At 47.2% G+C, this 60,948-nt stretch overlaps 1 protein-coding gene across 1 annotated transcript; it reads left to right on the top strand.

Moving 5' to 3' along the window:
• Positions 1-4,584: 4,584 nt before the first annotated feature.
• Positions 4,585-39,704, top strand: LOC146194398 (uncharacterized). The gene is made up of 5 exons (XM_084596547.1): positions 4,585-4,769; positions 14,994-15,157; positions 25,503-25,576; positions 32,002-32,088; positions 38,954-39,704. Exons 1-5 carry the CDS (start codon positions 4,656-4,658, stop codon positions 39,100-39,102), a joined length of 588 nt encoding a protein of 195 aa, XP_084452673.1. The 5' UTR covers positions 4,585-4,655; the 3' UTR covers positions 39,103-39,704.
• The last annotated feature ends 21,244 nt before the right edge of the window (positions 39,705-60,948 follow it).

Below are 60,948 nucleotides of genomic sequence, written 5' to 3'. Positions count from 1 at the left end.
CATGCGCTGGTAGCCAGGGGCCGGTTATCAATGCCAGCCTTCGCCGAGTCTAGCTTGACTATTAGCAGGTGCGTGCTATAGGCCGCCTAAATCCTACCCCGACTTCACGAATAGCCTTCATCATACTATCGCTACTTCACGAATAGCCTTCATCATACTATCGCTAAAGTTTAATCGTTGTTCTCAAATGCTGTGTTAGTTCTAGCAGGCGAATTTAATTATCCAGGCATCAGCCGGACTACTAACACTGTCCTCAGTGAGTGTACAAAGGTGAATGTATAAAAATGCTTGATATAGCTCAATTTTTTTGCTTACAACTTGTAACTTCGTCTACTCATGATACAGCTCTTTTAGACCTCTTTTTCACGACCGACCCTGTGCATTTCATATGAACGGTTTCTGATAAAATTAGTGAATATTTGCTGTTCCCGTTAAACTTTCCCTCGAAGTCGAGAAATGCGACCATGCAAAGAAAAAATATATGATTATAGAAGGACAGACGTTGAAAATCTGACGTCAATGCTGGTCGATTTCTGGGCTTTTTATCTCGATGGCTTTGAGGATCGGTCAATCAACCACAACTGGGTATTGGTTCGTGATAAACTCTTTGAATGTCAAAACACATGTGTACCGATGTTAGAAATAGCCCCTTGTCATCGTAAACCGTTGTTCACGACAATAATCAGACGCAGCATACTCAAACAGAAGCTCTATAGCGACACGAAGCTGTCTGAGATTCGGAGGAGCGTTGGGAGGCTTATCATGCGCAATCTCTTCTCGTGAGAATGCAGATAAAAGAAGAAAAAGACCTTTTCTTTATTACTGAAATTCCTAACGTGATGCGGAATGATCCGAAGAAATTTTGGAAGGTTGTAAATCCCAGTTCTTGTTACGCTCTCCTTAGTTCGGGCATAGACAGCATGAGGAGACTCTTTTGGCGATTCAATCCAATATATATTTCAGTACTGTTTTTACTGACGAAGAGATTTTTTTCCGACACGGGCATTCTGGAATCTGTTCGTCATTCCATGAATGATATCACTGTTTCTTGTCATGGGGTATAGTGAGCCATTGACCTTTTGCCTTCAAATTGTAGTACCGGACCCGATGGCATTTGCACAAATCTATAACCAAGCACATCTCCGATCACTGCTGTGCAGGGTGGTTCAGCACTCCTTTGACACTGACAATGTGCCTAAGGATTGAAAAATTGCTCATGTCAACTTTGTCTTTAAGTCTGGAGACACAAATTCACTTCACAATTACAGGCCTATCTCGCTCACTACTCTTTCATGCAAACTCCTTCAGCACATTCTAGCATCTCAAATCACGCAGTACCTTGTGAATTCTAAACTCACAGGCGCCTTGCTTTTCGCCTCCATCGAAAAGCTGCCGCCGAGGCCGGGATTCGATCCCGCGTCCTTGGGAACAGTAGTCGAGCGTGCGATGTCAGTGCACGTTAAAGAACCCCAGGTGGTCGAAATTTCCGGAGTCCTCCACTACGGCGTCTCTCATAGCCTGAGTTGCTTTGGGACGTTAAACCCCACAAACCAACCAACCAACCAATTCTAAACTCATCTTTTCTCATCTGCGCTGGTTTCAACGTGGACATTCCTGCGAATCGCAGCTGTTTGAGTTGGTCACTGATTTTCACCAATCTGTTCACTCGATTCATCCCAACGATGCCGTCTTTATTAATTTCGCTAAAGCCTTCGATCGCGTTCCTCACTTCTGCCTAATCCATAAGCTTAATGCAATGAATTTATTCCCTGAGACCATTGACTGGATCAAGGATATTTTAACTGATCGTTTTCAATCGGTTATCATTACCAAAAACGTCTCCGCTCTTGCTTTAGTGAAATTGACTGTACCTCAGGGGTCCGTCTTAGCACCGATTCTTTTCCTCATGTACATAAATGACTTGCATTATAACATTGCCTCTGGTATTCGTTTTTTGCAGACGATTGTGTCATTTTGCCGTCCCATTAAAAGCCCTCGTGACCACATTATCTTACAGCATGACTTAAACGTGATTTCTGACTAGTGTAAAACGTGGCTAATGCAAATAAATACTGACAAAACTGAAGCTCAAACGTTTATTAAAAGGGGATACGTCGTCCTTCACACCTAATTCATTAGAGCCGATGCAACTGAACATGTATCATTCATTAAATATCTGGGAATACTCTTATCTTCTGACCTTACTTGGAATACTCCCATAGAGCATATTGTTACAGACGAGCAACGACGAAGAAGTGGACAGTGGCGCGGGCAGGAGCGCTCGCGCTAGGCCCGCTAACATATTCCTTAAAACGTCATCCTACGACCATCCAGCATCATCTCTCTTTTCTCTGTTCTGCTGTTTTCATCGGCTTGCCGTAATGTAACATTTGGTTGGAGGTGCTGGGTACGTCATCATCACCCCCTCATCCTGGTCCGGACCTTCGGCGCCCTGCGATTTCTTGCGCCGTCGGCGGAAGGTTAGGAGGCATCGTATGGCTGTTCCTCAGCCTGCCGGACCCAGCAAGACCTTGCCGTTCCTCCGCCCCCCCTCCCCCCCCCCCCGTCCGGACCACAAGACGCGACGAAGGAGAGGCTGACCCGAGACGCCACACATGACCACAAGGCACAAGGAGAGACCGGAACGACCCATATGTGACCCCACTGACCTGATGTGCCGACCAACGATCCCACGACCCAAGACACCGCTACATTTGAAGACATCCACCCTTGCCTATGCCATGCGGGGCGTACCTTGGCCTCCGCCGTTTAGTCGCAGCAATGTGTGGACAGAGAGTGTCCTAGGCCAAGGTTCATCGGGAATCATTGTGCCGGCAAGCCGTTCGATTCTTCCTTCTTCTTCTTCTTCTTCTTCTTCCTTGTTAAGTATCCAGACACGCCCATCATCATGCCATGGAATCATCACCATCGGTAAACTTCCTCGTCCACGATCGGGACGATCGCTCGTTGGCCCCGGGTCATGTTGCGGACGAGCAACGATGAAGAAGCGGGCAGTGGCGCGGGCAGGAGCGCTCGCGCTAGGACCGCTAACATATTCATTAAAACGTCACCTCACGACCATCGAGCATCATATTTCTGTTCTCTGTTCTCCTGTTTTCATCGGCTTGCCACAACGTAACAATAATATTAACAAGGCCGCTAAAACATTAGGCTTCCTGAAGCCCGCTTAGTATCAAGCTAATCAACAAACGAAACTCATAGCCTATATAATGCTTTTCAGGTCTCAGCTTGAATATACATAGATCCTTTAGCACTCTCAAGTTCACTTAGCAAACTCCATTGAATCACTACGGAGTAAATCAGCCAGGTTTATTGCCCTCTATTATTTCTACCTAACTATCGTAAACAGTCTCAAACAACGATTTAACTTATTGGCCTTGAATCTAGGCAACGAGGTGCCCACCTTTCTTTTAAGCACAAATTATATCGTGGTTCATCTGACTTTCGAAAAACGTTTCTTTGTCCTGTCACCCGCATATCTACTCGTGTAGACCACCCATTTATAATCAACCCCATATATGCGCGCACAAATCTCTTTAAATATTCACCACTCTTACTTGCTATTTCACCATGGAACAGTTCGCCAGCAGATGTCGCTACTATACCTGACCACGGTTTATTCCTCAAGGCTTTGGAGGGAATTGAATGTTAATCTGATTTAGTAGGTTTCTTAATAATACTTTGCGATGCTCATAACGTTTTCTCCTTCATGTGTAGTGCTGTATTTTGTGTTGTCCATTTCCATATACTGCTCGGTATTAGGCGTGCGCGTACCTTGTTTCTTAAGAGTGCATAACATTGCTTAAGGCCACATAACTACTGTATAAAAATATTGCGGCCTGAAATTATTGTTTTTCTTCTCCGATCTTGAAAACCGATATTCACTTATGCGCCTGTTAAAACCGATTTTCTTCACGTGACTCCCCGCCCCCCCCCCCCCTATGTAATGCCTGAAATGGCCTTTATGGTATATAAATAATTAAATAAATAAATAAATAAAGATATATCCACCTTCGCAGCACAGATCATATCGCGCATCTTCGTGTTTGCAGTCCGCGTAAGGAAACATTCTGCATCAATACAGAGCCCGAAAGTAACTTTAAGATCTGCGTTGTAACCACGTCTATTACTAACAGTAGTCACCGTGTGCTGTGTTACGCTTTATTTGCTCTACTAGGAGTCCTGTTGCGTATTATGTATCAGTAGGCTCAGCCAGTAATAGTAGTGTTGTAGTCGCCTGCGTGACTGCGATACCGCCGACAAGCGCAAAATATGTTTAAGTAATCGTTAGCTCAAACTGATGTACAGATCAGGACGTTGCCGCTGTCTCTTGAGATTAGCTATTGGCATTTCCTCCGAAACCCTTCCATGAGAGCTGTTTTGATATCCTTTATTATAGGCCGGATATGGATGTCTATTTTTGTTTGAAAGTTTCACCATGCTTAAAAGTTCACAGCCCTCTCTGTTCCCCGTGCAACGCATCTTAATAAAGGCACCGGAAGCCAACCTTGTAACTGGGCCTTGCTTTTTCCTATCTCTTCACCTCCCCTGTTTGAGTTTAAAGCGACCGCCGCTGACAGGCAGACTGACAGTAGTCTCCTAAAGTACGCATAGCGGAGGTTCTTATCCACGACATGTTCCCAAGAACAGCCACTTTCGTTTTCATTCAGCTCCTGCTGACCTTGGCTGAGGAACGGTATTACCCAGAACTGCGAAGCGATCTTCAAGACTTCCAGGACCACAGCAGGGTGAGGAGGTGTCTTATCCTTTTTAGAATCTCTTTCGCTCTCGTCATTTGAAGGAAAAAACGTGACGAAGCATTTTAAAACCTAACCTTAATATATTCAATTGAAGAATGGCATCAAAGTCCCGCAGTGCGACCGCATCTTAAAAGCGTGTCAAGATTGGATAACAAAAGTTTGGTTCATGGTAATAACGTCCCGAAAAAACCCAGTCCATGAAACACTCTGTACTAGAGGGCTGTGGATAAAATCGGCCACATGAGGGTTTTTAACGTGCGGCGAAATCCCACAATACGCGGTTGCCTTGCGTATAGTCTTTATAGAAATGTAAAAGCCGGGGCGAGATTGAAACCGTGTCTGCGAATTGAGCAACTCGAGAGCAACCTAACCCTTGAGCCAACCTGTCGCTGTGCAACTAATGTTCAGTTGAATTTATTCACCATCCCTAGAAGGCAACCATCGAAGAAGACGCCCCTATGGGCGACAGGCAAACGGGGCCGCCGGGCTCAGCTCCGCCTAAGACGCGATAGCGCCCCTTTTTATTACTTAAATTTTCTTACATATTTTTTCTTCTGGCGAAAGGGAAGGCGCAGTAACTGTCTCGCTTCTCGATGGATGCCTGCACTTGCATAACGTCATCGGTTCGAATGCCTGTAGCGAACTATGTTTCAGTTTTGCTATCAGAAGGATAATGAACGGGAAGCGGATTGATACGGCAACACACTGAACGGTGCAGAAAGGTGGTTTTGTCACAAATTTGGTAAGAACGAAAGTGTGTATTTTTCAGGCGCGTTTTCTCACTTGTTCTTTTTGGGCATTTATTTCAATCCTGGGGAACTGCGATGGTGAAGGCTTTTCGGCCGAAAGAGTCCAATACACTGCCGCTTATTAAGAGCCTGCGCCTGCTCGGGCTTTTGAATCAATATACCCTCAGAGAGTACCCGTGGTATGTAGATAATCCCAAAATATGCAATGTGACAAATATTTTGAATAAATATACTGGCCACATTGCATATACGTTGTTGTTCCGCAACCATCAGAAGAAGGAAATAAGAAAAAAAAAGCAAGGGCTGAAATTGTTACGACAAATACTGCATGTAGTTTTAAAGATAAATAAGAAAGCAAAAATTACTTGTACCCACCTGCTAAGCTTACCACCCGATTGAATCAGTGCAGCGATAAGCTCGCGTGTGCTGACGTATTTTCCTTTTCTTCTTTTTCCTGATGTAATAGAGCTGTTTAATAGACAGCCTGCTCACGTTCTCGAGACTGCCGGCAAGACAGGATTTCAGACACGTCTCGACGAATACTTTAATTAATGCCAACTTGTTGTTGCCTGTTCATCGCTTCCAATTACTTTGTATGTGCATTTTCGCTTTCCATGATTTTATACCCGCATAGCCGCTCTTTTGATATGGTGTTCATATAATTTCTACACAATATGCTTGTTACATTATTCTGCAATATTCCAAATCTTTAGCATGTGTTATTGCTTTTGTACGTATTGATCATTCTCTTTCTGCCATTACCATTAGTAAGGCTTAAGAGTGTAAATAAATAAATTAAGATACGTTATCATTCACTGTGATTCATTAATTCCTTTGGGATCCCACTCAAATAAAAGCCAGTGGACATAATAAACATCACAGTTCCAAAGTTTTAACCGGGCATGGAAAGAGAAGGTCCAATTTGTCTGAAATCTGTGTAATGTCAGCAAGGCACGATTTCCTCCAGCTACTCAAATTTACGCTCCCAGGGGAAGATGAGCCCGAACGTACCCCACGCGTCTAAGTCCTGAGATATCTTCCCGCGAAGACGACTGTTCGTGTGGTAATTGGAATCGTCAATATGCGCAACCAAACCCCCTTCACTTGGTTACCGCACTGTATGTCTGCTACCTTTTTAAATATTTGGTGACAGGTATGTAATTTTGAGACGTGTATTTGTAAATTTATAAAATGTGCTTGAAGAATCCGTGACGATTGACATATGCCTTGCCGTGGGGGTGCAGTGGTTAAAAAAGAAAGTTTTAGCCGCTGCCGGCACTTTCATTCTTTTTATCCTCTTCAGTACATTCCTGCCAGGGCCTCCCCTGTATATGGGCCTATAGATGGGCTCCGGAAGAACAACGACGCACAAATCTTTGTACAATTTTTCTTTTTCACAGTTGATAAATATTCTTTTGAAAATCTTGCAGAAAGAAAGCGCACACTTTCAACAACTTCTCTAAAGTAACCAAAAATACCTCCCGTGTAACATTCGGTTGGCACAAAAAAATCTGGCAGTGCACGTGCAAGCCTATTTTGGCAGACAGTGAACAAAAATGGATCATGAACGTCACGCAGGAACAGAAATCTGCTGACAATCTGCCGCAAAAAAAAGATGCCCTAAACAACGCCGCCATCCTTGGCACTTCTAAATAAATTCGTGCGGCTGCATCTTTCGCATTTTAAAGCCCACATGAAAACCGCCAATGTGCTATGCAGCTTCTGCGCACTTAATCTTGCACAGTGTAAAACTTGCATCGCATACCACAATCTAGAAATAAAGGAGAGGTTGCACATTGTGGCTCTTGCAAAAATTTGATAAACCAGTTCCTTTCCACTTATCTGCCCTCTCACGCATGTCATCTGTGCATGCTCTTCAATATGTCTCGCTATCACGATAGCATTATAGTGGCACGACAAGGTACTTTGGCGGAGTGGTCACTCAGGGCACGCTTGCAAAATTATCAGGAGCAGTTTGCCATCTACCATGCCAGAGTCCCAGGGACTTGGACCAGTTTACCCTACTGCCTGTAACTTCGCTAAAGGTTTTTACAGAATCAACAACTCCGGTTATACCCTCCTGGTTAACAGTTGCTTATTGTAACTTTGCCAGTAAAAGTGTTTTTGCAAGAAAAAGGGTTATTTCTTCCGTGGGGTGCACATTGCTTAATTTGTAAACAGCCAGAAACGATAGATCATGTATTTCTTCACTGTTGGGAAGGGGTTTATTTTTGAGACGTACTTCCAAGAACCATAACGAAAGATTTACCTATTAATCCTCACGGAATGCAGTACTTATCCACGCAAAATGAGGAGAGGGTTCCATATGATTTAATCATGCTAATAGGCCTCCACATTATATGGCGTTCACGCATGGCAGGATATCATCGTGATCCTGATGCGCGTCCTGCACGAATTTTTTTTCCACGAGGCTGTCCATTGGTCTACCGAGATTGTGAAGTTTGACGATGATAATCCTGGGTGGCTGCCAAAGGTAGAACCTTTGATGGATCTAAAGGAATTTTAGAACGACGAAGCCAGCCCCTGGCAGGCTTATTATATCAATGTCCTGTGTGTGTTTGTGTTGTCTTGCAAAATTCAGGCATTAAAAAAAAAGTGGTGGTGCAGTGGTAGGGCGCTCGGCTACTGTTCCCAAGGACGCGGGATGGAATCCCGGCTGCGGTGGCCGTTTCTCCATGGAGGTGGAAAACAAGGCGCCCGCGTGCTGTGTGGTGTCAGTGCGCGTTAAAGAAACTCAATTGGTCTAAAGTTTTGGAGCCCTCCACTACGGCGTCTCTCATAGCCTGAGTCGCTTTGGGTTGTTAAACTCCATAATCCGAACCAAACCCAAAACGTTTGTTTTACATATTGTAACTCTGAATTCTAGCATATATTTTTCATGATATACACGTAATCCGGCCTCGAATGAGGCTCATGAAGTTGGAGATAAAAAATGCGCAAATGAAAGGCGACAATCAGCAGCATACGGGATACTATGAAAGCACACGTTCTAAGTAAATATGTGAACTGCAAGTCAAAGCACTTGGCCATTCTATAAAATACAGAACACAAATACGGACGTGAAATAAAAGCCATTTTCATTAGTAGATAGTGAATACCTCAACAATGTTGAAGAATACGCGGAATGGGCAGGGATAAAATGCTCGCCAAGCAAATCCGAACTACTGGTATTGAGGGGGCGAACAAAACACGTTATCAACGCAGAAGACATTATGGTAGAATTAAATGGCACATCGATAACCAGAGTGTGCAATATCAGTCTCCTTGGACTGATACTTCAAGACGATAAAAAAAACACGAAAACAATGAATAGATTTACGTCAACAATTCACATGATAGCCAGGTTGATACGGTGACTAGCCAACAGACGACGGGAGTCAAAGGGAAATATTTGTGCCGAATTATTCAGGCTTTTGGGATTGGCAGAATAGTGTATACCATTCCATACCTTAAGCTAGGGCTGGCAGATAGAACAAAATAGAAGGATAAGGCAGGCTTATAAAGTAGCACTGGGGCTACCCCACTGCACACCTACGGAAAGACTTGTTGAACTGGGGGTCTAAAATAGCACCACGGAACTATGTGAGGCACATATAATCTCACAGATAGGCAGGCTCGCTACCATTTAGTGTAAAGCCTATTAGTCAGTGTGCATATGCATTGAATTTTCTTTATTGAATGTGACCACTGCATGTAGGACTGATTTCAAAATTTCCTTCACCACTCGTGTGCTATCGCTGGTATGGGTTTCATAGACACTGTCAAACTGAATAGGCAGCATTTAGCAGGGAAACACTCCAGTTGAACCTGGAAATAAATTTACTGACTATATTGACTATTGACATCCAAGGGATGCAACATCCTGTAAACTAGGAGTAAGAGATAGGATCCCAGAAAGAAATGCGCAAGTAAAATTGCAGACCGAAGTGGGGAACGCACTCTTTTTAAACCGCTACCGAGAAAATATGCACCCTGCTTTTCATGAAGGCAGGAGAAGAGCAAGAGCAAAGGCCCTTGAGTCCAAATTAGAAGGCTCTGAACACACTGTTTATGTAGACCTGGCGGAAGACGAAGGAGGCAACTCTTGCTGTCGTGGGCGTAAACGACTCAGGTAAAACATAATTGGCAGGTTAGATAAAAGCAAACAAATCAGGGATGGCAGAGGAGGCGGCTATCGCCATGGCGATGGTCAGCACAAAAGCTCTCACCATAATTGGCGACTTCAGAGCCGCTATAAACAATTTGCAAGGGGCATGATCTCTAAGGAGACAGAGCGAATTCTATAACATCATGAATGGAACCAAAAAGAGGTGGAAATAATACGGGTGCAGCACACTCGGCAAACAGGGGAAACGAATTGGCTCACAGTATAGCTCGAGGTTGAGAAGTGAGCTAGGTTGATTACCCCCATTTCTCGAGAGATGCAATCATATTATTTCATGACGGCTGAAATCACTTTAGGCTAGAAAGGCGGATATACCAGACAGGAAACTTGACAAAAGGTAGGAAGCAACCTGGCATCGGCTGCAGACGCGAGCCTTCTTTAGACCGTGAAGATTAGCACCCAACGCAATAGAACTCAAATTTTAAAATGCGGCGAGATAGCTGGGTACGATCACATTAATGGAGCTGCAAAAAAGCGCCGCCACCGACGGACTTACCACCTGTCTTTTCTCTAGAGCGGTGGGAGGCTATACTGGCCAGCGCAGACCCGTTAACGCAAATTTGGGCCACTCAGTGGGTTCATATGGTCGCTGAGAGCCACGTACTCGATCTACGTCTAGTGCCCACATATCATTCAATGCTGATAATAAATATTTTCCAATTCAGATCTATTTGAGCAAATCAGTCCGAAGATTGAAACGTGACGTGTTTAGTTCGCCATCTGCAGATTTTAAATATTTGTTAAGTGTTTTAGATCGCGGAGCGTTAATAAGCCTGCGCAAAACAAGGGGTTGTCTTCGTCTGGGAAGCGCGATCATCATTGGCGGGGGTTTGAATTCTCTTGTGCTTCCGAATAAAAAAGTCCGACAGGGAGGAAGGGGCAGAATGGGGAAGAAAGATGCAGTTCAAGGAGTGAAAGAATGTTTCCTTCGGTGTGAATTTCTGAACATGGAACTGGCGATCCCGAGGCCTGAAAAAGAAAATAAGCGGCAGCAGCAGGAGAAACTACACTAAGGGGTGGATGATGAGTCAGCGCCTAAAGCAGGTTCGACGTTGACACGCCTTTCTTGAAAGGGCACATTCCAAAGGGCCGAGGTCAGCCATGTTGTATGTGGGCATTGTGCCAACGTAGGGCCATGGTCTATTTTTCAGTTTGGAAAACAATGCACGTTGTCCTCAATTTAAGTTTAATCCTTTTCGCTACCCTCCACGTTTCAACCTCATAGGTGAGTTACCTGCACGATACAGCTATTACAGCGATAAAGTTTGCCGGCGTGACTGCAGCGCGCGCTCTTTCCTTAGCGGTGAAATTCTACAGCGCTGACCGGGAGCCACGTCGCCGCGGCGACTTGGCTGATTGTTCTACCTTGGCTGTGCGCGCTTTCTCCGCGCGCTGCTCGTGCCCGATGCGCTCGTGTCCTATGCACCGCGGCGGGTGCAGGCAGACGCCCAACGGTGGTGATGGTGAAAAATGTTATGGAACATTGGGAACTTTAAAATGGTCACATCTAAATGAAGGTTCGGCTCTTGGCTATGTGATGTAGCCGGAAACTGGTGTTTCCAAGGGATTCCCAAAGCCCAGTCCCCCAGTCGTTTTTGAACGGCAGGATCACAGCTAGGCACCGCAGTGTCACATTGCTCGAGGTCGGAGAGTTGCCAAGTGACTAAAGAGCGTAATTCCGAGCATTGAAATATAATGAGAATAAAATCATCTTTAGGTGCCCCACATAGTGTGCACTGTGGGAGAACAGTCATGAACTAAAGCTAAGAAAGCAGGGAATGTACGAGACGGAAGCTGGCGCCATATCTGCTATATTTAATTGACATATTTGTGATGAGGCGGGTAGATGGTTCGCTGATCGCGAAAATAGAGGGAGATTTCGTGGTACGAGGCCATGTGCTCGCGAGCATCTCCACGGGCGCTGGAAATCCTTGCGCCGCTGGAGAGTGGACTGCTTCGTTATCTGGGTGACCCGCGGGAGCGGGGACCCACATTCAATGAATGAGGTTGTCGGGTGTAAGGAGGGAGGCGAGGAACCCGAATGCTGGGCCAGAGATCCTACAGCCGTAGAAGTTCTGGACGGCGGATTTTCAGTCGCTAAATGTAGGGGTGCACGGGTAGTAGATATGGCGAGGGCAACTGTCGTCTCTCCGCCTACTGGGAAGGGGACGCAAAAGTCTTGCCGGCCGCGACCAGCTGCAGGGAGTTGGAGACAACGCTGAGCGAGAATGTTGGGAAAGATGGGTATGAGACAGCGTCTACATAGACGGTCTCTAGTTGCAAGCCGTAGTGCTTGTGAAGAGCTTCCGCGCGTGCATTTCTGCAAGCGACATGGTGTTCTAAGTGCATATTCTTAGGTAGGGGATGCGCCGTAGGGACGCGACATATAGCAAGAGGAAATGTATGTTATGTAGCGCAGTGATCGGCAGGTGGGAGAGGAATTCGAGAAAGGATGTTGCGGCCTGTTGGGCAGAGGATAGTCGCTCCAACTGAGCTGAGCGGTGGGGTTCCATGAGCTCCGCTAGGGAGTTATGGCAGTCCATGGGAAGAAGACGTTCATTGGAGGTGCAACGTGGTAAGTTGAGGATGGCCCTATATGCCTGTCGAAAAGGGCGTTGGCTTTACCTTCCTCCGCCAGAGGCAGGGGAAGGAGTATACGACACGGCTCAGGAAAAAGGCCTTTACTAGGCGATGGCAGCACCGCGTGCAGATTATGCTCAACTGTAGACAGTTTTGTGATGTCTGACCGGCATCGCGGCTGCCTAAAAACGGGGATGCGTCTTGCTTGTTGTTCTTGCTTCCCTCTGATGACACAGTCGCCTACCGGATTATGTGTTATATACGGAAACTCCAGGTAGGAAGGGGGCAGGAATTCAATATGCAAGTTAAATATCCATGCAGTCGGTCAGGACAACAGTAGCTTGGAAGTAACAGGAATACATCGCCTGCGTCAGGAGAGAGCACGTCGATGGTCCTTCATTGTGCAATTTGCACTTACTCGGCCTCTGAACACCGGCAGCAAATTGCAAGGTGAAGATGGCCGACCCCACTCCAAATAAAATGTTCAGTCGCACAAACGGGGTTGCAGTGCGGCTGTGCAAATTACGAACTGCGCACTTTGCAGACTCCGGCGTGATCCTGTAAAAGCAGTGCCTCATGGAAGCATACCAAAGAGGCGTCATGGTAATAGTTGCTGAGGCTACCCATATTTGGTTAATTGTAGTGGGCTGGCAAAACCGCATTGTGGGGCTCCAGATCAGTCTTAGAGCACTCCGTATGTTAAATATGCTAACTACGACCATATACTAATGAAGTATAAAGGCAAGTAGCCTGTAGTAGGTTGTTAAAATATAATAATGTCGCTTTCTAAACGGTTCATTTGTAATTACTTGACATGTACTTTTCACTTTCTACGTTGGATTTGTTTCCTCCGAATATCGCTTTTGTGCCCCCGCAACACATACTCAGAGCTTCGGCACGCCCTTTGTGATGTACCCGATAGGCCCGTTCCCCCTCGAACCCCGATAAGCATATATTGTGAGGCTGCCAACAGGAACACTGCATCCCAGTGGGTCCGGGTTTTGCAATAAGGTTCTCGCCGTTAAAAAGTATTTTGTACGAGACACGTAAGGCTGCTTAAGTGAAAGTTGCGCGGCTAAAATATTTCCGAATGGGCTTTCCGACATATATTACAGTTCAATCTAGTGGTATTCTATTCGGTATGCGTGCTTGCATGTTGCACGTATACCGTCATGCTTCAAGCGGCGTTTTTGAGCTGCAGTCGCCGAAACCGTGGTTTTAAATAAGTACTTTCTTCTGGGCGAGTTGGTTCATATTAGCAAAAGGTAAACGACTGCGCTCTGTCTTGTTGTCACGTCTCTTTCTTCATCTACTTTTTCCGCAAGTCGTTTACCTTTTGCTAACGTGGTTTTATAGCATACCGTTAAAGGTACGTAAGTATACATGTCTGTTCGAATCTCTATCGCCTTCAATTTGACTAGCAGACACGTGCTAAATGGAAAGCGAGATTGTAAGGCATCACGCGCAATGCCATCAGAAGAACGGTTGGGTCACAGCTTTGCTAACTCTGGCGCCGCATGTAGGTTCCTAGTGTTGCGCCATGTGAGCAAATAGTGCGCCAGCGGCAGTGGTGTATGCCTTCGTTCCACTCGTCGCTAGACAATCACCTTTGCCACACCATTTTTCCGGGTACCGTCCAGAGGGGACGACATACAGATTTCCGTGTATTGTGTCTAGTGAGACTTTCGCCTTAAAATGCATTTTTGAACTAATACCCGCACAAGTCTATTCTAAAGCATGAATACTGCAAACAAGGATTCGACAAAGCAATGCTTCCCCATGTGCCTCTGAGGAACATGTATGCGGATCGAGGTGAGACAAAAGGTGGGCCGCATCACACATGTTCTAACACTCGGCTGCCAAATAACTCCCGTTTTGTAAAACATGAATAGTCTCCTCTAAACATATTTGTGCGCAGCTCATTTTGTTTCATAGTAAACCTCAAGACAGCCGCTGATAACGTGGCCACTTTTCCATGGACCTGAGAGAGCTTGCAGACTAGCATGAAAAAACTAGATACACCCAGAAATTGTTCTTTAAGAGGGTTAACTGCTGAGCTAGTTGGTTTCTAGACATATTAAATAATTTTGCGGATCAGCTGGGAGCGATATATGTTTCGTATGCTGTCTCCTCATAAAACAGTTGGAGTAACCACCCGTGTTGTCCTCTTTCTTGTTTTGTGTCCCCGTTGCGCTAAATATTATTTATTATTTCCAGAAATTTATTATTTCTGGAAATAATAAATGGAAATTATTATTTCCATTGAACACAGAAAGTTTCGAAGGCCAGCCTGTGCAGAGATATAACACCTCAACATTACGAACGAGTGCGGACAACTGTGTAGACGAGCATGCCATAATGCGCCAGCATTCAAAGGTTCACGAAATGCACTAAAACATGTCATTTTATAAATATCTAACGCAAAGGATGACGTTATTTCCGGAGAATAATTTGCACTGTTTGGGTAGGCAACGCAGTTATTTGCTTGAGCTCACAAACTGTGCCATGAACCCGTTACGCACACCATGCATAGTTGCACCAACATAGATCTCGCTGTCTAAACATCCCTTACATTGCAATCAGTCAAAAACAGACGTTATTTGTAGTCATCTTAAAGCTGGTGCCCGCTTGACCTTTGCTATGTAACTCTTTTGACTTCGTGTTTTTGTCCTGGGGCTTATTATTTCTCATGTGCAGTGCTATCCTGATGTCGGAGAGTGGTACCAGATATACAGAAACTACTACACTGACCCTGACTTCGGAGGAACAGCGAAATGCGTCAAGTACCAGGCGTACGGCACGTACGAGAACTTCTCCACGCCAGCGGCTTTCAGTTATGGATCGACTGTACCCGGATCAGTGTAAGCAGTGCCAAGGAATGCATGGATTTACAAAGCTGGACTTTGCTGAGTGAGCGCACTTTAAACATGGCAGCATTAGTATCACGGATAGTTACATGTATTCAAAGAAATTTCCGTTTTTGTTCACTTCTGCGCAGTTTGTTACGCCCTCTACAGGTGGACTGTGTTTTTTGGAGGTGTTTTAAATGGTCATATGGCGTTACAAATAGACAGCTGTTGTAGTAGAAAACTGAACAAAGCACAGCGTCGGCATGTGGAAGGGGTGGGTTCGCATTCCAATGGGCCCCAGTCCGTTAGATTTTGAATAGTCTTATGTAAATTATTGTCTATCCCAAAAAAGTAATGTCTTCGTGTACTTGACATTTATTATTACCCCTCTCATGCATGAATTAAACACAGTGAATGAAAAACATTTTTTGCGCCCAAGAATATGTCTCAAGGCCACAAGGATCTGAAAAAAAATTATTTGAAGCAATCAACAACCTCCTTATTATATTTTTATTGTTTCCTCATATGAGGATATTGCTACGAAGGTGACGAAGGGGGCAGTGGCGCGGGGAGGAGCGCTCGCGCCAGGCCCGCTGGCTATTAAAGCATATTTCATCGTCATGTTATCGCGTCGTTCTGTTTCTGCTGTGTCGCCGTGTTCCATCACTTGTCATGCCACCACGTAACATTTGATTGGAGGTGCGGTTCATCCCCATCTTCGCCTTGCACCGTCGAAGCCAACCGTACGCCGGGTCCATCTGCCGAAAGCCCGCGGAGATCGCCGCTCAGCTCTGCCCCAGCCCGTTTTGCTCAGACCCAACCAGCCGCTCTCCCCAGCCTCGTCCCCAGCCCTGACCACAACACACAACGACCAGCAAGAGCCCAAAGCCGACCCTACCGACCCTACCAACCCCACGACGAAGCGACCTCACGACCACTCGAGCGAATACAGCACCCCCGCCCCAGCCGTTCGGCGTGTCCATGAGCCTTGGCCTTCGGCAAACGATGAAGATTGGACTTAATGCTCCGGTGCAATCATTCTTCCCATCTTCGCATTCATTTTGGTGTCCAGCGTTTCATGTCCGAATCCTGTATCTGTGTTCATCGTAACGTCATGCATTGGATTTCTTGCAATAGATCAGGACGACCGCTCTGTGGCCCCGGGTAATGCTACGAAGATGACGAAGGGGGCAGTGGCGCGGGGCGGAGAGCTCGCGCCAGGCCCGCTGGTCATTAAAGCATATTTCATTGTCATGTTATCGCGTCGTTCTGTTTCTGTTATGTCGCTGTGTTCCATCACTTGTCATGCCACCACGTAGCATTTGTTGGAAGTGCTGGGTATCGATCCCCGTACCTCTCGCACCTCTGTCTCCTATCTTCATCGGCTTGCCGCCCCGTAACAATATTATGGCTTAAGTGCAAATAAAATAGTAATACTGTTAGCCTTCCATGAATCTTCTTTTATTTGTACATACCATAGTGATTATCCCGTGGCGCCGCCTCCGGCACGCGCCTGTGTTTGCCATTGGAATAAATGCCAGACACAGCGTACCTTGTCTTGCTGTCACACCTTCCCGTATCGACCTGGCCTTTTTTCACAAGTGGTGGAGGTGAAACTCAATCTCCTTGCTACCTTGTGACCTGTCTTTCGCTGGAGCTACGTTCTGGTTGCTGCTTGCCAACTGCCACCATCGTCATGTCAACCGCGAGCAGTCCCAACTCGGCCGGTACGTGCGATCATTCTCTACCTTTTAATGACGCCGGCCTGCGCAACATGATTAAAGGAGAGTTGGCAACAATCGCCCACCCGACCCTCCTGCACCTCTCCCAGCGCCGACTTAGGCTCACGTCACTGCATCCCCCCCCCTCCTTTTGTCCCCCCACCTCGACCAGCACCGCCTTAAAGCCACATCAACGCCATGGCGGTGGCTCAGCTTGTGCCACCCTATTACGCACCCTGGCGCCTCTTCCGAACAGTGTGCTACTATTGTGGAATACAAGGAGTTCTGTCGACGACGCCTGCAGAACGAGCGCCGTGGTTACGGTGCCTTCGAAAGTGGCCTACCTTCATATTATCAGCACTGGCCCATTCCCAGACCACCTCGCCGATCCTCTCCGCCGCCGGTACCGTCTGAACTAAGTGGGGTCCATGTATCTCGACGGTGGTCCCCTTCCCTAAACCACCGCTCTGTTTCTCAACTTCGACCAACTACAACTCTCCCTGTCCATCATTCGGAAAACTTAGCGATGCAGTTTCCGGAGGTGAAACTTTACTTTGCGAACTTACCAAAAGTTCTCCTCATCGCCCGTACAATATGATTTCCGTTTTAGCTGAAAGATTACAGGTCAAAGCTTTTATTGACACAGGGGCTGCAATTTCTTTCATTCACACTGATTTGTGCCACTGTTTACAAAAAGTGACAACACCATATGATGGGCCTGAACTTCGTGGAACAAATTACGTCCCTCTGCACCCTTCAGCAGAGTGTACAGTTCGAGTTATTATAGACGGCGTACGCCACCATGTGCAATTACTGTGCTTTCACCCGGTGCGCCTATGATGATTTTTCGATGGGATTTTTTGTCAACCGCTTCAGCGTTAATTTCTTGTTGCGACTGTGTCGTCCATATGACAGACAGTGATTTTTCATCTGACAATTCTGAATGACGTCTTTCCCTCATTGCAGCAGCTGATACTGTGTTGCATCCACAGTGCCAAACACTTCTTACCATTGTTTCTGAACACATCACTGACGGGGATGTACTTATCGCACCATCTCATCGTCATCTTGCACGTGGAATTGCTTTCCCATCAAATCTTGTACGGTTCCGCAGCGGCTCAGCAATAGTAGCGGCCACGAACACTTCCCGTGAATACCTCGTGCTGACTAAAGAAACTTCCCTGCCATGCATAGTGGATGCTCACCCTACGTCCATGATGATGCTCACCACCCCGCTACCTCAGCAGCGGGATTTATCGCACGTCTCTCGTCCCGTTCTGTCAAAGACAATCAATCCGAACCTCAGGCCGCACTAACGCAAAGAATTGTTGGCATTGCTTCAAAAGCACTATGTCATTTTTGATGCCACTTCCCCACCACTGGGACGGACTAGTGTTGCGCACCATCGCATCATTACTGAAGGTAACTCGATTCTACGCCGATGGCCTTATCGGGTTTGTCTCTCTGAACGAAAAGTAATTGAAGAAAATGTCAATGATATTCTCCGTCACAGTATTATCTGCCCTTCAGCAAGCCCATGGTCCTCCCAAGTAATGTTAGTTGAAAAAAGGGGCGGATCGGTACAATTTTGTGTTCATTACCGCGCACTCAACAAAATTACCCCCAAAGATGTCTACCCGATGCCGCGAATTGATGACGCTCTTAACTTTCTTCAGGACGCCGAATATTTCTTGACCTTGGACCTCTGCTCTGGATATTGGCAAATACCCATGCACGAGGACGACAAAGAAAAAAACGCTTTCGCAAGTCCCGATGGACTTTGTACGATTTTAATGTTATGCCCTTCTGCCTTTCTAACGCACCAGCGACATTTGAAAGAATGATTGATACTGTACTTTGCGGCTTAAAACGAAGAACCTGTTTATGCTACCTGTTACGAAAAGATAATCTTTTCGTTAACTTTTACAGACCATCTCACGCGCCTGAATGAAGTCCTCACGTGTCTCGCTTCAGCAGGCCTGCAGCTCAACACCAAGAAGTGCCACTTTGCACAGAAGAAATTAGAATATTGGGACATCTGGTTAGCCATCTCGGCATTCGTCTCAACCCTGAAAAAATCATCGCCGCCCTGAACATTGCTTGTCCGCAACGGACTGCAGATTTGCGCAGTTTCCTCGACCTGGCGTCGTATCCGGCTTTTTATAAGCTATTTGGCAACTATTGCTGCTCCACTTCATGAACTGCTTAAAGGAACACTGCAGCACTTTTTGCAAAAATTGGGCTTTCAGCAGAAACTCACAGCTTGTCATGCTGCGAACTCGAATATCCGATTCAAACTAGGCAGAAAAAAAGCACAAATGGCCTTTTTTTTCAGCAGGACTATGGAGCCCGCGCGACGGGGCTCACCGCGGGTCGCGCCGCCGCCCGTAATTGGCCAAGACGTCACGTGACGACATTCTGAGGAGCGGGGAAGCTGCCGATGCGGCTCCTTAGCTGCGCTGTGTGCTGATCACCGCTCTCTGCGGCTTTGTGAATGTCATTATGGCACGCCATTTCCACACGAATGACCATCGGGATTTTCACCGCATGTATCCGTACCAGATGCGCCCACAAACGATGCAGCCCTTCCGTTGTGGAGAGCATGGATTTGGCATGAAAACTTGCTTTGGTTGTAGTAAGGCATTTTAAAAAGTGGTGTGTGCCATTATTACCAGAAGCTATACTTCGTCTCACAAGATGTTTGCAGCCCAGCGAAAGGTACAGGCACCCCGGTCCAATCAGGATCACACGCACTACAAATAGGCAATTGTGCTCCTACGCGCCTCTCGCCCCCCAAAATAGTGGGGGTGCCAGTAGAAGCACAATTCTTTATTATTGTGCGCAGGGGCCAGAGGAACTTAGAAGCACAATCGCAAGGGCTTCTCTTCCTTTCGCAGTGCTGCAGATATATCTTGTGAGGCAAAGTATACATGGCTCTCCGCGCGCATATTCCTGGGAAGGAAGGGCAGCGAACAATGCCCTATCTACTACCTCCGTCTCAGGCTTCCCGTCCCGCCCAAAAACGTCATTGTTGCGAAAAAAAAAAAAGACCCAAGGCTCGGTGTACCAAATCCTGCTTTGAGTGGCAGTCGTCCTATTTTTGGAAAACGAAAAATTTAAAAGAAAGGATGAAGCAGTACACAGCTGCCACCAGACAAATGAACAATAACCGAAGCATGGTTGCCGAGCTCTGCAATGCATGCGAGACACTGATGAAGCCATTGTGCTGGAGACCAAGTCAAATGCGCGCAGAATGCGGCTTGAGTCATAGGAGATTTAATAGACTCAGAGAGCCTTTCCCTTTTATCGTACGATCATATACGTTTTGTGAATTGACGGCTGACGTATGCTAAAAGCCAAACGGCAAATCCGACGCACCCATACCTTTATGAGAAAACAATTTTGTGAAATGTGTTTTCTTACAAGAGACTCGTCGTTTTTAATTTATAACTTAATTTGCATCCCCAAACAAGACAGGTCTATGTAAAATGACGAGGCAGCAACGGGTGCAACATCACAAGGCCATATATGAGCAACTTCGATGATTGATTTGCTTGGACGCATCGAAGGAAAGCTCGCTCTGTACGCTCCTTACCTGAATGCGCCCATACTTAGTTGTGCGGTACACGCCCTATCTTCTAATAACGCTCCCGTAAGGGATCCACGAACATATCAGGCATGTGCTGGGCTGAAAAGGATTTCTCAGAGCGTTCACAACCTAGCTGCGACACAACAGTGGGCTCTTCGTAATCATCTGCTTGTTCGCAAAGATCATCAGCCCGGGTTGCTGATGAGTTGTCCATGTTTAGCCCAGAAGCCGTTGCGCGGAGCTTTTGCGCAAAAAAAAAAAAAAAAAAGAGACGCGAATACAAGCATGCGCTGATGCTGTCTGCCCGTACCATCGCGAGATTGCACCCCATGAACGGATCGATATTAACGCTAAACGCAACGGTTCACATACAAATGAGACCTGAATAGTAAGGAATTATTGGAACTACGAAATACAAGCCATAGCTTTCTTTTCTTCTTTTAATAACCGCTGTTCTAGGAAATGGTGACTGGCCCAAGTCGTTTGGGCAAGGAAATAGAACCTCTTAATTGTTCAGTCATACCTTTTTGACAATGCCTTATAGAAATCGCATCTTGAACAAACTACATGTAGTCACAGTCACGAAAATGCTTCGAATAGAATGTTTCCCTTGGTCGGCGTCAATTTATCTCTCTTCTCAGCAGCACCGCATTGCGCCGCGAGCTTTTCACTCGATGGAAGTCTACATCGTCGCGTCCATAGATGTTCGTGTATCCGAACACATGCAGAGCTGTGTTGTATCAGGTGCACAACACTAAGTTGACGTGTTTTGAACATCCGCAACGCACGAAAGACGAGGATCGATGGATGGATGGATGGGTGGATGGAATATAGGAGCGTCCCCTTTGAAACGGGGTGGTAGCAGTAGCTATCATGCTAATTTTTCTCCATATATCTTAATTATTGATTTAGAATTGTGAACTAAACCATCATTCTATTTATTAAATTTTGCTCCTACATTACTAACATTATGTCACTTCTCTGCTTTTAAGCCACCAATCTTCAAGCCGTTTTTTGCTAGTTTCCACCGCCGGTTTATTCACCCGGCCACTGTTATCTCTAAACCCCAGAGCTTCAGGAACAGTGATTGCGCCTGCATCAACTTCCGGATGGATACCATTGCATTCGAGTGTAATATGGTCAATTGTTTCACTGGAGTTTCCACATACAGCACATGCGTCATCTCCATTGTTAAACTTCTTTTTGTAGCTGCGTGTTCTAGGGCACCCTGATCTAGCTTCAAAAAGTAGGGCACTGCCTCTTGAGTTATCAAAGAAATCTTCCTTCCTGATCTGCATTTTCCACTTTCGGTTTAATTCCACACTCTGTTTTTTTTCCATCGAATTTATCCAATTTTTACCTTCTGTGTTTTTCACCTGTTGCTTAATGCTCTTTATTTCTCCGTCCTTGTTACTAACATACTTACTAGTTAGTTTCCTAGTTCTTTTCCTCCATTGTGAGTCAACGCTTTTTAGGTACAGGTATTTAAATACCTTAGCTGCCCATCTGTTACTGTCCAATTTCCTCAGGCGTTCCTCATATAATATTTTACTCTGAGCTTCCCGTACTTCGAAAGATGCCCAGCCCATATCTCCCTGTACCGCCTCATTTGTAGTTTTGCCGTGGGTACCTAGTGCTAATCGTCCAACGGCTCAGCGATCAGCGCACGCCGAAAGCTCCCTCTGTTGGCTCTGAATGCCTGCGGCTCCTCAGAGTGACGTCACGATGGACGGAGAAGCAAGGTTTCTCTCTCCGCTTTCCCCTCTGTAGCAGTCGCGCGGGGCGCGGGGAACTTGAACTGCGCGCTTTCAGTAAGCGATTGCGCAGGTGCTTTATGCATAATTGAAAAAATAACTTCACAGACATGAACAACAAATAATCTACTTCAACAGTTTATGGTTTTGGCACATTTAAAAACCGCTGCGGTGTCCCTTTAATACGCGCAGCCCTTTCGTGGGACTGAAAAATGCGACACTGCTTTTCACAACCTAAAGCACGCCCTCATATCCCTGTTCTTGGCCAATTCAGCAACAGCGCTCCAACCATCCTGCACACTGATGCAAGTGGTCACGGTTGGGCTCTATACTTCTGCAGCGCAATGCAACCTCGCGTGCTCGAAAGTGTTGCTTTAGCCATCCGAACCATGACTCGAGCTGAGAAAAATTACACCATTACCGAGCAAGAATGTCTCGCTGTCGTCTGGGCTATCCAGAAATTTCGCCCTTACCTATACGGCCGCCACTTCACAGTTATGACCGATCACCATGCTCTTCGCTGGTTGTCTTCGCTAAAATATTTTTTACGCCTGCAAGTGTATTATTTTGACGTCATTTATAAATCTGGTCGCCAACACCAAGATGGATACGCTCTTTCTCGCTGTCCACTTTCGGAATCAGCCTGCAGTTTTTCTTCGCAATACGTTTCCACCTCTGTCAACAGGTGACCATTTCTCCAGCGATGCATATCACAACAGTTTCTTTTGACGACTCTAAAAATAAACACGCAAAAGAAGTCGTGACGGCAAGGCAAGGTATGCCGTGTCGGACATTCATTCCGATGGCGAACCCAGGCGTGTGCCGGAGGCAACGCCGCGTTATGATGACGATGGTATGTACAGATGAAAGAAGATCCATGGAAGGCTCACAATAGTCTAAAAATACGGGACACTCATCCCAGAACAGCATAACAAACAACAATGAAATGTGAATAGTTAATGATGGTGCCTGCACGCTAAGCTTATGCGCTGTGGAAAGACTCGGAGCACTCGGTACAAAGAGGGACGTTGCAGTGACTGCAGAGACCTTGTCTTGCTACGGCAGGCAGGATTCAGACAGCAGTTATCTTACTTATGGTTACCCTTGTTTAGGGAATGGTGCGCGACGTCGCATATTTTTTTTTTTTCGCAGAGACGCATGGTGGAGCACTCTCTTCTATACAGAATCTGGCGCGGGCTCATTGGATGAGCAGCCTCGTCGCATCAAGCTCTGCTTTGGTTCAACGCGGTTTATGAGCTCGTTGGCAACCCGAACTAGGCACTAATATTGGTTCTTAAAATGTTTCTTGCCTTTTTGCGTCTTCATACTGTCGAGGCGTTCGGTATTGCCGTATTAGGTGGAAAAGCATTCTCATGTAAACCCTTCTGTTCCGCGCGTTATTTCTCTACCCTGTAATCAAGGAATCCGTGACGTCGACACCCCCATGCGTTTGTTGTAAACTTCTACAGAGTGCGACCTGGTGACATCTATTACACTGCTCTCTTTCCTGTAGTCTTTTTTAACTGCATACAAACTTGTTCGGAAAACAATATTCAAAAGTAAAGACTTGAAAATTTCGGCAACCAGGTAGTCATTTGGTAGGCGTGTCATGCACGTTGACCCTGTGCTCCCCAATTAACCCAACAGGTATCCCCGCATAGTCGTTATTTTTATCGGCGGTTTCCAATGCGCTGTACTTTCTCGCAGCAGAAGCCCTCGAGGCAGCGCTTAGGCCATAATTTACTGAAGCGCCATTAGCATGTAGAGGCTTGCTTTCACCACCCACCTTTTTGAGCTGTTTCTTGAAGGCCAAGACCTCTCTCCCAATCATCCGCTTCAGAATCGTCATCTGAATCAAATTAGATTTCCAAAAGGGTATCGATTTTCTCCCTGTGCACTCCTCGCCTTGAAGAAATTTTGGAAACCTGCAGTTTTTTCTACGGTTAATGGAAATGCGACACTTACACACAAGGTAATTCCCTTCAAAACTGCCTGCACCGCGTATGAAAAGCGCGGGAAAATACAGGCGGTGTGAGCAGAGGCCTGGAATTCTGCAAGTGAGTTTTTGTTAGGTGGCGCTTTAAATGAGGCTATGCTTTCCATGAATAATGTCCCCATTTTAGGACACATGTCTGTTTCCATGTATACAGGCCGTAGCCAAGAAAAAGCGACAAAATACCTGGCTGACAATAAAAAAGAGTTGTACTTCGCGCATATATACTCGGACCACACCACTGCCTCTCAGCGAATTTGGTTTTGCTTCTTAGGAAAATTCGATGTCCTCAAACATGTCTACTTCCCACTAGAACTGGGCATTTCAAGAAATATCGAAGGCTGTTGTCATCTGTGAAACATGTTAGAAGCCTTGGCATGCTCTCAGCTGAGGACTCCATGGGGCTAGCGACACGTTCTCAGCAAGTGAAACATTCTTATAAATATGTGTCCTCATACTAGGCTGGTATGAATGAGAGGGTTAAAACAATTTTGTACTTTCATAAAGGCTGCGTATTCACCGCTTTAACATTTGGTATTCTTAGTGGCCTCAGCGTTTGCCAGACAGTGCGCTGTGTCTTCTTTTTCTTTGTGTCTCATTCAGTTTTCGCCCACGTATTTATGCCATTGACAGTGCGAGCTGATTTACTAACTACTCGGAATAACTTTCCTCTGCCTACCTCCATTAAGTACCAATTTTTCACGACTACATAGAGAGATTTAGCGATACGAACAGTGGCACTACCTTGCCCCTTTCTTGCCACCGCACAGCGTACATCTCGTATAGGTACACGTTAGTACGCCTCCGTTACGCTCACGCTTATAATTCATGCGATAATTATAGATTAGAGGTACATAAAACACACGAAGTAATCGTCTACGTCAAAGTATTCTTTCATGAATATATTCACGAATGTGTGCTGCTTGAAAGGAGGCATGGTAGGATTGACTAGTTCCTCTTTGATCAGGGCCATGTGCTGCTACTGGAATCGTAGTCCGCGGTGCCGATTTCCACTATCCACACTACGTGGGGATCTTTCATTTATCTGGTAGAAATGTGGCGGCCGGATTTGTTCACGTGTTACCTCTTTTAAAACTGCATAACTTTATTATTAAAGATACTAACCCTAAGCACTAAATATTCTATATTATATGGAAAATCACATGTGTGACGATATCAGAAAATAAACTGTGAAAAAGCGCGTTATTCGTCCTGTACTTTGAAACCATTTAATACACAGACGACAGAACCTTTAAGGTCTTTGTCTCATATGTAGTTAAAATTTAATCTCATTTTTCAGGCCCGGTCGATATACCATGTCCTCTACGCCATGCTATACGGGCAAAAACTTAGGCACCTTCGTTCCAGATAAAGGTGAGTAGACAATGCCGATCATGATATTTCCTTCCGTGATGAAGTGGAGGCTTCTTCCCGAGATAGTTATTAGGCACATCTGATTGAGAATTCTAAATCCAATATATTATCGAGCAATAAACCGACGCTTATCGCTACAATGTCTACGGCGTTATGTAAAAACGTAAAATTGCAGTGGTGTCAGGGAATGTTGGATCAGCATGCTCATATCACATCTGCTTTTTCCCCCTCCACCTCAGGGTACCTTGTGTAGAGAGGTTTTTTTTATACACGCGGTCGTCCGCTTTTAGGTTGAACAGGCGAGCACGTCGTCGTTCTATTCAGAGCGTCACTGCGTCCGACCCGACTGCGCTTCGAAACAAACAGGCAGCCCATGTGAAGCTTCAATTTCAGGTTCGTCTAAGCCTGCGCTTATTTGGCTGTGGTGTGTGGCCGTGTCACGTGAAGCAGTGCTTCGAGGAGAGCGACCAATTCCTCGTGTGTTGAGCCTTATGATATACGACAATGTACCACAAGTTCTGAGCCCCGGTCGTACCGAAGCTTTCATCTGATCCTTGGACGCAGGCGAAATTGGGAAGTGTGGAAGCTGCAACAGGTAGCAGTCGAGGTCCTGTTGTATATATACCTGACATAAGGTGGGGGCGTTGGAACATTCTCGCGTCTTTTAAATTTACCTCCTGCCTCTCTCCCTTCACTAAAAAATTTTGGGGGGCACTTGAGCTCCACCTCTAATGGTATGGCGACTGCCATCGGCGGCCTCGCAGCAAATCGTCGTTCGTCTACATGCAGTAACTATCGCTTAACTGTCCCTTAATTAGTGCCTCTTCACACATGTTCAATAGCAGAGAGTCGTAAGATGCCGCACCATGTGAAATACCAGCCGACATAGATATAAAGCTGCGCTCAAATTACAACCTTCAATAAGATGCCCAATTTGGCAGCTCCTGCAATCTCAGCCATCTCATGCGCTCTCGTGACGTCACACGACCCACCGACCATTCAGTGTCCGATCATGTCACCCGCCAGCCTGCACTGATTTTTCGCTCAACGCAAATGCCGACAATGCCGTGGCTACAGTTTCTATAGATAACGGGGCTTATCAGTTCAATACGATCTTAGAAATGACAGAACAAATGTAGAAATCTATATTTTGAAACGCAGATTGCTTCTGAGCGTACAAGTGTATCATGCTCTAATAAAGTAGCATACTTCTTTGCCACGAAATAAAGGGAGTGCTGATGCCGGTACTTTAACCGCAACTCACTCGAAGACCGCCACTTCGAAAACCGAAATTCATGTCCGAGCGGTATTAAACATAAAAACTAAAAATTTCAGCGCGCTTCGAGCTAGTTCAAATCAAGAATAGATACTTCTCCTTCAGCTTGCATTATCCTCCACCTGACCCAAGTAGTTACTGCACCGTTAAAGCGCGAACGCTACTGCTACTAACCATCCTTGCCTCGCCAAGGTCAAAGGCGCTCGACTGCTGATCTCGTGTTGTCGATCTGAGCGGCGTTTCAGTGTTGGCGGAGCGTAAGGTCCCCCTATGTGATGTTAGTGGTCGTTCGTGCTTTGAAAGCAGAGCGTGGTTTTTTAACGCCATCGCGTTATTCTATACAAAATCTGGAGTTGTCGACGTCGGCGTGGTGAGCGAAAAATCGCCACTACACGGTGGTGCTTGAGGATTATAGCGTGGCAGGCACTGATTAGAGCTGTCTGACGTTACGCGACCACATGACGCATCGATTTGGCATTAGTTGGTTCTCTCTTTCCACATGGAAGAGTCAGATTAGAATTAGCCTTCCAGGGCCGCCTGCATTCCGAGTCAGACACGCTACACCACGCAGGTTTGTACGTCTCTAAGCGAGCCATAATGTGAATGCCTTCCACATGCGACTGCATGCTAAAGAGAATGTGTGAGATACTACAGGGACTAGTGATAAGGAGTTAGTAATCAGGCCAGTGACCAATTCCACGTAAGCGAACTGGAGCCATTGTTCAACAGTTTTATTCTATGGGCATACCCAGCTCACGTGCGTGAATGTGAGATGTCTACCGTAGTTTTCGCGCGTGTCGTTCGAAACATACGTAGGTGACGCACGAGGCGCGTAGCCGCGCGTTGTTCCCAGCGCTAAAAGCAGACAGCTTTTAGTGGCTGTGCAGGGTGATCTAGACAGGAAAGCGAATGAGACACGCATTTGTCACTCTGCCGTGTATTGTTATGAGTAGGGGTGCCGTGAAAATCCGAATATCAGGTACATCTCTGAAACTCACTCAGAGCTTTCACCTTTTGCGCCTGCGTACTGGTCATTCGTAAGATCTTTCTTACGTGAAACTAAATGTTGTTGCTTTAACTTTTAAAGGCGAAGTTTAAGTGTTGCTCATTTTTCTTATAGGACCAAGATGTAGTGAATTTTAGTGGTCAGGCGAATTACCTCTGATATCGCCTATCTTTCATGCACAAACTATATCATGGTTGATCAGGCTTTCGAAAAACGTTCCTTCGTTCTTTCCCTCACATATCTGCTCGCGTAGACCATCCATTCAAAGTCAACCCCATACATGAGCGCACAAATCTGTTCAAATATTCACCCCTGCTACTTGCTATTTTACAATGGAACAGTTTGTCAGCAGATGTCGCTACCATACCTGACCATAGTTCCTTTCTCAAGGCTTTGGAGGGAATTGAATGTTAAAATGACTTCACTTTCTTAATAATATTTTGCGATGCTCATTACATTATTTTCTTGATGTGTAGTGCTGTGTTTTGTCTTGTTCATTTCAGCCTACTGCTCGGTATTATGCGCGCGCATACCTCGTTTCTTAAGAGTGTGTAAAATTGCTTAGGTCACATAAATACTGCATAAAAAAAAATAGCGACCGGAATGACCTGTTTTTTTTTCTCTCTTTTTTTTCCTCCTCTCTGATTCTTAAGTGCGATTGTTACTTATGTGCCTGTTATGACCAATATTGTTCACGTGACTCCACCCCCCTCCCCTATGTAATGACTTAAAGGGCCTTGAGGGTATATAAATAAATAAATAAAATGTCCGCAGTAGATATTTTAAATATGTAGTGCATAAAAAAATGACGTTTCGTTGTATAGCCACGAATATAGATTTAAAACGGAAGTTATATGAAGTAGATCTTTCGATGGCCAGTAGACACTATCATCGCAAATATGAGAGCACACTCCAGGAGGAAAGCATGCCCACAGAAGAGCCTCGTACCTACTGCTCAGAAGTTCTCGCTGAGCGCACCACATTATTTTATTAATATTTTATTTCATAAATACTGCCTATTACTCTTTGGCGGTCAAGCCAGGAGGGAACAAAGTTGAAAAGGATTAAAAGGTGCTAACAAAATAATAGCAACAAAGGGGATTGCAGTATGATGACAAAAATTCATTAATACTAATGGGAAGCAAAGAGAACACAGGCAGATCATCCGACGTCAACCAGACTGGGTGAACAGAATAAAACAAAGAAATCGATGTATACGCTATGTAGTAGACGCGCGACTGCGATACATAAGATGATACATCAGACAATAGTGTTTCTGAAGATACCAGGTTGGTAATATTGCTTGGCAGTCGTTTCCATTCGGGAATAGTGCGCGGAAAGGAACAAGAATATGCTTTTGTTCGGCATCGCGGCATCAATATAGTCATTTCGTGTTTGTTACGGGTGTGGTGTCTTGCGTTATATTGAATATATCTCTCAAATTTCAATTTCGTTTTATTATGTATTACATTGAACAACATTTTTAGTCGGTGCAGTTTGCAACGTAATTCAATAGTGGGAAGCCCAAATCTGCTGAGCAAATCAGATACCAATACCTGCCGACCGCAAGCGTGACACATAAACCGGAGCACTTTCCTGTGGAGATCTTCAAGAGTTTTATTTCCGTTTTTGTGTACGGGTCCCATACAGCGTCAGTGTAATCGAGCATTGGACGCACAAGTGATGTATATGCTGTCAGCTTAGTTTTTGCTCGAGCAATGCTTTAGGCGGTGCTTTAATAACCAAAGTTTTTTGTACGCCGCTGAGGCAACGGACTTGGTATGTACGCTCCAGTTCAAGTTGGATGTCATGGTTACCCCAAGATATTTTACCTGAGTTGATCGGAAGGTTAATAATTTTGTAGGTGGATTGGAGCGGTGGTTTCTTGTGTGTTACTGTCGTTTGTCCCGATTTAGAACTATTCATGCCTATCTGCCAAGTACAGCACCAGCTGGTAACCGCTGTTAAGTAGTCACTTAGAAGTAACTGGTCTTCGACGGATGTAATACTGTGGTATATAACGCACTCGTCGGCGAAGAACCAACAGCGCATGAGTGAGTTGTTGAAGAACAGGTCGTCGAAATAAATAAGGAAGAGAAGCGGCCAAAGACTCATCCCTCGGGGACTCCTGAAAACACGGCGCTTTTGTGGAGTATTATTCAGATATTAGAACCAACAGGCGCCGCTGTGTTAGGTAGGAATCTAACCATTGTACTATTTCTTGATTATTCAACAACCACCGCATCTTTAACAAACTACTGCAGTGCGATACCCGGTCGAACGCTTTTTCAAAGTCAATGAAAATGAGGTCCACCTGGTAATTATCGTCCAGTGACATCATAATTTCATTTGTGATATGAATAAGCTGCGTCACTGTCGATAAACCTTCCCGAGACTCGTGCTGAATTGCAAGAAAAAAGCCACTTCCTTCTAGAAATGAGCTTATGTGCTTGAAAATAAAATGTCCTAAAACCTTACTGGACTTACATAACACAGAAATTGGCCTTTAATTCTTGACGTAAAGCTTGCATCTGATTTTTGGATTGGAATCACCCTTGCCGTTTTCCAATTGTTTGGAATTTCTTCTGCCTTGAGACTTGCAGTAAAAATAACCAAAAGGTATTTAGCGCCCCACTCAGCGTATCTGTAGGGAAAAGCTTTAGGGATTTCGTCCAGTACTGAAGATTTCTTTGTGTTCAACTGCAATAGAGCTGAACAAATACCCTCATCGGTAATAATTAGGTGTTGTTGACTTAAGTGGCTACTTAAGAATACGGAGACTGAGTTGCTGACACTGGAACACTGACTAAAAGTGCGCATTGAAGGCAGTCGCCAAGTAGAGGGTGTCGGTAACGACTGCGTTGTTAAGCAGAAGTTTGTTTACTGGGTCTTTTTTGTGTGTGTGACAGGTGCATCTAGAACTTTCGGGGGTCGGTTCTTAGAACGTTGTCCATATTGACATTAAAAAGTCGTAGCATGAAGATTTATTTTTGGACGCAGTTCAGCCCGAAGTGCCGGCAAAGCACCACCAACTTTACTGCTTGGCCTTGATAAGCGCTTCATGAGACGTTTTAACCGTGAATTGGATCCGGCGAATTTCCCTGGAGGCGCTTGTCCAGCTCCTTGCGCTGCGCTGCCGCGGCACAGTGTATCCTGCAGCCTTCAGACACCTTAACATGAGCACATATAAAAGCCCTGTACTCTTGAAAGAAAATATGAAAGTATACCAAGCTCTGGCTGCACGATGCCTGCTGGACATATTCAGCTTCGATATCCAATGTGACGAGGCTATCTACCCGTAGGCGGCTCACGTGCCCTATACTAGGGTTACCATCATCATGGCGCATACGCAGTTCCACGACACCTACAATAAAGTCTCGTTTGTCAGATGTTTAAGTTATAAGTTGAACTTGTAAAGTTTCACCTGGTTCCATTTATAACTGGAACTTATGTACCGGTGCGGACAAAAGTAATCGGAGCGCGCAATTTCCTTGTAAAATGTTTTACGCGTTACATATTTGAAACCGGCAGTTGACGTATGTGCGAACCGATAGTAGATACCAGTGCTCTTCCACTTGGACAAACATTGTTTTCTTATCGCCAGCGCACGAGGCGTGATTTTAATTTCAACGAAAAACCGCGCGCCGTTTACTTATGTCCGCACCTGTACGGTTCCACTTACCTTGTGCTTATAACTGACTTATGCGTAAGGAGTGTACAATAATCTTGCGAGGAATACGCTTTACAGCAATCAGAGAGCAAATAATATCAAAGCTCTTCTAGGGTCCCCAAACATACATCCTTGTGAGATCGCTCTCGGTCATCAAGTGGTAACGTATGTCCCAGGGTGCATGTATATACATACAGCTGGCGCCCCACAGTCGTGGCTCGGTGGTTACGGCTCTCGACTGCTGAATCCAAGGATGCGGGATCAAATTTGGTTCACAGTGGGCGCTTTTCTCTGGAGCTCAGGAGATTTCGATTACCTTGGATTTTCTAACGTGCACTGGCATCGCACAGCACACGGGCGCCTTGCTTTTCGCGCCTCTGCTGCGGCGTCTCTCATAGCTGAGTTATGTGGGACGTTAAACCATACAACCTAACCTAGCGAACATTCTCTTTCTTCGTGCATGCATCTCCAAGACCCGGGACGCGTTCAGGAAGAGTGGAATGTGATTTATACGGACTGTGATACCTGCTTCATCGCCCGCCACCGCTATGCCGATAACGGTGAGTGCATATGGCGTCTAGGTTCGTGATAGTCATGAAGATAATTTACCATTTAGAAGAACGCTGCTTTCACCATTTTATTTATATTGTTGCGTGGGGGCATATGGCACGCGATGGAACACGGCGACGCAACAGAAACAGAACGACGTGATGACATGATGATGGAATATGATTTAATGGCCAGCGGGCCTAGCACGAGCGCTCCGCCCCGTGCTACAGCCCGCTTCGTCGTCTTTGTAACATGACCCGGGGCCACCGAGCGATCATCGCGATCATTTGCTTGTAATCCAGTGCATTATGTGACAAATGAACATAGGCGGAGGACTCAGTGGTGAAATACTTGGCGCCACAATGAATGTGAAGATGAAATGAATGCTTGCCCCGGAGTATCAGGTCTAATGTTCCCCGTTTACCGAAGGCCAAGGCTCATGGAAATGCCGAACGGCTTGGGCGGGGGGTGCTGTCCTCGCTCGAGTGGTTGTGAGGTCGCTTCATCGTGGGGTTGGTCGGATCAGCTTTGGGCTGCTCCTGGTCATCGTGTGTTGTGTTCAGGGCTGGAGACGCGGCTGAAAAGAGCGCACGTCGGACCTGAGCAGGAAGGGCTGGGCAGAGCTGGCCGGCGATCTCCACGTGCTTTCGGGCAAAGAACCCGGCGTATAGTCGGCTTCGACGGTGCAAGGAGCGGATGGAGATGAACCGCACCTCCAACCAAAAGTTGCGTGGTGGCATATGTCAAGCGATGGAATACGGCGACACAACAGAAACAGAACGACGTGATGACATGATGATGAAATTTGCTTTAATGGCCAGCGGGCCTAGCGCTATATATACGCAATATATTTGGTCGACATTGATATTTGCTATTTGGACGACATTGTTGTTTTCTCGCTGGATTTCCCGACGCATCTCGCTCGATTGAAACATGTTTTGAAATGCATTACTGCAGCTGGCCTCGAACTAAATTTAAAGAAATGTCACTTTGCCGCACGCCAATTGACAATTTTGGGCCATGTTGTTTCTAAGGAAGGTGTGCTCCTCGATCCAACTAAACTTCGTGATGTCACTGTGTTCCCAAAACCATCCAAGATTTCATTTCATTTCATTTTATTTTCCTTAAAGACCCCCTTGTTGGGGGTTTTACATAAGGGGTGGGGTTAACATGAGAAAGCAAAACATTTGTTTCATGACAGGTGGGATGAAGGAACTCCGAAGTTTCATTGGCCTCTGGTTTTAGTTCCGACGGTTCACCCGTGATTTTGCTTCCATCATCGCGCCATTGACAACACTCCTTCGTGGAAGCAACGACCTCTCCAGCTGGTGTTCTGTCTTTGACGAGGCGTTTAGTCCACTGCGCCGAATGCTTACCTCACCGCCCATATTGCGGCATTTTAACCCTGATGCTCGTGCTGAGATCCACATTGATGCAAGCGGCACAGGTATTGGTACTATTCTAGCGACACGCAAATCCGGGTGTGCTGACTATGTTGTCGCCTACGAGAGCTGCACCTTGACGAAGCCGGAGCTAAACTACTCAGTTACGGAGAAGGAGTGCCTAGCCATAGTTTGGGCGATAGGTAAATTCCGCCCTTATGTGTACGGACGACCTTTCGAAGTCGTTACAGACCGCCTTTCTCTGTGTTGGCTGTCCTCCCTCAATGTTTCAACTGGCCACCTCGCTCGCTGGGCATTACGGCTTCAAGAATATGATATTCGTGTTGTGTATCGATCTGGAAGGAAGCATAACGACGCCGACGCACTGTTTCGCTTTCCGCTACTGTCACCCGTTAATAATTAAGGGGTATTATTAACGATGCGCCCTTAACGGTGCGCACACTGCCAGACACCCTTAGAGTGAGTGGGGGTAGCTGTCCCGGTCGCAAAGGAGATGCCCTCGACCTGCGTGGCAAGCTCAGCCGGAATTCAACTACCTTGTAGTGACAGAAGGGGGTGGTCGTTTGGTGCCCAGCGGTCGCCGGTTCAAACCAGAGAAAGGATCGGAGTCAGAAGTAACAAACAAAACACAATTTATGCACAGCAAGAGACGATACAAAGGAATACACAAGATCACTTGAAATACATAGACGAGAGGTTCACAGAATAACAAACGCTAAGCATGCAATTACTCAGGTATCCAATAACGTAGAGGCTTTACAACAGATGAAACACGAGAGAGTACATAAACCAACACCAAATTGTTCACCGGGCGCTGTTGCAGTCCGACGCCTCAAGAGTCACGATGTGGCCGCCATACGAGACGAGCGCCGTTCCCTTGAAAGTCCGTGGGCTTGCCAGCAGCGGGTGATCCCCGGGAGTCCAGCCGAAGCACAGTCGAACACGTCGCAAAACACTGACGAACTGACTGACTGACTGACTGACTGACTCATCAAGCGGCGCGGTCTCTTTAAATAGGGCGCGCCGCGTCTGTTTGTTAGCACGCGTTAAAGCTATAGCGCGCACACACACTTAGCTTCGCTGGTTATAGCGCTCTCTCTTCCTCCCGTCGAGCCGCGCGTCGCCATTGGCCAGGTCCCATAGAAGATGCTGGAATTTTCTGGTTGATTCCAGTCCGATGAACCACCGTCCTCCCCGGGCAATGGGAAAGAGGGTCACGGCAACGCGTACAAAGCTACGCGCTCTCCCGCGCGGGGAAGGGGGCTTTTCTCTCCATCCCTTCCACGCGACGCCGTGGGGGCCTCGCGCCGTACCGGCTTGATGAAAATGGGCGCCGATTTCGTGACAGCTACCCCTAAAAGTGTTTCCGATTTCCCAATTGGACTTCAGTTCCTTGTCTTTGACCAAGATGGCACTCGAGTAGCCCAGAGATACATAGATCGCCTCCAATTTCGCTTTCCTTTCGGTCCCTTCGCCCACTTCGACGCCTCGTGCAATTCGCCGCCAAGCTCCTCATTTTAGAATTCGAGATGGCCTGTTATACCGCCGAAATTATCTTCCGGCCGCAAGTGGCTGCTCGTCATTCCTCGACGTTTGCGTTCCGACATCTGCGCTTCATTTCACACTGACCCGCAAGTCGCTCACGCTAGCGCATTCAAGGCTTATACTCGGCTTCGCTTGCGTTTCTACTGGCGCGGAATGTACACCTACGTCTTCAAGTTCGTTCGCTCCTACCTTGATTGCCAACGCCGGAAAGTCGCCCATCGCCATTCCACCGGCCCCATGCAGCCTCTTACTTGCCCATCAAGACCTTTCGACCGAGTAGTCATTAACCTCGACCAGAAGAAGACCTTACGCCAGCTCGCCGGCCCGAAACGCGAGCACCACTCGTTTGGGCCAGCGCCTACCTGCGAGCCTCAACCTAGCCTTAGCAAACCCGCTCGAATTGCAATAACGCTCGTTAAAATATATATATATATATATATATATATATATATATATATATATATATATATATATTGAGGTATATATTATATAATATATATATAATGAGGTAGGGCCGCAGAGACGAAAAGACGAAAACAATGGTTCATGGTTTATATGTATGTGTATATATATATACAAGTGAAAAATTGCTTCGTACTGTTTCCAAGTTTATTTGTAGTCGACGTTTCGGCAGGAGCCCTGCCGAATATATATATATATATATATATATTGTCACGTAGCCGTTTAGGCCCGTAACCAGAAGGTTGGGTTTTAATTGGGGGTTGACCTAGCAGGCGCTGAAGTGCAGGTCCGGAGCACCGAGAGACGGCAGCTAACTTCAGCTTCTTCTCGAACGCCACGGGGCACTTCTTCGAGTCCGCGCACGAGACTCTCGATGAGCAGCCGCCTAGCGGCTGCTGTTGCACACGCTACAATATATATACGCATAAAATACTTTGCACCTATAAACAGGCCATTAACGGTGCCTTAGACCTATTTTTAAATTTATTCTAACTAACAAAACCTTTCAGTAACTATTGTTTTCGTTATCCAGCAACTTGGCTGGTTCCGACATCCTGAACTAGTGATGGTAAAATGATGACTCAACATATGTCACCCACAGTACTAAATCAGTAGATGCACTACAGGTCGATATCGCACAGCTGTCGCAAGAAGGTATTGCGGAACTGTTTATATAGTGTCGTTTACTACCCCCATACACAGTGTATTGTCGTATTATATACCATATGCCTCCTAGTTTTTGGTGTCTGTAATGATGCACATTTTTTTACTTATATATTTTGCATGTTTTATTTTTCTTTTTACTAAGTGCCAAGTTATGTATAAACGATTACATCGTTTGTCAATGCTGCTGGATGACTGGAATTCAGTCAAGCTGCAGTAAAGCAGCTTTTTCTCTCACCACTCTTTTCTTGCTGTACATTGTATGCGAAAATGAACTCCTTAATTGATTGATTAATTAACCATTGGCACATAATGTGATCTTTACAACCATTCAAATTAACTAGAAGCCTTCGTTGGCTTCACTGCTTTCAATTTGCCATTCATAATTAATTTTGTTTTTCAAAAGGAGCTGAGCTAGTGCCCACAATAATATATCCCACTAGTACGCCACTCATAAAACAACCTATGGATAAAAATATATTATGCGCGCCGGTAGTCCTAGTTCCTATTTACGCGACTTCTGCGCGTACCCTCCGCCTTTTCATGAGTGTTTGATAAAAGCGATAAAGGTGCACTTCAAGCGCCAAGTCGTAAAATTGCTTCCACATAACTGAAGCGCGAAAAAAAAACAACACAAAAGAACGAAGAACACACACGACACGGGCAATCGCTTCCTTTGTGCTTGATTTTTTCGTGCTGCAGTTATGTGGAAGCAAAGTAAGCCAACTTCCCAAACGATCGTACAACTAAAGTAAAATTGCTGTCATTTGACTTGGTAACAATAGCAATCATATTGTTAAGAGAATGCACTTACATGGCGGTAACCGCGACAGTTCACTGTCAAGGGCACCCCATCAGAAATAACACAGCCTATAGCTCCAGCACTGTGTTTTTCACCACACCACATCACCACGTCATCATCGTCTCGATACTGCATACCGTAACAATATTGTCGTCGGTGCTTAATCGCTTATCTTAATTTCAACTCGTAAGCAGTAATTTAAGAAGTGCTAAGTCTGAACTCAGGTTTGCAGCTTCCTTGCCCTTGAAAAGACCTTGGAGCTTAGCGTTGCGACTGCGAGTTTTAAAGGTAAACCTATACTTTCTATGATATGCCATGAGTAGCCAATGATTTACCATGACTCACCATTGGTCACCATAACTAACCATAGCCCTTGGGCTTTGACCACTGACCAAGGTCATAATTGACATTTGGCTGTAGTATTCGCCTTCACTTGAGTCTGTGCTTCCGCATATGTCTAATACCCCGGTCACACTGCACTTCTCCAAGGTCTTTACTACAAAGGAAGTTTATTGCTCTAAAGGGGCAAAACCAAAAAGGAACAGCGGCGCAGCTGCACCGCAAGTGCAAAGGAGGTAGATACTATGATGATGATAGACGCAACCCCCATTACCGTCATCTGTCGACCGATAAATCACTTTAAGTATATAAAACAGTTGAACTAAAGCTTGGCAATATGAAATAAATAGTACATTAGCCAGCAAGTACTGCCCAACGAAAAATGAGCGCGAAGCAAAATGGGCAATGAAGTAAAAACATTCCACAAGGAGAAAGCAAAGCATGTGTATGTTGAGGCAGCTGCTGAAAACAATTGAAATGGTAACTCAACAGCACAGATTCCTAAAGTTTATTGTAATGTGAAATTAACCTTGAATAGAATTCGGCTTAAATATAATATTCAAGTTATATTTACGTCAACGTTTTTGCCTTCTAAGCTCGCTCCCTGGCGATCATGTTTGGGCTGCTCCTTTACGCAGCTTAAAGGCCGCTGACGACCGCCTTTCCCACCATGGGCCGTTTTCGCAAAGGTTGCGATACTTTGCCGTGTAGCTGCATGCCAACCGCATTTGGAGCAAAGCACCGTAATTCCAAACGCACTACAAGTACCCGTGTGACAGGGGTATAACTCGGTATCACTACGTTCACTTTCATAGATTAATACCTTCGTATGTGCCAGTCGGTAAGGCATCATGGAGAGGTGCAGCGCAATAAAAACGCGGACAAAAGACACACTCTGCTACGCTAGCCCTGTTTATCTGTGTGCCTTATGTCCGTGTTTCTACTGCGCTGCACCTCTCCATGATGGTTCACTATCATGCTTTGGTGCAGGCATAATGTGAACTGAAGGCATCAGTCATATTTAAAAAGGATCCGAGGCTACCCGTTTGTATTATACGTGTTAGCTTTGAAAAGTAATCTAAGGTCACATCTAAGAGGAAGCTTCTAGAAATGTGTGTAGGAATTTCCATTCAAAATACTTCAGCCCTGTAATGTTATCTACTGTGGAAAAAGCATCTACAAATTCTTTCCCGTCTGCAAAAAAAAAAGAAAAGAATGAACATTGCAGAAACTCAACGTGGGTAAAAGTATAACTTGCGAAACCATCCGTTTGGGATTATTGTAGTGCACGATATACGTGTACCTGACGGCGTCGCTATCAAATCGCTATCAGGCAAGCTCGAGAAAAGTATTGTGATGTATGTTGCCCTAGTTATCAGCAGCGAACCACACATGAAGCCCCGGTGCTTTAGCCACGTGGCGCAAACGTTCCTGCAAGGCCTGTAGGGGCTGCATGTCTGCTTCGGGATCATTTGAAAAGCTGCATTCTTATCTCATCCTTCCATGTTAACTGCGCGAAACTTGAGTTGGCGGCGTCGGCCACTCGAACGACGAAAAGGAATGGTGAGCCGAGCGGCTCACTACCAATGAAGTATACAGTGCTCTACTCCTATAAAATCCGCTCACATTTTCCCCATTTCCCACACCGGTTTATCTGCACAGGGTACGGCTGCACCTACTGGCGGAGGGTTTCCTCCTTCCACGACGATGGCGACTGCTGCGAGTTCATCTACGAGGAGAACTGTGGCTCGTCGCCCAAGTATCAGATCTACTACCCTTCGTGCAATCCGGAACTCGGCATGCCAGGCTAGACCTCGAGTGGACGCCTGCTCCATGCACACCGCACACTCCGCAACAGCGCTTCCTGCGCCGTCTTTTGGATAATTAAAATTGCCGCTTTCTGTGCCATGGAATAGCCAAATAACGAGAAAGTTACGGGAAGGTAAATCGGCCATGCCATCCAAAAGAAATAGCTCATTCGGCAAACTTTTCCTTTCGAAATGGAGACTTGGAACGGCGGAGATAATTTTGCGCGCTCGGCAGTGGACGCAGCAGAAAGGATGTGAACGACGACTACGTTGTAAAAACGTGCGACAGGAAAGCTTCCGGACACGGCCAAAAGGCTTTCGCGGAGCACTACTCCTGATTGCGGTGGCGGCTGTTTGTTAAGTGCCGCCCTTGAACTTCTTTTACAGTTTTCCCATGTAGAGGAGCACTGTTTAATGCATTTAAATCTCGGAAAACGTAGTTGTACGTAGTGCGTTACAAATAACTGATTACGTTAGTCAATTACATCCTGTATGATCTTTTCAGAAATCAAATGCGAATATGTGTCACTGTTGCCATCCGTGATATTTAACTTACTTTTTCGTCTATTCGATTAACAGTAGTCAATTGCGTCTTAGAAAAGTTATCGCCAATAATAGTATTATATTAATAATAATATTACTATAATAATAAATTGGTTCACAGCAACGGAAAGGCACAGTATCTGTCTCGTGTTTTTATGGACATCTGAACCACTTCGTAAGGAAAGGGAGCAGGTGGGAGTGGAAGTAGAAAGAGAGGTACACTTCTGAGAACAGAAGCTAGGCGCCATACACTGCTGCTCGTTGTTAGGAGGGTGGTGGCCGCTGCCGGCCCTGCGGAGCTCGGAAGGGTAGGCCCACGCGTTCGCGGCGGGGGCCCGCCTGCTACAGGTGGTTGTTGTTGTTGTTGGAGCTATAGGAAGAAGGAAAAGAAAATGCACGGGCCTGCTACTGGCTCTGGTGGAGGAGGTGAAGCCTTTTATTACGCTCAAAAACAGGGGACCAGTCAAAGGACCCGTTGCGCTGGCTGCGATGTCAGCGCTCGTTAAAGATCCCCAGGTGGTCGAAATTACCCCGTAGCCCTCCACTACGGCTCCTCTTTCTCTCTTCGCTTTCCCTCCCAACTTCCTCCCTTCCCTTACGGTGCGGTTGAGGTGTCCAGAGAAAGCAAGTGAGACATTTACCGCGCCTTTCCCTTCCTATAAATCAATCAATCAGGTGGCTCAGCTACAGAGCCAGTAGCAGGCCCGTGCATTTTCTTTTCCTTCTTCCTACAGCTACAACAAGCTGCAGAGAAGAGGAAAGGTCCTTCCAAAGTCAGCAAGCGTCTCATCGTATTTCTAGCAGTATGTTTTAAAGCAACATGAAGGTGGGCTAGATCCAGGCCAGGCCTTCCTCGAAAGCTCGAAAGCCAATGGACGATTGGCTAGAGATTTATCAAATTAGATGCATATACGCAAACTACATCGAAATATAATATTTTTCTCTGTGAGTGTGTGAATTCCCGGTAACTGCACATGCTATACACTGAAATTCGGTGTGGGCGCTGGAATTATTCTTGAATTATTACCTTTGTAGTGTATCATGTGTGGTTACGTCTTCCACTTGAGCTCTGAACCGCATACTTCTCCATTCATCATCGTGAAGCATCACCACTGGCACAGTTTACCGGGCGAACCTGCCCATCGGTTCACGTTCTATAATTTTGAAGGAGATAGACGAGATACTCTGCACCGCGTGAGGAAAGAGGAGATACGCTCTAGCTATCCGCAGACGGAGAAAGCATGAGGCATATATGGCAGATTGGCAATAGAACAATGTAATTAAAGTAACAGGAAAACGCTATAACACAGAAGCATAAATTTCGGAGGGTCAGGGGGTGGTGGTGGTGGTAAGAACATTTATTTACACACGGATGTTTGGATCGGCCCATAAGGGACCGGTCCTTACAAGCACTAGGTGGAGGTCCCTAGTTGGGGACCCCAGTGGCGGTTGCCGCCGCTCGGGCGCGTCCGACTAAGGCTTGTTGGGCCTGTAAGTCGTGGCAGCCGAGCAGGACCGCCTCCCAGTTCTCCCGGGTTGGGTTGGGGATGGGGGGAATAGCCGGGTTGGAGGGGCAGGCCCACACCATGTGATAGATGTCAGAAGACACCGCTCCACAGTGTGGGCAATTGCCACTAATGGAGGGGTCAAAATGTTTTAGGGCTGCCGGGCACAGCAATGTATTGGTGAAAAGGCGGAGAAGGAGCCGCTCATCCGCCTTTTTGAGGCCTTTACATGGGCTGGGGGAAAGGCGATGACAAATTTGATAGTACGTCGTGATATCTTTGAAGGTGTAGGCTGGATTAAAATCGGGTTCCTGATCGGGTAGGGAGGAGGAAACAGCCCGGTGAGAGAGCCCGCGGGCGGCTGCGTCTGCTGCCTCGTTTCCTGCCAAACCCTGATGAGCAGGGGCCCATATAACGTAGCGGTGTGCTGGGTCCGTATCCCGTATGCAATTTAAGTAAATTTTATAGGCTAGTAAGGGAGTCCAGCCTTGTCTGACGTTCCGACAGGCTCCTCGCGAGTCGGTAATTACGTATTTTGAGTCGGAATGAGAGGCCGCGAGAGCAATCGCCACCTCTTCTGCGTGTGTTGTACTGTGGGCTCTGAAGGTGAGACCGTTAACCGTTTTGCTGTTTTGAACTACAAGGGCCGTGTACCATCCCCAGTGGTGAGGGCCGGAGGCGTCCACGTAGTATACACCTGTTTTGTTGCCATAATGTCGGGCTAGGGCTTCCGCTCGTGCCAGGCGCCGACCATTATGATATTCGTGTGACATATTCGCTGGCAGAGGTCGCACGCAGAGCGCGCGTCTCCACAGTTCTGGGATGCGAAACCTGTCTTCCATGAGTGTGGTGTGTTGGATATGGAGTCGAGCAAAAAGGCGGCGACCCGACTCCGTTTGCGACAAACGCGTGTACTGATTTGTAAAGTGGGCCTCCCGGAGCTCCCGGAAAGTATTCACCCCCCCAAGGGCCATAAGACGGCTGTTTGAAGTAGTGATGGGGAGGTCCAGGGCACGCTTGACAATTTTGCGAAGGATAACCTCAAGGGCATCCTCCTCTTGTTTCCGTAGGTGGAGATAAGGTGTCGAATATAGAATCCGACAGGTCACGAAGGCGTTTGCCAGCCGCAAGGCATCCTTACTTCGCAACCCCCCGCGTTTGTTTGAAACCCGGCGGACCATGCGGCCCACCTGGTCCCCCATCTTACGGAGTTTGGTCAATGCAGTGTCTGACCGTCTGTGTTTGTGTATGTAGAGTCCGAGTACCCGTATCTCGTCAGCTTCGTGTATGGGACCACTTTCTAAAGAAAGAGTGATTTGAGTTGTACACTATCGCGAGGGGCGGAGGTGCACAAATTCTGATTTTTGTGGAGAACACTGAAGACCACAGCGGCGGGCGTAGCGGTCTACTATCGTCGCCGCTGTTTGCAGGCTGGTTTCAATGTCCCCGATACTGCCATGCGTGGCTCACAGGGTGATGTCATCGGCATACAGGGCGTGCTGCACACCAGTGACACCATCTAGCTGGGCAGCCAGGTGCATCGTAGCCGAATTGAAGAGCAGCAGGGAAAGTACCGCGCCTTGGGGGGTTCCCCGCGTGCCGAGTAAGGTAAGGACCATGCTCATTATCTTGGATGCGAATGTAGGATTGACGATCCGTGAGAAATTGCTTGATGTATTGGAATGTGTTGAGACCACAGTCGGTCTGGCTTAGGTGGATGAGTATAATCCCGTGTGTTACATTATCAAATGCCCCTTTGAGATCTAAGGCGAATACTATCCGGTCATTAAGGGGGCATTCGAGTGGGTCAAGGACTTCCCGGTTGAGTTGCAGGAGGACATCTTGAGCGGATCTGTGTGGGCGGAATCCGAACATGGTGCCTGCGAATACATGTTTTTGTTCAAGATATTCAGATAGCCGGTCCCGCACCATCGTCTCCATTAGTTTGCCCACACAGGAGGTGAGATAGATGGGACAGAGGTTATCTGTGTCAATTGGTTTCCCTGATTTAGGAATAAATGTTACCAGAGCCATTTTCCAGGGGTCAGGGGGTCCGGACCCTTGTTCGCTTCGCCGAGAGGGATGGGATTGGAGGGACATAGCATGCAAGTCTGGGACCGTGCGCGACAGTTTCAGATGGACATGTATGCGTGCAGTGTCATTTGGGTGGTGGTGGTGGAAAGCATTTATTACAAAAGGAGTGGTTTCTTGGAGAGCCACCCTTAGTGGGCCGCTCCCCTTACAATACTAGGTGGAGTCCCTTATTCCGGGACTCCATTGGTTTGGGCCGCCACACGAGTTCGCTGGACCAGCGCTTGTTGTGCCGCTAGATCCAGGCAGCCGAGCAGGGCCGCCTCCCAGTCCTCTCGGGTAAGGGAAGGAGTTATGGGTAAAAGAGAAGGATTTAGCTGGCATGCCCAGACCATGTGAAAGGTGTCAGCCACCTCTCCATAGAAAGGACAGAGCCCAGAGAACGAAGGGTCGAAATGTTTGAGTACTGCCGGGCACAGTAGAGTGTTAGTAAAAACTCTAAGTATTCTTTCGCCCGCTTTCGCTAGCCCCTTGAGAGGAGCCGGTTACTGATGGTGCGAGTCCCAGTAATAGGCACAGATTTCTTGAACATTTCAGAGAGGATAAGTGTCCTGGTCCAGATCGGTAGGGTTTACGAAGGGGGCTCGGTTAGTGAGTGCGCGGGCGGCTAAGTTGGCGGCCTCATTCCCTTGTAGGCTGTCACCCGTTAATAATTAGGAGGGATTATTACTGATGCGCCCTTAATGGTGCGCACACTCCCAGACACCCTTAGAGTGAGTGGGGTAGCTGTTCCGGTCGCAAAGGAGATGCCCTCGACCTGCGTGGCAAGCTCAGCCGGAATTCAACTACCTTGTAGTGACAGAAGGGGGTGGACGTTTGGTGCCCAGCGGTCGCCGGTTTAAGCCAGAGTAAGGTTCGGAGTCAGAAGTAACAAACAAAACACAGTTTATACACAGCAAGAGACGATACTAAGGAATAAACAAGAACTCTTGAAATGCACAGACGAGAGGTTCACAAAATACAAACGCTAAGCATGCAACTACAGAGGGATTCAATAACACAGATGCTTTACAACACAGATGAAACACGAGAGAGACACGTAAACAAACACCAATTTGTTCACCGGGCACTGTTGCAGCACGACGCCTCGAGAATCACGATGTGGCCGCCATGCAAGACGAGCGCCGCTCCCTCGCAGGTCCGTGGGCTTGCCAGCAGCGGGTGATCCCCGGGAGTCCAGCCGAAGCACAGGCGAACACGCCGCAACCACTGACTGACTGACTACACAAGCGGCGCGGCCTCAATAAATAGGGCGCGCCGCGCCTGTCTGTTAAGGCGCGCTAAGGCTAGCGCGCACACACACTTAGCTTAGCCGCTTAGAGCACTCCCTTCTCCTCCAGTCGAGCCGCGCGTCGTCATTGGCTAGCTCCCATAGAATGTTCTGGAGTTTTCTGGCATATTCCAGACGATGAGTCAGCTTCATCGCCGGGTGATGAGAAAGAGGGCGACGGCGACGCGTACAAAGCTACGCGCTCTCTCGCGTGGGGAAGGAGATTTTTCTCGAACTTTGTGGAAGAAACCATGCGGCGCGCACTGGCATCGCGCCGCACCGACGTGATAAAAATGTGCGCCGATTTCGTGACATAGGCCATGGTGGCCTGGAGTCCAAATTGGAAATCTGGTCTGGGGATCCTGATCCCAAGCTGCTCTCCGAAGTATTCTTTGTGCTGTAGGCGTTATCCAGCCCAGCTCATAATTTCGACAGGCCCCTAGCGAGTCGGATAGGATGAATTTAGATTAAGGGTGGGAGGCAGCCAGGGCGATTGCTACCTCCTCCGCGTGGGTTGCGTTAGGGGCCTTAAAAGTGAGGCCATCCACCGGTATTTCCTCGTGAACGACTACAGCCGTGTACCATCCTCCCCTGGAATGGTGCGGGCCCGCAACATCCACATAGAAAACATTGTGTTTAGAGCCATAATGGCGGTGCAGGGCATTTGCCCGCGCCTGACGCCGTCCATTGTGGTCTTCTCTGTCCATTTTGGTAGGAAGGGTCGAACACGGAGGGCGCCTTTCCATAGCTCTGGCACTCGTACCCTTTCCTCAATCTGATGGTTGTTTTTTATATGTAGCCGGTCCAAAAGGCGACGACCGGACACGGTCTGGGCAAGACGCATGTATTGATTAGTGAGGTGCGCCTCGCGTAGCTCCCGATAGGTGTTCACCACCCGCAATGCAAGGAGCCTCGCACTGGAGGTAGAGATCGGGAGGTCGAGCGCCCTCTTGATCATTTCGCGGAGAGTGACCTCCAGGATGTCTTCATCGTGCATGTGCAAGTGCAGGTATGGAGTTGAATAAAGAATTCGACTCGTCACAAAAGCATGGGCGAGTCGCATCGCATCCCTGCTTCCGAGGCCCCACGCTTGTTTGAGACGCGACGGACTATGCGGCCCAATTGGTCGCCAACCTTGCGAAGCTTGGCTAGTGTTGTGTCAGCGCGACGATTTTGGTGAATAAAGAGTCCGCGGACTCTAATCTCTGTGGCTTTGCGTATGGGTCCACTAGCCAGAGAGAGAAGTATTGGTGTCTTGCATCTCGGCAAGGGGCGTAGATGCACTAATTCTGATTTTTGGGGAGAGCTCTGGAGACCACAGTATGTAGCCTAGGGATCCACTATGCCCGCCACTGTTTGCAGGTAGTCCTCCAGTTGTCGAATGTTGCCCTCTGTAGCCCAAATAGTGATGTCGTCGGCATATAGCGCATGCTGTATACCTTTAACCTCACTTAGTTGGGCAGGAAGATGAAGCATGGCCAAATTAAATAGTAGTGGGGACAGCACTGCGCCTTGTGGCGTGCCCCGCGTACCCATAGTATAAGGACTGTGCTCCTGGTTCTGAATGCGGATAAAGGCTTCACGGTCCGTTAAGAACTGTTTTACGTAATTAAACGTGTTGTGTCGGCATTGTGTCTCGCTGAGGTGAGCGGGGGTGACACTGTGTTTCACGTTGTCGAAAGCACCCTTCAAATCCAAGGCGAGAACCACCTTTCATTGTGAGGGTGCTCGACAGACGTGAGTACCTCGTGGCTGAGTTAAAGCAGAATGTCCTGTGCTGATATCTGAGGTCGGAATCCAAAAATCGTGTCTGCGAAAATATTTCGGGCCTCCAGATATTCAGAGAGGCGATCTCGAACCATGGGTTCAATGAGCTTGGCTGTGCAAGACGTTAGGGAGATAGATCGGAGGTGATCGGCACTGATCGGCTTACCCGCCTTAGGGATGAAGGTGACAAGCGCTGTTTTCCGTTCTAGGGGGAGGGGTGTTTCTTCTTTCCAGATTGCGTTCATATATTTTAGCAGGGACTCATACGCCGGATCAGGAAGGCTGGCCAAAAGTTTGACCGTAACCTTGTCCCTGCCGGGAGCGGTTCCCCGTTTCATTTTTGCAAGAGCTGCCCGCAGATCACGAAGCTGGAACGGACAATCCATATCCGGATGATCTCTGCCTGCATAGAGAGATTCCTGTCCACGGGTGTCTTGGACTTGACACAGGTACTGATCCCGTAGAGTCTGTGCAAGTTGGTCCGTATTGCCCTTGAAATTATGAATTGCTCATTGCTGATGTCTCTGTGTTTCTGTGCGCGTCTGAGTGGGATCTATGAGGCTACGGAATAGCCTCCAAGTATTGCGGCTAGACATTTGTCTAGCAGCAAATTTACAGCGATCCACCCAGTTAGAGTCGGTGAGCTGGACAGCAACTCAGCTGCCTTTTGGGTGAGATCGCGAATCCTCAAGCGGAGTTTCTTGTTATGTTTCTGACGACGCCATCTCTTAGTGAGGCTGCGCCGCGCTCCCCAAGGGTGAAGGAGATGGTTGTCCACATCCGTTATCTTAACTTTGAGTTGTATTTGCTTCTCGTGTTTGTGTAGTGTTTGGATGAGGCTCTGGGCCCAGGCAGTCGTATCCGAGCATACTGGAGGCTGTCAGGGATTTACGGAAAGCCGTCCAGTCTGGCAGGAGAGCCTGTGTTATGGTGCGGTGTAGAATACGACTGTAAATTATTCTGTTGATGATGCAGTGGTCACCGCCAAGGGGGTCCTCGGTGTTGATCTAGTCTGCGTGTCTTATGTTGCGGGTGAGGGTAAGATCGGAACAGGTGTCCCTGGTTAAGGAGTTATCCACATGCGTTGGATGGACAGGGTCAGTATGAACAGTAATGCCCAGCGCGGAGATTATTGACGCCGCGTAAGAATGCTGTGGTTTGGACACGGCACCGCAGTTTCCGCCGTTGATGTGCCCCAATCGCATCCGGACTTCCTCCAGGTACACACAGAAAAAGCAAAGTGAAACGCGTAACTCTGTTGCACTTCTGATTTTCGCGAACGCCGCTTCGGTTGTGCCTAAAATCGTTTTTGTTTTCAATTTATATTAACGCTTTACATGAACAGAACGAGACAGCGCATAACTAGAGCAGTACGACGTGCAAAGTGAACAGGCCAGCATTTCGTGCATAAGTTTCGATTACGCTTCCTGGAAGAGTGCTCAAATGTAGATTTGTTTATTAAAAAAAACAGCACTTAGAACGGGGACCGAAAGGCAACACTTACGTGCCAACATCCCGGAATCAGCACTCTGTATTAGTTCGCCTAAGTGCACATCTCCTAGCTGATCTTAATTCCGCACAGTACGTACCCGCATATGCAAAAGCAGAAAACCGGATACCCCGCACTGAAAAGGCAAGAGCCGCAAAAGAATGAAACTCCCCTCGAACCTACATAAACACACCTTTCACTTTTACCACGCATTTGCCGAAAATAGCCGAGAGCGCTGCCGCAATGGAAACATATTCACGCACATTGTACACTGACGTCCTTGAGCATATATAATTTGCAACAGCGCACCAAGGTGCTGTTTTCAACATAAGTATCAACAACTTGAGTGGTCTGATCGAAAGCACACAGCAACAACAAAAACTGAAGGGCTTCCCCAGCCGCTCCTGCCGTTCGCTGCTGCTTTTTTTTTTTTATTGGACTGAAGCAAAACCCTTTGGACAGAGAGAGCGGGAAAGGAACGAACGCTGGTGGATACGTGTGTGCCCTTCTGAGAGCACTGCTGTCACATGCACCAATGTCTCCACACGGCGCCTCGGGGAGATCTTATAAGACCAGCCACAACCGCTGCTTGAGCCTGGCCGTGGACCAGCGCGCGTGGTCTGCCCGTCGTGCAGAAGTTTTTTTTTCTTTTTTCGAACAGCTTTCCTACTGACAGCTGCCCTCGGTGTGAAGGGTGTATAGCCTGTCGTCGGCGCATTGCCCTAGGGGGCAAAGCCTGGCGCACACTTGTTTGCTTTGTGCTTTATCTGTCGCCTTCCATGCAGCGCCGAGTCAGTCTTCAAACGAATCGCCGCGTATGCGCAGGCTTAGGTGCGCCCCGGCTAACAGCGTTCCGGCTACAGCCTTCTAGAACACTGTAGTCCGCCGAATGGAACATCTTCCTGGCCTAGTACGAGATTCGTTGCTTTCGTTTGTCTGGCGTTTGTTTAGCAACGCACACATGGCGAGTGCGTCTGTTCAGCCCACGGCAGAAAAGGGGTCAGGACGCTATTTGAAATCAGGCATCTCGCTCACACGAGGAGCGAACACAACAACACGGTTAATCCGCTTAGGAGGAGGCCTATTTCCCTCCACAGAAATGGTTAAGCAGAATCAGGTGTACAAAACGCAGTGTTGTCATAATTTCAACCTGCCAGCTAGAGATCCAAGGACATACCATGACTACGCTGAATCGGATATCGTTTATGCTCAGCTTCCTGCTTTATTGAGTCTGTCTTAGCGTGAGTGTGAGGCGCTAAAGGGTAGCGTTCGAGAGTAGGTATCACGCAAAGCCTCGAAACTCTCTTCCCCGAAGTCTTACTTCTGTTCAGACCTGGCAGACGTTTTAACAGTATGCGAGACAGGTGCTCTCTGGTGCGACTCTAGCTTTGGCAGCATGCATAATGGTACTTCATCTCAGCTGGCCATCTTTATGTTAAGACAATGTTGGGACACTTATTAAAACAATCTCATAAAGTCTTAAGCTAAAATTACAGCCTGTTTTACCAAACCCAATGAATGTGCCTGCGTGGCTTCGGTTCAGCGGGTCGTACTCAAAGTGCAAGTGCCATGGAGGGCTGGACTTTGATGTCACCCTTTCATCTCTGTAGGTAAAAAACACTCCACGGTGGGTACCGACCACTATTACCGAGTGTGAAGAAACGCTTTGTAGCTTTCCTTGATATAAACCCTACTTTGTGTCAGTTAAAAATTTCAGTTCAGTGGTGGCATTATTTGTGCAGCATTAAACCAGCATCAACTTTTCGTTTTATATCGTGACGTGCCAAGCACAGAAAACCATGCTTTGGATAAGAATCCTCTACAGTGAAGCTGATCTTGGCAAAGTAAGAAATCTGGCACGCTGACGTGTGTGGGATCGGATAAGGCAACCAAGGCCTCAATTGCTAACGCATGTGGTGAATTCCATCTTAACGCAGTATCCTTCGTATACTTTTCTGCTGAGTTTGGACGCGAACGTCTTCAAGATTGTCGTTTAACGGAATCGAGGCGCACGCCTCGGTTCTGATACTAGGGCGGCAATACTCGTCCAGTTGCACCCCCCCCCCTCGCCACTGCGTCTACTCGTGAGTGCAACTAATTAAGTGTGCCGTTTGTGCAACATGCAATCTGTTCTTTGTTTCTTTTGGCATAGGACAGCGGTATACGGTAAACGAAGGCACTCTTCCTCGGGACTAACCTGCCTACGTGCTTGTTGTTGCATCACTGCTTGCGCCTTTCCTGCACCATAATGCACACGCCAGCCAGGATTTTTAGCAGTCTTGACTACCAGGACGTCACCTTTCTGAGCCACGTTTTTTAACGATGGGAGATTTGGTTGTAATATGGAAGGGCAACGGGTCTTGTACTTGACACTTCTTTAGCTCAGCGGTGCTTCTCTACATCCCTAGCATCATTAGCAAGGCCCTTTAAAACAGGATGACCACCTCACAGGGAAATCCTGCACTGATCAGTGTTTGCAGCCAAACATCCACGCTATGTGTCATTTCTTGCAGGCAAGGTTTGTCAAGAGCGGCGTGCAGGTAGTTTTTTAGCTATACCCTTGGAAACTTGAAACTAGCAGTCTGGTGGTTTAAAATACTGTGAGCCTTCTGTGGACCTTCTTTCATTTGTACATGCCATCATCTTCTTCTTTCATTTGTACATACCATCATCATCGTCCCGCGGCGCCGGCCCCGGTGCGTGCCTGGGTTCGTGATCGGATTAAAACGCTAGACAAGGCTTCGCTGTTCTTGCCGTCACGACCTCGCCGTCTCGACCTAGCCTTCTTTTACAATACGTTCTCTTTTAGTGAGGCTGATACCACCAGCACGCTTTGGTTTGCAAACAGCAACACAGGTATTTTAAAACGGCAAATAACCTTGCGCTGGCTCCCCATACCTGAAGCGCATTCGGCAAAGCTTGATAGAACCCGGTTCGACATTGCCTTACCCCCGTCATGCGTGAGTCTGTCATCACATACGTCCTACGATTGTCGGGCATTACGATACATGAAAGTCATTCTGACTACAGAATGGAGGTTAAAATCAAATAAAGAATATTAAAGAACCTTGCTTCGGTACAGGACTTCAACAGTTTAACAATAAATGCGAACACACACTTTGGATACTGGAAATTCAACAACTTTTTTATGAAACTGTGCTCAGTGCACTCTATTGGTTCACCAACGATATTAAAACCCATCTGCAGAAAACTATCTTAAGAAGACACATAAACTAAGACCTAATGTTATATAATTTACCGCGAAAACAATGCATTGCATTTAGGTGCTACACATACTAATGCATGATACGATGATTTTGCTAATCCATAACAAAGCAAAAAATGGTAAAAGAAATAAGAAAATTCTGCTTGCTTCTGCAAACATATGACAAAGATTGCATCGGATATTGATATGCGGTTTATATTATTGGAGCTCTTATCAGCGCAAATTCATTGTTGTTTGTTCATTTTCCGTTGTTTTTGTTGCGAATTGTAATTTTCACTTTTTATAAAAGCTGTATGTAAATTGTGCTTACCAGACAGTCACGAAACACTGTCAAGAAACACTAGTGCGTCGGCCACTCATGCAAGCCACTCTGAAGGACGAAAAATAAATAAAAAAACGTATGGCGGTGTCGCAGCAGATAAAATCACACCACCTCGGTCTTTTGTGTTCGTTTCTACCGCGCGTACCATCTCTTGGGTTTTTTTTCTGGACCTGCTATTGCCTGAATGGCAAAGAAACCTTAGCAGAAATGGCTGTCCTGTGCATTTCGCCGTTTCCGTCGTATGCCATGAGGCTGTTAACAGCGACATCACTTTCGGTGACTCCCTGCAGCTCTGTAGTGTCGTTTTCAGGCCTTTCTTCAGCGCGAGCGCCGGGACAATTATTTGGATTTCCTTACTGCTTCTTTTAACTGCAGCACATGTGCCCCGTTCCATTAAATTTGTTTTCTATACAACACATGCCCAGTGGAAGAGAAGGTGTGTGGTAACTCGTGCCTTTCGTATTGTCGCGTGCTTTTTCTTACTACAGAAACTACTCATTTCGTGGAAGGTTTCCTTTCGCCCCTCAAACTCTGTATCTTTCCCTCCCTAACCCCCACCTCACCGCCTCTGCCATCCCTCACCCTCGCCCTCACAAATTTTTCAGCGCCGACCCTCCCTCCCTCGCTCGCCCTCACCTCACTAAATCAAATCCTCACCAGGTAAGGGTGAGGACGCCCTCATGAGGGTTCACCCTCGTGAGGATGCCCATGTCTGGTTGTGGCCACTCACTCCGCCAGTAACCAAATCCTGTCCTGGTTAGGGAGGTTTCCGGATGTATTCACTGGCATCTGGTTGTACATCAGTTGTGTAGCAGTTACTGTGCTGTAGTGCCGGAAGGCGACTGCCAGCCACGAAGTCTGGGAGAGAGCGAGGCAAACACGCCGCTCCAGTACGGAACGCAAAACTGAATACAAAAGAGCACCCCCGGCTGGGGGGCTCTTCAGAAGCTACACAAGCCAAAAGGTGGCGGCCTCGAAACCCCAGCCCTATTTATCCAATTCTATAGACATGCACATTTTTTTTACTCCAGTGGAGAATAGTGTGACACTAGAATTCAAAGCATGGCCCTCTTGTTCGCGAGGCAAATGTTATGCCTCTACGCCATCGCTACACTTATACGAGCCCAGCCAGTGATAACGAAATGGAAGTTCATCATCCCGCAGCTGCCTTACAAGAGACATGCGCCCTGGAGCAAAGTCAGCCCGTAGCAACATATAGCCTCAACACCACACAAATCGCGTCTGCCTTGCAAGAGGCCCGTGCATACAGAAATAGGCGTTGAAGGTTTCCACTGCACGGTGAAAGGTGCACAGGTAAAAGAAAAAGGGTGTGAATAATACGTACATCCTCGTGACAGTGGACAGTAGCAGCTAAGTGGTAAACATGTATACTGATATTTGGAGCCTGTGTGTTAAACAACAAGGAGGATATGAATTCACATTCGTGTTCACCGTTATGTGAAGAATATATTAATTTTCTTAAATGGTCTTGCAACGCGTTCTTTTTGATGACTTGCAAAGATTTTAGAAATAAAGGTCACAGCAAACCTTAGCACATTTTTGAAGCCTTATTGCATATAGAAATACTGTTAGACAGTGTTGCAATATGTAGGTAACACACTCATGAAGAATTGTTCAAAGTAATGCCAGGTTTAAGATTTATTTGCATGTGTGTCTAGTTGGCTTAGTGGTATCTCCATGGTTGACAATACTGCTATGGTTACATCAGCCAAAGCTCCATAATTGAGAGCGGCGTACAGCTGTGGTGTTAAATTGGCACTGTCATAATTATCTGCAACTTGGTATAGACGAAGGTCTTTCTGAAATATCTTAGAGAGGTATAAGAAAGGGTTCGCCATGCCTGACTGCCGGCACTTGGCATGAGGGAGCAGCTTGTTGAGCCAGTGTTGCATGCCCGGTCTATACTATGGCCGGTTACCACAAGGCTCATGTTTGCTGCCAAGATTCCAGCATATAGCCCATTTAACGGGCCGATGGTGCCATACGGGCACATACCAGCCAGATACTGGAAGGCATAGCTCCACATTAGGCTGCTGAGAAAGTCCTTTTAGTGTTTCTACATCTGAACAGTACTGCATTGTTGGTGAGCTGTAAGAATTTTTTAGCCAAGCTCGTTTGCCACGAACACCCTAAAAATGGGACAATGAATATTTGAAAATTCATAGCCTAAGTTTTCTTTGCATTTTGAAGCCTACATTCAAGAACGTCACCGTTTGCAATATTATATAGACCTGATGCGGTTGATCTCACCATTGTGCCAGATGGAAGAGTCTCCATTCAATTTTCTGTAGCACAGTTTTATAATAGATAATGCTGCAAATCTGTACCCTTTGAAAGACTGCCAACGTCTTGTAACGGGCCTCTGCTTCGTGCGCTCAGCACTGTCACTCTTTGCAGAGTGGTTGGTGCCCCAACAGTGCCTGTTCGCTGCCTGCATGTGTGGCTACCTTTCTCTAGTTAGAAACATACCTAAAATACCGTGGATATTTGTAGCAACTTTTTAACCAGCCACAGGACGAGGCTAGTTAAAAATGAACCCTTACAAATTGCCCAGTCGTGAACCTCGTTGAATGTGTGGCAACGTTCGCAAGCTCGTAGAGAGAAATTTGGTTGTGGCAGTTCCAACCATGCTTTTCTAACCACAATAAATATTCTATACAATTTCTGTCTGCTTTAACAGAGACGAGAGAATTGGGCCTTGAATGCGTTTGGTATCGTTGCAGCGAACATTTGTCTATATGGAGACAGGAGGTATTTCTCCTTTGTGGGTTCTAAAGTGGTCATTTGTGTGAGTTCCATAGGCGCCGAGTTTTCAATCGGGACACCAGGAATGCCAGCAGCTTCTCAATTATGATAGGTGCACCACAGAGTGATTTAAATTGCGAATACGAGGCACATTGTTTATACGCAAGTGGGCAGTTCTTTTTATCGTATTTGCTAATATTAAGTTATGCGGTGCAAATTCATTGAATAATGTTATTTTTCTTCTTTCCTTAAACTCTTTAACCTAAGATTTTTTCACTATTTATTAAGCTTCTTGTAACGTCATTTATAAATTTGATGCAGTTTTGCAGATAATATCCTTCAACACTTGGGGCGTTACACCGTGCAAAAAAGAGTGGCTTGTCCAACATCACTACAATATTGAAAAGTTTCCTTTAAAAGTGCTTCTATAGTGGGCCTGTTGAGTTGACTACAGCAACGCCAATCTTGCATTGCTTAAAGGGACACTGAACTGAGCATCATGTAGCACAAGTTTTACTGTAGTTTGTGGAGCTTGCATCAAGTTATGCAAGCTATATGTTACAAAAAACAAGACATACTGCCGCGTGCCTCTCGGAACCGAGAAAGAAGAGAACGAAACGGTGTAGTGCGTGGAACTGATCGGTTCAGTGTTCGCTGCCTTGTACTGCTATATGATTACTGCGTGCGCTATGGAAGTGGGTGATAGGATAGTTAGAGAGGATACCGGTAAGCTGTCTAAGGAGATGAAATATTTGATTAAAAAACGCCAGAGAATTAAAGCTTCCAATCCAACAGACCAGATAGAATGGGCCGAGATATCAAAGCTAATCAATAAGCGCAAGGTGGCAGATATAAGGAAGTATAACATGGAGAAAACTGAGCATGCGTAAAGAACGGGGGAAGCCTTAAAGCGGTGAAGAAATTGAGCAAAGGCAAAAACAAGATTTACGCGATAAGGGACAAGGCGGGCAACGTCATCACGAATATGGACAAGATAGTCAAAGTAGCCGAGGAGTTCTATACAATCTCTACAGCAGCCAAAGTAGTCAGGACCGTAATGAGATTAGCGGTAGGGAAAAATAGTCAGACGTTCCACCAGTGACAAAGGACGAGGTCAAGAAAGCATTAGAAACTATGAAAAGGGGGAAATCAGCTGGGAAGATCAGATAACTACAGATTCGTTGAAGGACGGGGCGGATATCGTGCTAGAATAACTGGATATATATATAGATACATATAGTGGCTGCACAGCAACCATAGTTCTGCATAAAGAAAGTAACAAAATTCCCATAAAGGAATTAGGCAAGGAGACAATCTCCCCAGTACAATTGACAGCTTGCTTTCAGGAAGTATCCAGAGACTTGGAATGGGAGCAGTTAGGGATCAGGTTAGATAGTGAATACCTCAGTAATCGGCGATATGCTGACGACATTGCCTTGCTAAGCAACTCGAGGGATGAACTGTAAATATTGATTGATGACCTAGACAGGAAAAGTAGAAAGGTAGGCTTGAAAATCAATATGCAGCAGACTGTAAGATAATGTTCGACAGCCTCGGGAAGAAACCGCAGCTTACATTAGGTAGCGAAGTACTGGAAGTAGCAGGCGAATATGTCTGCTTAGGACAGGTATTGTACCCGCAGATCCGGACCATGAAAAGGAAATAACAAGAAGAATAAGATTGGGATGAAGCGCATTTGGCATGCACTCGCAGATTATGATTAGCACCTTACCGGTTTCGCTCAAAAGGAAAGTATACAACAGTTGCATCTTACCTGTACTAACCTATGGGGCTGAAACGCGGAGGCTAACCAAGAGGATTCTACTTAGGTTGAGGACAACCCAGAGGGCTATGGAACGAAAAATGGTAGGGGTAACATTAAGAGATAGAAAGCGTGCAGAGTGGGTCAGAGAAATAACTGAAGTTACCGACATTCTAGCGGCAATAATTAGAAGAAATGGACATGTGCAGGACATATGTAGTGCGAAGAGAGGATAACCGATAGTCGCTTAGGGTAACTAACTGGATTCCAAGGGAGGGAAAGCGTAGCAGGGGGCGGCAGAAAGTTAGGTGGGCGGATGAGGTTAAGAAGTGCGCAGGGGTCAAGCGGATGCAGCTAGCACAAAACCGGGTTAATTGGAGAAACATGGGAGAGGCCTTCGCCCTGCAGTGGGTATATTAGGGCTGATGATGATGATGATGATGATGATGATGATGATGATGATGATAAATTGTCACGTAGCCGTTTAGGCCCTTCACCGGAAGGTTGGTTTTTATTGGGGTGTTGAGTAATGTCGACCTCTTGTTCGTCCTTTTCGCGCTCTTGTTCGTCCTGCTCTTCTCTGTGTTTTTGTGTTTTATGTGCGCTGTTTTAGATGAATTGGGGTAGATTCAACAGGCACAGGAGAGCAGATGTAAAACACTTAGAGGCAATCAGCACCCAACTTCAACCTGTTGTTGTTGTTGTCCAAATAACTTATGGCACATACCCACAGAGGGGGATCCGCCAAGAATTGGGTAGCAAATAATTATTTTTCTTGTACTGTGATAGTCAGCACTTCAGCCATCGACATGCACCAGTGCGTTGTGCAACGAAGACAAAGAAGAAGTACGCTGGGCTCGCCGTTGCAAGGTCCTCTCGTCACAGCTCTCCATCTGAGCGTCAATAAACGCCCTATTACAATTGGCGGAGGTGCCGGAAACGATCCCATCCAAACTGGAACTGCGAAGCCGTACACTACCCTCTACAACCGCCATGCAAGACGAGTCCACTTCTACGCTGCCGGCTGTTCCACCCACGATCATGTGTTCTGGCGTCGTGCGCCAGCGTGACCCTTGCCTCTTCAGTGGCACGGCCGACCAAGATGTCGACGACTGGCTGTCATCGTATGAAAGAGTAAGCAGCTACAACAAGAGGGATGATTCATACAAGCTCAGTAACGTCATATTCTATCTGACGGACATGGCGAACCTCTGGTTTCGCAACCATGAGGCTGACCTGTCATCTTAGTTGACATTTAAAAAGAATTTCGCGGAAGTGTTCGGCCGCCCGGCAGTGCGTAAGCTTCGTGCCGAACAACGTTTGACGATCGTGTTCAGCGCGCTGATGAGACATTTACCAGCTACATAGAAGACATCGTCGATCTCTGCAAACGAGTCGACCCGGCCATGCCGGAAGCGAACAAAATCCGCTACATCCTCGAGGGTATTTCTGAGGACGCCTTCCAGATGCTGGTAGCGAAAGATCCCACCAGCGTTAGTGAACTCGTGAAGCTTTGCCAGAGCTACGACGAGCTCCGCAAGCGGCGCGCTTCTAGGCGCCGCTCCAGTGTGTGCGACGAAGGCGTATCCGCATTAGCCCTGGGTGGTTCGCCAACTTCTGAAGGGAGCCCGCTGAATCAACAGATCAAAGATTTTATTCGTGAAGAGGTCGCACGTCAAATCTCACTCCTTCCCCATTTTCAAGACTCGGGCCGCCTCGTTCCTGAACTGGCTCCATCTTTGGCCCCTACTATACGCCGTGTCGTGCAAGAACACGTCGCTGATGTCTTGCCGTCCAACCCCGTGCTGCCGCCTGTGACGGCACCTCTCTCGTATGCCCAAGTAACGGCTAGGCCACCACCTTCGCCCACGTCTGGCTCCTATGTGCAGGTCCCTGCCTACCGTTCACCGCCGCATGCTGAGCCTTCGTTCCAAGCCCCACCCTCAAGGTTCCGCCCACATCCTATGAAACCTTGGCGTACTACGGACAACCTTCCGATTTGCTATGCCTGCGGTCGGCCGGGCCATGTTGCACGCTTTTGTCGCCAGCGCCTCCAACCTTCACAGCCTAACATTCGACTTTACCCGTACGAGACCGACTCACGCTCGCAAATGATTCCACCCGGTTCTCAATTTGTCTCACAAGATCGCCAAACCTGCGCCACTCGTCGATCACATTCTCCTCGGCGCCGATCGCTTTCTCCAATGCTGCGACGTTCTACTAGCATCGTTGAGGGAAAATAACAGTCGCAGTTCCGGGGGCAAGAACTGCGCTTGTTTCGAATTCCTCAAGTCCTCCGTGTCGTCCCGCTAATGTTATCAAAGTTTCTGTAGAAGGCGCCACAGTTCTCGCTCTCGTCGATACCGGTGAAGCCGTCTCCGTCATCAGTGAAGCGCTCTGCCGTCGAATTCGCAAAGTGACCACTCCGATTTCCGACTTTTCGCTCCGCACTGCCTCATCACAGCACATTCACCCCTCCGCATCTTGCACAGCCCGTGTGCTCATACAAGACGTCTTGTACCCCATCGAGTTTATTGTTCTGCCGAACTGCTCGCATGATATCATCCTCGGATACGATTTTCTATCGACTCATCAAGCCGTTATTGACTGTGCTCGTGCGCAAATTGCCTTCGCCCCACTCTGTGATGCCCCCTTCTGTGATACCCCTCCCCGCACTGCAAAACTTCTCGTCGCCCATGACACCGACATTCCTCCGTTCTCTGCTGCCCTCGTACCACTGTCTTGTGAGTGGGTAACTCCTTTGACTGCGATTTTTACACCTTCCGAAGCCGCCACCCGTCATCCCTGCCTCCTTTTTCCGTTCGCAGTTCTGGAAATCCAAGACGGCAAGAGTGCACTTTACGCCTCGAACCCATTTTCTTGCCCAGCAGTCCTGCTCCGTGGCGAATGCATTGGACGTCTTGAAGAGCTTGATCCCGGTCATATCACCACTCTTGCTGACTCAACCCCCTCCCTCGACGTTAGTCTGTGCTCTTACGATGTTGCGACCGCTTCGACGCCCTCCGACGTTTTCCAACATGCTATTGATGCTGATCTTCCACTTGCGCAACGTGATCAACTTGTCGCCCTCTTGCAGAACTTCGCTTTTTCATTCGACCTTCCTCAAACTGACTTGGGCCGCACGTCTGTCGTAGAGCACACCATCGACACCGGCAAAACCGCACCTTTGCCAGCGCCCCTATCGTGTGGCGGCTTCGGAGCGCCAAGTAATTGCTGATCATGTAGACGACATGCTCCGTCGTGGTGTCATTCGGCCATCCCAAAGTCCCTGGGCGTCTCCAGTTGTGTTGGTACCCAAGAAAGATGGCTCCTTCCGGTTTTGTGTCGACTACCGCCGGCTCAACAAGATCACGCGCAAGGACGTCTATCCTCTGCCACGCATCGATGACGCACTGGACTGCTTGCAGGGCGCCGAGTTTTTCTCCTCGTTGGATTTACGATCTGGCTACTGGCAGGTGCCAATGGATGACGCTGACCGCTCTAAAACTGCCTTCATCACACCAGATGGATTATATGAATTCAACGTCATGCCCTTTGGGCTTTGCAACGCCCCGGCCACATTTGAACGCCTCATGGACACTGTGCTTCGTGGATTCAAGTGGCGAACCTGTCTTTGCTATCTCGATGATATCGTAGTCTTTTCTACCGATTTTCAATCCCACCTGCTCCGACTGAAGGACGTTCTCACTTGTCTCGCTACCGCCGGCCTCCAACTGAATCTGAAGAAGTGCCGCTTTGCTGCTCGCCGACTAACTATTCTAGGTCATGTCGTTTCTAAGGATGGCATTCTTCCCGATCCCGCCAAACTTCGCGCAGTTGCTGAATTCCCACGCCCAAAATCACTGAAGCAGCGACGAAGTTTCATCGGCCTGTGCTCCTACTTTCGCCGCTTCATCTTAAATTTCGCCTCTATTATTGCTCCTCTCATCCAGCTCCTCTCCGGCAGCTTCGACCTCTCCGCATGGACACCTGCTTGTGATGACGCCTTCAACACCTTACGCCGTCTTTTGGTTTCTCCTTCCATCCTCCGCCACTTCGACCCGAATGCGCCAACTGAGATTCACACTGACGCTAGCGGTATTGGGATAGGCGCCGTTCTCACCCAACGCAAACCTGGTATCCGAGACTATGTGGTGGCGTACGCAAGCCGCACCTTGACCAAGGCAGAGTCCAATTATTCTGTTACGGAAAGAGAATGCTTGGCCATTATTTGGGCCATCAGCAAATTCCGTCCGTATGTCTATGGCCGACCATTTTATGTGGTCACTGATCATCACGCTCTGTGCTGGCTGGCTTCCCTCAAGGACCCGTCGGGCCGCCTTGCTCGCTGGGCTCTTCGCCTCCAAGAGTATGACATTCGTGTCATATATCGCTCAGGCCTCAAGCATACTGACGCGGACGCTCTTTCGCGCTCACCGGCGCCTCCCTCTTCGTTGTCTGATGAGATCTGCGCCTACGATTTGTCTTCGCTTGCCACTATCGACATGGCCACAGAACAGCGGCGCGACCCGTGGATATCTACACTTCTGGACTTTCTTTCAAGTCACTCTCCAGGTCGTTTGTCTAGGGCGCTTGCCCGCCAAGCTCACCATTTTTCAATACGTGACGGGCTGCTCTATCGCCGCAATTATCTTCACGACGGAAGGAAGTGGCTTTTAGTCATCCCCCGTCATCTCCGCGCCGAAATTTGTGCTGCTTTCCATACTGATCCCCAGTGCGCCCACGGCGGAGTGTTGAAAACCTACACGCGCTTGCGTCTACGCTTCTTCTGGCGTGGAATGTACCGCTTTGTCCGCCATTTTGTCCGCTCTTGCCAGTCTTGCCAACGCCGAAAAACTCCTCTCAAGTCTCCTGCTCCATTGCAGCCGTTGCCCTGTCCTGCCCGTCCGTTTGATCGTGTCGGCATAGATCTATACGGTCCCCTTCCTACAACTTCAGCTGGCAACCGCTGGATTATCGTGGCAGTGGATCATCTGACCCGCTACACTGAGACATCATCACTGCCCTCTGCTTCCGCACTCGACGTGGCTGCCTGTATTCTGAAAAACCTGGTTCTTCGCCATGGTGCCCCTCGCGAACTGCTCAGT

The sequence above is a fragment of the Amblyomma maculatum genome, chromosome 3, assembly GCF_055883805.1.
Source record: "Amblyomma maculatum isolate TAMU_Amacu chromosome 3, ASM5588380v1, whole genome shotgun sequence".
Lineage (NCBI taxonomy): Eukaryota > Metazoa > Arthropoda > Arachnida > Ixodida > Ixodidae > Amblyomma > Amblyomma maculatum.
The sequence above is the reverse complement of the archived record's forward strand: the minus strand, read 5'-3'. Positions and strand labels throughout refer to the sequence as shown.

Coding starts and splice junctions, on each gene's coding strand:
- LOC146194398 (XM_084596547.1), top strand. CDS start 4,656: ATGTTCCCAAGAACAGCCACTTTCGTTTTCATTCAGCTCCTGCTGACC. Junction 15,158..25,502: donor TCGACTGTACCCGGATCAGT/GTAAGCAGTGCC, acceptor CTCATTTTTCAG/GCCCGGTCGATATACCATGT. Junction 25,577..32,001: donor CACCTTCGTTCCAGATAAAG/GTGAGTAGACAA, acceptor TGCATCTCCAAG/ACCCGGGACGCGTTCAGGAA.